We start from the raw sequence: 72,089 nt of genomic DNA, 5'->3' as shown, positions 1-72,089 counted from the left end.
GGTTTTCAAAGGTTTCAGTCCCTTTCCACAGAGCTTTACGATAATTTGTATACACGGCTGCATGTTCTCTAACTGCTTTCTTCAATTTGGCAATTTCATATTTAACTGCTTCTAATTGGCTCTTTATGACTGCTATATTATCTCCTTGTGATGTGATGACTGTTCTGCTTGTATCATTTTGCCTAACTTTCCCGGTTTCCTCTGTTTTTGACAGTGCTTCTTTTACTTGCTTCCTTGTAATAGGTCTTCTGGGTTTAAAAATGAATTCTTCACCTGGCTCATCGAATTTAAGCCTTTTTGAGGCCTTAGACTTCTTGGTACCTTCTTGTGGTGACTGTGTCAAATCAATATGGACTGGTTCAAACTGCTCGAATTCAATGGCCTGTAATAAATCATTCAAGCTTGCCTTAGACGCTGGGCTCTCTTCAACAGCTATGGCTTTACCTTTTTCCTTATTTATCTGGCTTCTTGTCCTTACCCTTGAGACTGCTTCAGATCTGCTTGTTTCAGGTATAGTCTTCTTATCCTGAGTTTTTTCTTTTGTTGATTGCTGAGGTTGATCTTGAATGATTAGTGGCTTCACTGGTTTCCTTTGCTGTGACTTGATTTGCTTTTTAGCTCTTGCTTCTTTTTGGAGCTCAGCTATTGTGAATTCTTTGGCTGGTTGTGGAGTAAGGCCAGTCTTGCTTTGGAATCCAGCCATGAAAATAAACGAATTCCAGTCTCTGCCTATCTTTTGGAGGCCATCCAAAACTAGCAACTTGATCAAACCATGATGAAACAAAGAGGTTTCACAGTCCTCTTTCCTTAACTGCACCTTGTCACACATCTTACTCAAACTGCGAAACAAATAAAAAGGAATGTCTATGGAGACTTTCCCAGTGAAATGCAAAAGCAGTTTGAAATGATAAGAATAAACCTTATTTTACCTTCCTTCACAGGTCAAATATTTCTGTATGCAGGTAAGAAGAAGAGCATAATGTTCCTTGACATAATTTCTGGGCATTGCTTTTGTTAAGTCTTCGTTTACATATGCCTCCTTTAAAAACTCCTTACAAGGGTTCATAAAAAACTTAAAATTTTTAAACCATTCTTCCCATCCTCTTGGGATCTCTGTCACAGCAGATATTGCTTCTGGAGAAACTTGGACTTCTAGCATAGCTATCTTTGAATTTAAACCAGTGAAGTTTAGCGCAAATTCTTTAGTTACCTGTGCATGTCCTCCTTGTAGCTTTTTGCAAAAGTTCCAGCACCCGGCATCTTTGAACGCTTTCTTCATGCCTTCATCCCTCAAAGCTATGTCCAGGCCCTCAGGTTCAGTCCTCTGGCATTTACCGGATTTGTGCTCTTTTCTCTCCATTTTTCCTTCGAGATCTTCACACACAAAGTCTAACAGCTCCAGTTGAAATGGTGATTCAGCTCTTTTTAATTCAGCCTCGCTTGTAATCAGGCTCGCTTGAAATCAGCCTCGCTTGAAATTCAAATTCTTTCATTGAAACACTTCAATACATAATCACAGGCAGATTTGTCACTCATGCAGCACTTACGACCATCATTAAGGTCTATGCATGGTAAAATCTCTTGGGAATGATATTTCTGTGCATATTAACAGATCTATTGGTGGGGTAGTGGCAAATGAGCGTTCAAACGTGAAACGAGGGGTACATAAACTGACATGAGTGGACACAACTGGTGACTCACCTATCGGACTTGACATTTCGGGAAAGATTCGCTGCGAAATGCACGAATCCATGATTTCGCAGCGCTGTTAGTTTTAAATTCTAATGATGCGCTGCGAAACAGCCTAATCATGACGCACTGTGAAATTGCTTAACCATAATTGCGCTGCGAAACTGGCAAATGGGATTACGCTGCGAAATCACTAAAAGACACGGTGACTTGGATGAGACAAGACATGGCTATGGAACAATGATGGGTGGAGGAGAACCAATAGGAGTCGAGTATGGTTTGAGTTTAAAACTTTAAAACTCCAAATCCTAAGTGAGGAAAAATAAAATGAAATCAACTTAACACAGACCTTTGTCATCGGACTAGGACAGAGAATTATATGCATCAAATTTTTAGTTCTAAGTGATAACAGAGTGTATTAGCATTTTTAGTTTATTTCTAATCCTAAACTAGTTATGAATGTGAACATATGTCTTTGAGTAGAGTTCTTCTCTTGTCGCAAGTAGCTGTTCTCTTGTGATCTTGCAGGAAGTTGAAGCTGGATAAGCAGGAAGGTAAGTAGCTGTGAACTCCCAAAGAGAAGAGAGACTGGATCGAGGGACAAACGGAAGACACCGGTAAGTCTATTGATCTCCCTTCTTTCACATTTCATAAAGGAAGAAACCAGAATAGCTGTACTCGTTTGTTGCTAAGGCACTGTCACACCTTAGGTGGATAGGATCGTCCTGCATAGGCATTTTTCCCCACAACACTCGCCTATAGGTTCTTCTGGATCACTGTCTCCAAAGAAGAGAGAAGGGTGACTCAGTGAAGTGGTGGGGGTGTTGGGTAAGAATTTTCCTGTTTTATCTCGATTTCTACGAGGCATGAAATGGAAATACTTTTGATTGCTTTTGTTATTTTCTTTGGTACCTGCAAAACTAAAATAGATTGAACTGCAACTAACTATATTGCTAAAATGGAAATGCGGAATTGAAATGAAAGCATGAAAGAACTAATCTATTTTTCTCAAATGAAATTGCAGGAATGAAATACTAGGCTATGCTTGCGGAATTGAAATGCTAATCTACACTTGCAGAAATGAAATTGCGGAATTGAAATTCTAATCTATGAAAGCAGGAAATGTCTATGCTACTTTTGCGGAAAGGAAATTGCAGAATGGAAATGAAATAAACTACTTAGCAGAAGGCGAGAGTAGGAAAATAGAAGAAAAGCAACAATCACCAATACTCTGACGCTTCCCCAACAACGGCGCCAAAAAGATGGTGGGCTCCAGTATTGTAGCAATAATGCGATAACTCCTAGGACTCCCTTCTTTAATCTTATCAACCCGGTAGTTCGTAACAAACTTGGAAGCGACGGTGTTGTATGCACAAGTACTAGCTCTTGCCGCAGCTGTCACTTGGTCAGCTGGCACAAGTCCGCTAGGAGCTTAAGCCAACTTCTATGAGCTCTTAGAAGAATATTTTTAATTGATGGATTAAAGCTAATGCGAAGGATGCTAATCTAATTGCAAAAAGGAAACTGAAAGTCAAAAAGAAACGCAAACCCTAGCAAACCCTAACTCTACCAGCTAGTCCTACTGACGCAAAGGAGAGCATGCAAACTACTGAAAGAGATGCCATTACTTCTATGAAGGTAAAATACATGTGTCTAGACTACCTCTATCTGAAGAAAATGTCTTTTTGTATTTTTGATTAAGTTGTTGGAATTATCATGCATGTGCTTTTAACTATTTTTGACTGTGTAGAGGTGGATCAAGGAGGATAAAGGCTTGGAAAAGGTTGGGAAGGTTTAGAGGGGGTCTAAGGAGTCCCTAACACCCTTCCAGAGAGTTTCACAAAGTTTGGATATCAAGAAACCTCATTTGTGAGCTTCTACAGGAAGTCTGCAGGGGTTCTACAGGTTGTTTCAGAATTTCTATAGGATGTTCAACAATTCCTACAGGATGTTCTACGATTGGATTTTGGATGATGGGTGAGTGGAAGAGGATGCATGGATGGATAGGGAGGTAGGATAGGGGTTTGTAATGACTTAGTGATAGAGAGATGAGGTGATGAGAGGGTGTGGAAAGCTAGCTTGTCTTAAAGAGGGCAGAGGAAATGGAAGGCCATGAAGGTAGGGTGACGTGGGCAAAAGAGTAGTTGTGAGACGAGGGATCTAATTTGGAGATGAGCAGTTGGCCTGGACGAAACTTAGATGGACGAGAGAGTGATGGAGATGCACCACAGAGTGTAAACATAACCAAATCATCCACGTCCTGCACATAATCAAAATATTAACTAATCTATCCTAACTGTTAATGAAACCAATGAACCACAACGTTATTTCTAAAGAGAACCATGTACAGTACTGAAGCAAAGAAATATTCCAAGAGGTATGAATGCATGAATAACTCTTACAAATGAAAACATTGCACCAAAGATTGCATGAGTAAGCAAACTAGTGTTTTTGTTGGGTAGCACTGTCTACAATTCCAGCCCCTAGAAAGAGGTGAAAATGAGAGTACAAGCAACCCTTTTCTGGAACTCTTATCAATTCTTATCTCATTACTCTATTCTAGACATCTGAAGCAACTCTATCTTTCAACAATGACATACTTAACCACACAACGAAATCTAACTCAACAAACGGCGTTTCAAATGCATGTAAAGAAAATCATAATGCTAAAAGGAAAGATATCAATACAAAGAAGGAGGCCCTAGGCTCTCAGGTTGGGCCCAACCCTGAGAGCTATGGCTCCTCTAGAAACTCAGAGCTGAGATCAAATCTGACTGCTTCTCATTAAAAAATAATAATCATAAGTCAAGAGGTATGCCAATGATGGCTATAAAAGAGCAAAAACAGAGCTGGCAGCTCGTAGTGCGGAATGTGCAACAGTTTTTCAATAGTCCTTTTCGAAGGATGAAGCCTTATCATTTATACATCATGAGGCCCCAAGCTGGCCTCCTAAATCTATGGGACTTGGCTGACCAAACTGGGAGTGAACAACTACTTCCACAAAATTTGTTTGGCTGCCTTCTAGATCCGGTTTTGGTGGCTTTTGGAGCTCGGAGTTGGGGGTGAAGATCCCGAGGAAGGCTATTTAATCCCATGGACAACCCCCCTACGAATCCTCAACCCCATATTGGCTGTCTCCTATCCCTTTTCTGCTCGGTTTTGCTCCAACATGTGTCAAAAAAACCTTAAATGAGCACATGTTAGCCACCTAGGAATAGTGACTACCCTTATTCGTACAAATGACATAAACATACTAAAAAATGATGCATAAGTTATGAAAAATGAAGGATTGAGCAAGGGTAGTTAAGCCAAATGAGCCCAAAATGTTACCAAATTTGGGGCTCATCACTTGGACCTCCCCATGCCCCATTAAATATACAACAAGATAGCCCTCCCACATTTTTTATCATACCATTCAACTTCTCCTAATGTTATGAACCCCCAAATTTTCCCAATGCCCCTACAACTACACCCTTGGGCCCCCTTGGCTAAGGGCTTAAATGCATTAGGGTTTATGGGTTATGATAAGGGAGCCCCTAATCCCCTTATCACAACTATTAGGGGTTTTGCAATCAACTTCAATTGCATGATACATAAGAGAAATTGAGAGAAAAAGGCAATGAACTTGGAAAATTGAAAGAAGTTGTTGAAGAATTAATGGAATGGAAAGCTACCATGGAAGTGGGGAAATAAAATGGTGGAGTTAATCTAAAACCATCCAAAAATGTAAGAATTACATGTGTACACTATTTATTTTTTTATATATGTTTGACCTATGTTTGACAATAAGGTTGAGTTTGGTGTAGATGTTTTCTCCTCTTAATGTATTTTCTAGCCCCACATATGTTGAGAGTATTAGTGTAATTTTATTTAGAAGTAATCCATTCCTAAAGAACGAGGCAGTATTCTCACCAAATGCAAAAGGGAGATCCAATTGTAAGATGACCTTGGTCAAATTTATATTGAAGGCACTAAAAAGGGGGTCAAAAGGGGATGAGCCTAGATATGGATAGCTTGAAGATTGCACCATTCATGTAGTTGAGGATTGCTTGTGTCAGTTTTGAATAGACTTGGAGAAAACTAAGGGAATTTGAATGTTTTTTTGAGCATGTTGCAAAAAAAAACTTTGAGAATATTATAGACTTGTATGGGAATATTACACATACACTTGGTAAGAAAATTGACCAATGTTAAAGGATGATGACAACTAAAGGGGCATCCTTATATCCTCCTTTTTTCTTTGGAGTAGACAATAATTATGTTTGGGTCGTGCATGGATATGAACCTTACTTTCTTCCTATGAACTTAGATGCATTTGTGGACATTATAAGACCATATCATTTCCCTTTGAAAGAAAATATGTGAAGGATATTTGGGGTAAATATGACTGTCCATAACATGTAGATCAGATTTTGGGACCTTGTGGCTCTTTTCCTTAGACCCTAGTAGTGCTTGGAGGTTGTATTTGGAGGGATAGTGAACAAAAACCTAATATAACCAAGAATATTAGTGTTGGAGCACCTATGGTTTGGGAGAAAGGATTAGGGGTTCTAGGAGTTAAGGGTTGTATAAATTCCTTGATATCCTACAGTTGCTTGAACAAAAAAATCTGAAACTAATTATGTTACATGAAGACATGATATTCTTCTATGATAGATAATTTGTGGAATAGAAGGAAGGATAAAGAAACACAATCACACACAATAATACAATATTTTTCTAGGGAACCCAACTTGGAAAATCCATCTGCTTGTTGTATATTATATTGGTAGAAATTGATAAAATAGAATTCTTTACAAGGATAATTGTTTCAGCAGAAAAAAATGTTGTTATCTATGATAATGGGAATTCCTTCTTACAAGAATCATACAATGATATTCCATTTAAATAATACATAGGTAGATATGGTTAAATACTTTTTACATGCTCCATTCCTGCAGGCAATAAGTACAAGGTTTTATAATGTCACATGTTATTACAATACTCCTCCCAAGTACCAACTCTAGTTAAGATCAAGCTCAAAAACATCAATGACCAATATAAATAATCTACACACAACATGTTACACTTCCTCCAAATATAAGATGTGATTCATCTTTCCACATGGTCTTGGTTTTGATTCAATATAATAAAAGGTGTACCTTGTTTATCCATCTCCAACCAATTTCCATTCCTACCACAAGGAATATCATTGCCATGCTTTTGGATGAAATTCCAAAAACTCTCTATTCTGTCTATAGCATCATTATTTCCTCCATGTTGAAAACTCATAATTCCAACTAAGAAAAATATACCATTAACATTGAGCATAAAAGAATATTGCTTCAATTCATCTTTCACCACTATAATAACCAACCACTAGTTTTCACCACTATAATAACTCTATCAGGTTTTTTCCATCCTCTTTGGTTACCTTCAATCGAACAAATAAGATGAGGTGGTAGGTACTGATGAAGATAGAGTTGAATCGTCAACACCTCAAATAGTATATCCATTGGAAACTGATTGTACCATAAGTAAGGTCGTGTCTCTAGATGAGGTTCCAGAAATGTTTATAGGAGAGGTTCCACTAAGCAAGCAATAGAGTTATTCAAGATTCAAGTCCCCGTGTGCTCAGGTGTAAGGTTGTTGCATGAGCCCATGGAGATCCCCATGGGGGACCTAATTTTCACCTATATTGTTGTGGACGAGACTGGGGAGGTTCAACCACATAGGTGTTTTGTTTGCACTATTAAGTAGTTTTGTTAGGTAAATAAGTGTTAGGCCGTAAGTGAGACATATCCCCTTGGCTTTCTTTGAGGTTGAGTGAGCTGGAGCTTTTTCGTATGGTTATTTGGATAGCCAAATGTGTTGCTCCCCATGAAGTTAGTGAGGATCAAAAAAACAAATAGGAGAGGATTTTCGTAACCACATAGTTGATGAGGTGGTTAAATTGAACTATCCACCATGAAAGGGCACCACCATGAGAGCAGTTATGGTTGAGAGCTATGCAAACACCAATTCCTTCCTACCTACTATTATGGTCCATTATGAAAACCCATCCTTCCTTGTAAATAGTTAGCATGATAGTTACTCCAACAAATCCCTCTCATTTCACATTTTTCGATAGTGTCAAAACCTAATTTTGAGTGTTTCAATGAGGAAATCCCACATTGGTGATATCAAATGGGAAAATTGGCATTTCTGAGGTTTCCATAATAGTGGCAGGATGCCTTAAATTGAGAGGTTTGATGAAACTTACATCGAGACGTTGAACTTTCCCCATCCAACTATGATGGTCCAAAACCAAAATGTGAACCCACCCTTCCTTCCTTACTTCCAGTTGTAGGCTTTCAACTCGTCAAGTGTTATATGGAGGGTGGTTGAAGGTTTGTTAGAGCCATTAAGGATGCCCTATTGATTTATGATCGTTTCACCCCATGTTAACGTGTGTATCTATATAAGAGGAGGATTTAAAACTCGTTCAGTGTGTCTAATGTTCCATATCATATTATTCCTTTTCATAGTCTCCACATCAAAGCCAATTTACATTGTTGATAAGTATCTCCTTGGCATAGGCATAAGAAACCCATACCATATATGTTAGGGATGAGTGTACTCCTCCTTTGTGTGTGTGGATGCTACTCTAACCTTTTGCGATAGGCAGAGATAGAGCTTGCCTGATATCTACATTTTACTCATCTTCCATTAAGGGACAAGGATAAGCTGCTATGACATAAAAGAAACTAAGCACAAACAAGGGGTGAAAACAAGTTCATCCAACATATAGCATTAGCCAATTGGGATGATGTTACCACTACTAGCTGATTAGATTCAACCAAGAATTCCTTCCTATTAGCTAAGGTTCACAGTGTAGACCTATTCTCATCCTTATAACTATGATGAAAAGAATCCATCAGTGGGACTAGATTATTTTATCTTAAATCAAAACCCTGACTATTATTTTTCTTCATCGAGGACCAAAACAGAAGATTCTTCTTATATAGTTAGAATGGAATTTCCTAAAATTGATCTCTCAGGATAACCCATAATCAACAAGAGAAATTCCAAATATATGTTATATAGAAGACCTATTTCAGGTTTCCTTGATGAGACGAGTAAGCGCCATCCTGTAGTAGAGATGCTAGTAGTGTCCCAAGATGAGCCCTACTATATTATAACAAATTTTATCCTCATGAGATAAAAATATGTTGTTGTTGGGCGTTACACATCCAACATGCATAAGTCATATGCAATCAAGAGGTAGGTGGTCTCCTTAGTGCAGTCACATCATTCCCAAGACCTACTTCTGTTTGTTTGAATGTGCAGAACTGACAGTTGCAGAAGAAGGCCAAACAAATGGCATGTGCCCAATAAATTTGTATTTTGTGGGTTCTTTTAAATGAGTAAATTTTAGGGCTTTGGTCCAATAATAATATAGAAAATTCTCAATTCAATCTTAAAAAATATAAAAAATATAAAATTTAGAGAAACTTCTCACATATAAATTTTTTATGTGTTCAATTTGACAAGATTAATGGTTCAAGCCAAAAAAAATAGTCTTTGTCATAGGAAGGGGCTAAAAATAGATCTACTAAATGGGTATAAAACATTTTATAGATAAGAAACAAAGAATCTCTCTTCATAACCAAATATCAATTTTGGAGTTCTAAAAAGAAAATAGAAAAATCAATATCTTTTATTTCTTAGTATTCAACCATATTCCTTCACAATTTGAATGAACATAATCCACGTTCACGTCAACATTGACATCCATATCATCAATATGTTATTCACTTACACATTTTGTTTCTTATAAGTCTACAACCTGTGACAAATCTGCATACTCAGGTTCATATGATGTATTATTTCTCAATCCTTTTGGAGGACATGTTAACACTACATACTAGTCAGTCTCAACTAGACCTTGTACATAGAATACCTGTTTAGCTTGCGATGCTAGAATCAATGGATAATCTTTCCAATGATTTTTACTTGAGCATTTCTTCATGTTCACCATTGAAAACCCCAAATCATAAATTTTTATCCCTCTCTTATTGTATACATCAATCCAATTACATTTGAACAATGTCTACTCTATACAAAAAATGTCCAATTTAATTATTTATTCTACCATTCCATAAAATGTTCTGTTTTGGAGTACATGGTTTGCATCTTTGGAACTTGACCTCATCATTGTTTGAGCTTCCATACACATGGCACTATTTTTGGTGGTTCTCTCATTCTCTATGCTTTTTGTATGGAATCTATAACCATTGATTAGGAATCCCTTGTACATATTCATGAATTTCCTGGGGCCATGCGCTAGCCATTTAAGTGTATCAGACACCTTTCCATCTCCTTCCACCTTTATAGTTTTATATTTTTAAATGTAGTTAGAATTCATACATTCAACCTCTGAAAAATATTTAATTTCCTACATGAAAATATTCCCATATATATATATATTGATTTGTAATTACACTTATAATATAAATAATAACATTACGTTTTGTTTTAACCAACTAGTAAAATTATGGGTGTGGAGTTTCAAGTGTTCTAAGGAGGGAGTGACAAGGTTATATGTTAGGCAGTGCCAAGGCATGCTAGAGTGTCAGGGCATGTCAAAGAGTGCTAATGTGTGCTAGGGAGGGCAAAGCATGCTAAGAAATGTAGGGGATGCTAACACACACTACATAGTGTTAAGGGATTGTTCTGTTATCACTTTAGAAAAATTTCAAAATTCTGAGCATCAGTTTGATTTCAAAAGATTGGTGTTAGTCTTGGTCTGGTCTTTCCATGGTTTTTTTAGAGTCTAAGATTTTGAATAGAGTCTTGTTGGTATGGTCAAATAGGGTCAATACTCTATTCTTGCTTATCACTGGTCCCATATCACACATAAATTCCATATGTCAAACTTGTTTCAAGGTTCTTATGTGCTACAAAATTGTCTAGGAGTTTTTGTAGCGCAAAACCCAGTCTAGGTGTTTTTGTAGAACAAAACCCAGAATTTGCATTGGCTACGCTACAAAATCGGGGATTCGTGCAGATCCGTAGCAAATCTCATCCAGCTGTCAAATCTATCAAAATTTGTTATTTTTACATCATCAATTGTTAGCCAATACACTTTGCCTATCACATTCAAGTGCTTATTCTCATCATTAGGGTTGTTAGGTGTCTTCATACGCTCATGTTGCAAGTTTCAAAAGAAGCCAAATATTCACAGTCATGATTATGTTTGGGTTCATGCATGAAGAGAAAAGATGTAGGCATTCAATTAAAATTCTTTGAAGATCAAGCGAGGCATCTTTCCTTATCCATTTCAAGCGAGGCAGTGATTGAGATTAAGATAGTGCAAGCTTCTTCAATCTTCACTTTGTAGGAATTCCATGGAGGAGTTTACAGAAAGGAGAGATCATAGGTTAGGCAGGTGTCTAGGAAATGAACCTGAAGGTTTAGATATTATCCTAAAGAAAAATTAAGTTAAACGAGCCTTCAAATAGGTTTGCTATTGGAGATTTTGTGAAAAACTTCAAGGAGGCCATATGCAAGTCATCAGAGAATTTGCTTTAAATTTCATAGGATTGAATTCAAAAGTTGGGGTGCTCAAATTAACAATCTCTCTAGAGGTTATATCTGCGATCACTAAAATTCCAAGGGGACAGGAGAGATGGTTTAAAAATTTCAAGTTTGATATGACTCCCTGAAAGGAATTTTTGAAGCCAGAGTTCATTGATTTGGACTTAAACAAGTCAGTGCCCAAGAGTTTTGTCAAAGATTCATATGCCAACTTACTTTCCTGCATACAAAGATACTTCACCTATGAGGGGAGGTATCATAAGGTGTATTCTTATCACTTCAAGCTTCTGCTTCATTTCACTCGAAAGATATCTCTTGATTTTCCTTTCTATTTGTTTCGTAGCCTAGGAAAAATGTGTGACAAGGTTTAGTTGACGAAGGAAGCCTGTGATACCTTGTTGTTTCATCACAGCTTAGTCAAACTGATCGTTTTGCATGAGCTCTAGAAAATAGATAGGGAATGGTCCATATTCATGTTTATGTCTGGCTTCAAGAATGAAACTGGTCTCAGTCCTTAGGCTACGAAGAGTTCTCCACCAGCAGTTAGTCATTGTGCAAAAACAAGATCAAGGATATTTGCGAAATTTAATTCTGGGAAACAGGTAAAGGAGCCCACAAGATCACTAGTAATCGAAGACACACCCCAATAGTCAGAAAAAGGGAAAGGTCAGATCAAAAAGGGGGTACAAGATCAATCTACAGGTGAAACAGTTTAAAGAAGAGTAATGAGGAGCCAGTTAGCTAAAGAAGAAGGCAAGACAATGGTTACTGAGGCAAGCCCAGTTTCAAAAGGAAGTCTGAATGATTTGCTTCAAGATATTGACATTGAGATGTCTCCTCTAGTTCGAGTAGACTTGATATAAACAGGTAAAGGCAAAACCAGAAAGGCCAAAACGTCTAAAAAGCTCAAATTTGATGATCAGGTTTTTGAATTTGTTTTTAAGCCAAGAAGACCTATGACAAGGCATTCAAAAGAGATACAAGAGACGCTGCCAGAAGCAAGTGAAATAGGGGAGGTAAAAAAATATCATGAAGGACCTATGGCTTCATTAGAAACATCATCACGGCTGCATAAAAATGATAGAGGTAAGGTAGTTATCTCTCAACAATAGGAATGCAGTTTGGAAGAGTTGAAAAAGAAATTGAAGTTAGCAAATCTTGAAATTGCCAAACTAAGAAAAACCTCAAGGAAACATGCAATCAATGAAGCTTATTTTAATAAAATGGAGGCTCTGTTTGAAGACAAAATTATTTCAATACCTGAAGTGGTCAATTGCCATGCTCAATACTACACCTGGACAGTCCCTGCAATAAAGGAAGAAAGATACATCAAGAAAGTCAATACAAAACTAAGAGCTAGAATCAGAATTATGAAGAGGCAAATCGAAGATCTGAAGATACAACTAAGCCAGAGTGAAGGACATCCTTAGCTAAGAGAAATCACATAGCAAATGAAAAAGCCATTTCAAGAAAAATAAAGCTCAAGAAATTCAAAGTTTGGCCTTAAACTGTGTTTTTGAAATTACACCAGTAGTTTCCTAACGCTCTACGAAACTGTTGTAGCTGCATATTATGATTCATTTGACCAATTTTGAGAGATAAAGGGAAAATATTTTTTAAAAGGAGTTTCTGAAAAGGATCATTTACAAAGTGTAAAAATCCAGCAAGGGAAAAACAAGGAGAGGAAAGACATATATGAACTCTAAGCTATATGTTATAAAAGTGATCATTATTTCATAGTTAATATTTTTCATGATGCTTCAAGCAGCATTAAAGAGGTTTTGTCTTCACACGTGTATATGGGCAAGGTCTACAGTGCATGGAAAACAAGATAGTCCAATACATTTTTATGTAATTAAGAAGAACAATAGGGATAATTGACTTCGAAAATCCTTATGGAGACCAAAGGTAGAAAAACAGGAGTAGCTTCCAAATTTCTAGGAACAGTAAAGGGATAAGGCATCAAGGGTTAGTAAGCAGTTTAGAATCACTACCAAAGCTAAACTAAAGAAGGCCATTTGTTAGAAAACGAGCTTGGATTGTAATCAATGCTACTACCAACATGATGAGGAGTTATACTCCTAATTGTTTTAGGTCTCTAGAACTGCCAGTTAACATTCAATTACATTTAATAGTTAGTTTTAAGTATCAATAGGTGTCATAGTAGGAATAATTCGAATTCCCCTCATGCTAGAGGAGGAATCTTAGTTACGTAAAGAGCTCTATATACAGGAGAAAATCCAATGTACCAGCGGTTTCAAATTTTAAAGAAACTCTCATATTGTGCTTTGTGTAAGAGTCTGTTTTTAGTAATACAATATTTGGTTTTGCTTCTTAGGAATCAGAAGGAATTCAATGTTCAGAATGTCTTGTATTGTCCTCTTCTCAATATTTACAGTGGTATGAATGTTTGATTACTTAGAAATCACTGATTTTGCTCTAATTTCCTTCATACATTTATAAATTGTGTTGTCCTATATGTTTCTGATGTGTTTTCCCTGTGTTGAATTCTAGATGCCCTGACTTCCATGTAAGGCTAACATTATTGTCATACTGAAACATTTTGACTCCATCATCCTAATGAATATTTTCTAATTGTATTTCAACCACTTACACTTCTTCATTTGTTTCATAGAGTTAGTCATCTTATTCATTATCAAAATCTTTAATCTTGTGAGAGAGCCCTCTCAGGTTGAGGAGGCTAAGCCTTAGCCAAAAGTAGGTTTGAAACAATTACTCAAGGTCTACCTGATCAGCAGCCTATCAGGGGTTTATTTTGTGATAACATGTTCGACGTGCCATTTGTTATGGCATGTCAAGATGTAAAATGTGTTTCTTAGTTCTTTTATGGCCATGGTTGGATGTGAGCCTTGAAATAGTAACTTGTTTAGTGGGATGAGTTGAGATTTGACATGAGTAGCCTAAGATGTACTATAGGCAGTTCTTAGGTGAACAAAGCATAGCCTAGTTGTAGTAAATATAATTTGGTTAATTTGTTGTAGTCAGGGCATGACTTGGTTGGGTTCCAGCCAAGTCTAAAAGAAAGTAAGGGTAGTTGTGAGGGCGTGATATCTAAGGAGTGTCAAGGCATGAAAAGGAATGAAAAGGTGTACTAACACATGGCAGAAAATGTCAATGGATGGTGATCAAGAGTGTTAGGGAGAGTCAGGGGAACACAAGGAGAACTAGGTCAAAATTCTTAGAAATGAACAAATAAGACTGTGTGCAAAGGAGTGTCAATGAATTCCAGGTGTCCTACGGATGAATTGTTTTAGGAGAAGTTCATAAGAGGATTTGTAGGAGGCAAGCCTATGGATTTGATAAGGTTTGGACAAAGAAATTTCAGAGAAAGGGAGACTTTGGGTTGGGTACAATATTGTTTTGGTAATGAATTGGTTGGGTTCCCAAGTCACACAAAAAGTAAGGTTATTTGTGAGGGTGTTAGTGTCAGTCAGTTAAGCCTACCACCAGTGATAAAATATGCTCTTACAAGGTGTTTTTAGGATGTCAAGTCCATTTTTTGTCATTTATGTGAGGCTTCAAATAAAAATTTGGTCACTAGCTAGTGTGTCTATGGCTATTTCCAATGTCTTAAGAATTTCATATGTCAGTCACTTTCATGACTCAGTTGAGTCTACCATAATTAAAACATCATTAGTATCACTTCAGTCACATCATCGTGGCCTCCTTTCATCTCAGTGTCACCATTAGGTCATTAGGGTTAAGATCACAAAATCAGTCACTTCATGTATAAATCCCGCAAATGAGGAGTAGAAATAGGTAAATTTGTTCAATAACACTTGATTTCAAATTTAATTTATGTTTTTAGATGTAATAATGTTCCTAAGGTTATAAATTTACAAGGAGATGTCATAAGGCTACAAAACTAAAAAAGAAAGTGAGTTGGTGAGGTGGGCCATCCTACCTCATTAATCACTAAGACACCAAAAGAAAAATATAAAAGCACATGGAGGAGCTCATTCACACTCATTTGCACTTGTCTACCATCCTGGCATTGAGATCCCCCTATCCTTTGCAAAAAATTGTGATTCCATAGCCTTCACTAGAAAAACTTGACTCTCACTACACATAGAGAGCCTTCAATGTGCACAAGAAGCCTTCACTGCATATGGGAAAAATTTATTGAAAATTGTTGTTTGACCACCAAAACTCATTTTTCAAAGCTCCTCTAATGTGATTTCATCCTCCAATCTCTATAACAAGTAATTTTAATCATTTTCATGCCCTTAATTGCCTCTTATGTCAAGAAAATGATCAAAAACATCTTCTTCTAGTGTTTACATGATTTTCATGGTTTTGATCCTAAAATGATGAGTTGTTGCCCTAAACCCTATATTCCTTATCCCGACACCTCTGTTTGCAGCTAATACACCATTTCCATCCATCACAAAGCCTTATCCCCTCATTTTCTATCATTTTCCTCTAAACCCTCATATACCCTATCTCTTTCTAGGATAGGCCTATGTTTTGGCCTTTTCCACCCCCTCCCCTCACTCATTTCCCAAAATTCATTTTTCCCCTACTCGCTGACATCATCCCCTTTTCCTAAATTTCCTTAAAAATTTAGGCAACTCCTAAGTCAATCATACCACCTCATTCCCTCACACCTGCAAATTTCATTAAGTTTTCTTGCCTTTCACCTAGGGTTTTAAGTATGGAGTGTGACTCATCACCATTAGAGAAGAGGAAGTACAACAAGGGGGGTAATATACTAAGGTTTTAGCCCTATAATTGCAATGAGATCAACTCCTCCCCATTTGTCATGAAATTCTTTGAAGATGTCAAATTTTTAGGGTTTTTTCAAAGAGTGCAGGAAGTATGTTACCATGAGCATCTCACAAATATATTTTCCTTCACCTTGAATAAATAGAAGATCACCATTACTGGGAATCATTTCATGTTTTCAGTGTATTCCATATCTCAATTTATAGGCATACCAAACCATGGTGAAAATTGGTTCAAAGGCATGAACCTACACCTAGAAGAGTACAAACCCTACTTGAAATCACAATACAAATTAAGGAGCTCACTCACATGTTTTCCTATTCAGATACTTGTTGGGGAGATATGCACCATTGATGAAGGCTGTCATGAAGTTCTTCACATGTGAGGGCAGATTTTCCAGGCTATATCAATATCATATAAGACTGCTCATGCACTTTACAACTACCAAGTTTATAAATTTGTATAGATAGTTGTATAGGAGCCTAACCAAAATGTCTGAGAGGGTGAAACTGAAAGGAAAAGTGAATTATCCCATCCTCTTTCACCATAGACTGATAAAGGTTATAGTACTCCATTAGTTGACAGAGAAGAACATGACATGGGACACCTTCATTAAGGCAACCTTGAAAATGCATATAACCACTTCACCAAGCCAACACTAAACCATGTCAGTACATCCCATGAAGGTGGGGTCATCAAGAAAACATGATGAAGTTTCCAAGGAACCTAGGCCTAAGGTGATCAAGACATATGAGAGAGCTAGAAGTCTTGTGTTTTCTCCTCAAATTGAGGAAGGTGCCAAGACTACTACATCATCAAAACAAGGATCGTCATCACATCATGAGGCTTATTTGCATGATGAGGAGCCCATTGAGAATGAATTTGACCTAGTTTACTTGGAGGCACATGATGAGCATCAAACACTGCAAAAATTCATCAAATATAAGTATTCTCAAATCATGGATCTCAAGGACAATTTCGAAAGGGCCAAATTCATCATTTCATTCCTTGAGCAAGAAAACGGTCAACTTAAGGCAAAACAACTATTCATGGATAAAGAGAAACTCAAAGCCAAGAAACAAATATGAAAGGAAAGGAAGTGGTGGACCATGAGGACATTGAGCAGCATGAAGGAAATGTGGCAAGGAAGAGAGCAAAGACAATGGGTCTCAGGAAGGCACTTCAGAGGGAAATAGAACAAAAGCCACCAATGGAATAATTGACGTTTGAAGATAGGATTTCCATGGAAATAGATAAGGACATGGATTTTTGGCTTGAAAAAATCAATTTCCACCTTGAGAAGCTCCTTGAAAAGGCCAACATGGATAAGTACAATTTTGAAATGAAAATTGACATCCATTATTACACAAGGAATCAGGTTTCCAATGTCAAAATCAAGCACTTGAAGAAAAAACTCAGGGAAACCCTAATCAGCCAAGAGGAGAAGGGTAAGTTATATTTTCTTGTTGATGCATCTATTATTACATAACATACCTCATCAGGCATATCTTGAAAAAGGATGTAGGAGCATCTGGACTTAGCCAACAATGTGATTATTTGTTCACATGTTGTGGTTAAAATAGTTGAATTTCATGACCTCAGTTGTCAAAAAGTCAGTTTTTAGTAGAGAGGGTTGGATCTCTCGAAGATGAATTTTACTTCATTATTGTAATAGTTAGGAAATTATCTTATTTTAGACTAAGGCTAAGTTTTTATCATAGGTGTGTAATAGAGATTAAAGATAGATATTTGATTGTTAGACTGATCAAAATAGAGATCGAGTTATTAGTATAGTTAGAATGGAGTATGACTCATAAAAAAAAAGAAAATGTAATGGAAAAAGATTAGCAAAGTTGAGATGATAGAGGTTTGAGTGAGAAGCGAGAGTTTGAGAGTTAGAGATGGTTTGATATTGAAACACAGGTCAATACATTTTTGTAATTGAGCCGAGAGGGCCAAGACACTGTAACGGATATTATATTAATGAAATTGATCCAGTGTATATTTGTATTGCAATCCTGGTGCAAACTCTTGTTTCTTTCTATGTGTCCATGTCCAGACACTTAACTAAGTATTTTTTGTAATTTCACATTTAACGCAAATCTTAGTAGTTGTGGGTTTCTATGTATTAACAGTAAATCAGGGTCAATTAGCATTAAGGGTTAATTTCGTGATTAAGCACTAAAATCAATCATTAAGGGCTTTGCTTAATTATTAAATTAATGCATGTGGTTATATCCAAGAGCGGGTTTTAAATAGTGAAAGTGGTATTTCGGGTGGACAAAAAGTTGTAAGTTGTATTTCGAGGAAGGCCTCTGATTCCACTAACTACAGGACACATAGCACTCGGGTGGAGAGAGAAAATCACTTTTTCAGGCAGGTACTCTCCGTGCAAGTTGTGCATCTGAAATCCTTGTGAACTATTGGATCTAGCGCGAGTTGATTGGCAATGGAGGATTGTCACGCAAGCTGATTTGATCGAAGAATACAGAGTTCAAAGAGTGTTGTGGAAAGGATTGGAGCGGCAGACTCAATGATTTATAGATGCAGGTGAAATCCTTTTGAAATCCATCCTAAGCATTATGGTCAGGTTTCCATGTTCCCATGTGCATTCCTGTGTATCGATTAAGTTGAATGGTCCTAGGTTTAAAGGGTTAAGGCCTCAAATAAATGCTGCTGATAGGTTTTTGGGCCATAACCCATAGGCCTCGGGATCAAAATTTGTAAATGAAAGGGGATTTTTCCTTACCCAAAATCTCCTTTTATCATTTGATATCAGAGCAGGGAAAGGGAAGAAGATTTCCTGCAAGAAGGAGGAAGAGTTTGCAAGCAGAAGGAGAAAAGGTACAGTTGCTAAAGTATGGTGAGTTTATGGTCTTTATTGTCATGTAGATAGCGGCAACGGAAGGTGAGAAGACTTGCAGCAACCTAGAGCAAGGAGTGCTCAATTGGTTCTAGAGGAGAGAACCAAAAGGATGCCAAAAGACTAAAGCTCAAAGGGAAAGCTTGGTGAGGTATCGTGTAGTGGAGAAGACTGTTCAGGGAAAATTCTAAGAACCCCCCCTAAATTTATATGTATAATAAATGGGCGAATCTCCATGGTATATAGGAAAAATGGAAGGCGATTTTATCAATAATATAATATGTATATATAATTTTTTGGTGAATCTCTCACCAGGCATGGTGAATATTTTACTCAATTATAAAATCTTGTAAGATCTTGGCAAGTCTTTTACTAAATAATAAAACTTTGTAAGGTCTTAGTGAATCTTAGCATTGTGAACTCTTAGAGAATTTTTTGAAAAGGTATAAAACCATATATGACAAGAGCCACATGGTGGCAATATCACTATTTTTTTTCACATTTCCACGACATGGAACTTGTTATAAAATTATAAAAAAGCCAACCAAGTCCCTTATAATATGCAAGTAAGCTTATAACAGAGTCTGATACATCTACTATGCTTGTCTTCATTCAAGTGTCATAGCTGCTATACTTAACACTGTGAATCACAACTCTATCAGAACTCAACTCTATAGTGTAATTAAAACCTTTGGAAATTGAATCTGACAACTCTATAAAAAGGATTAGTGAAATAGAAGCTTTTGTGAATGAGCCCACTAATTATCACTGCTAAACAATCAATCTAAACTATGAAGTCTTCCATCTTGATCACAATCGTGCTCACGATCAAGGGAGTGCGACCACCTAGCCTGACATAATGGCCATCATAGCTTCCAATAATCAACAACCACCTTGCAAGGACATACTAGGTCATGTCTCATGAATTTTATTCATCAATCTTAATTGATATAAATCTTATAAGGATAATATTAGAATCCTCTCCGAATTCACTGCTAATACAAGGGTAAAGGAAATTTTCTAGCTCAAGGCACTAGCCAATACCAACTTTGGTATTTGTGACCCCTTTGTGGGGATGCACCTACCCTGCCCCATTGGGTTTCTGCCTTGTAACATAGTTCAAGGATCACAAGACTTTCCAATCTTCCTACTCCATTAGACACACTTTATATGCTATACATAGTGAATGGAAAAGAAGCATTATAGAACACATAATTTCACAGAAAGAAGAAAAATCTTAGCCAGTTCAATATCAAAATCTTAACCACTGATTAATAAAGAATAACAAGTAGTGTAATGAATTGTTCTGAGTTATTTATTTACAAGCTGTAAAGAATGTAGTGGAATGGAAAATATTACTTAGGCAACCCTTCAATATTTTCTACTAATATGTCTATGCATGTACATATGAAATTAAGAACATTGTTGAATACAAAGCTTCCTCTTCTCTTGCCTCCATTTTGACAAATCAGTGTGAAATCAGTGTCACTTTGAATCTCCTTTCCTATGTGGATGGTTTGACAAACCAATGTGAAATAAAAGTCACTTTGAATTTCCTTTCCTGTGAGGGATCACATCCACAGTTGATTAGTAAAATATAATCTACTATATATTATGTTCAAGAAATTGACTGCAATCTACAGTGGAAACGAGACCTCAATTCTTATTCTGAATTTGAATATCTCAGGACAACATAAGAGATAAAAATGCATATGGCCTTAGTAGCTAGAAAACAAACACTCCATCATTACAAGACCACCTAGATTTCGGCACTTAATCTAAATAATGGCACTAGTTGTAGTGCTTATTTGCATTAACACCATGGAAAAGCAACAACAATGTTTCAAAGCACACTTACTAGAAAAGTTGTAATGTTCTGAGAATATTTAATGATAGCATCTGAACTCATAGCTAGGGTGGGGAAACTAGGGAACCCAAATATTGGAAGATATCTCATACCAAATCTGAGAAAAAAATAAAAAAGGGAAAAAATCAAAATCTATAAATCAAGCAATGAATTGTTTACAAATCAAATACAATTCCTTTAACTAACAGTTAAATTGTGGTGATATATTTAAATATTGAGTAAGAGTGTAACTTCAAACCATGGAATATTACCTTTGTCATTACTGTCATCCCTCAATGACTGAGATTACAAATCAATACTTATGGAAAGATTGTAAGAAATTCTGTGAAATAGTAAAGCGTAACCTCTATTTTCAAGCAACAAAATCAAGAAATTGTTACATCAAGAGCCATAATTGATACATAATCAATGAATCAAGTCCTTGTATGGCACAAGGTTGTTTCACAACCTCTATTTTCTCAATAACAAAATCAAGACACTATATATGGTTATTTCCAAAAGGAAACTGCGTTTTAATTTGGAAGAGGTTCTTATCAAAAGATGTGGATCTATTCAAAGCTACAAAGCCTAATGGGTTACTGAAAAATAAGTTGGAATATGGGATCATGATACTTAAATTGAAAAAATATGATTTCCTTTTAGAAACATTATAGTTATACAATGCTTTTTGAAAGCATTAGATTTTGAAATTGGGCCTTTCTATGAAGACAAATTTTCATTAACAGAATGTACTTTCCTACCTGAAACGTTGTAGATATCCAAGAAAAACTTGAAAAGCATAAGAGAACTTAGCATAATGTACTTTCTTTCCTTCCTTAACATTCTTAAATAGTTGAGGTTCTCCAATTCATCAAGTAACTTTCGAAGGAAATGACAATTAGTAATAGTCCAATTGACAATTGAAGATGTGTCACAAATACGAGGGGGCATCTCCTCCAAATCACAAAATTGCTCCAAGTTAAAATCTAGAATTATTGGAAGCTTAATGCTTGACTGGTTGTTATTGAACCTAGATATTTTTCCATTCTTCACTAAAAGCTTAAAGATAACTTCTCTAAGTTCTACATGACTTTACTATGCTCTTGAAGTGGGGACACATGCAGGCTCTTCAAGTGAATAGTCTTAAACTAAGTGAAGATAAGGCCGATAGATCATTCAGTGTGGATCTCTTTAACCCATAATTGAATACTATGTCTCTCTTGAACCCATAATTGAATACTATTAGGATTTTCAAATTTTTTATGGAACTCAAAAATGTTGGAAGAAAGTATTTGCTTCCAAAAAGAGTAAAACTAAAGCCTCTTCTTGAGGACAATTGATGTCACACCACTAACACTTCTCCATGGAATCTATATAGGTAAAATACAAATCTAGAATTCCATTAGAGTATTGTGTTTATTGAATACACAAATGAAATCATTGCATTTCTTTAAAATATCTTTTGAAATCAAAATTACCGAAATTACATATCGATAACCTAGTGGGTGTAGGATAAAATTCACCCGTGTCATTCACAGAAAGCATGAGAAAAAATCTAATACTATATATAAAACCAGGAAAAATTCAAATTCATCACTTCTAGGGACCTCATAACCACCCTTCCAATACACAAGTATGTTCCTGTTTGCAGTTAGAAAAATTACCCAAATTACAATCTTTTTACTCTAGCATATGTTGGAAAGTTATAGAAGGATGACTAGTGCAATCAATCCATTCCTTTTAGCCATAGATTTGTTTCAGTTTAAAACAGAAGTATACAAATATACTTGTCCAATGTCTATGCTTTAACCATTCACCTTAACATGTTTTTACAATATAATTTTCTAAGTCTATTTAATATCTTCATGTTATAGACATTTTTGTGCCTTACAGCATTGAGCATGAAATGTCCATAATCTAAGGGATCCAAAGTCCCTAAACATGTTGTTCCTACCCCTAGAGGAACAAGGCTAACAAACCACAGCAATTCACAGAAGTTCTCCACCAGAAACTGCTCAAAAACAAGTCAATTCAGGATCATTTCAGTGGCTACACTAGCTGTTTGCACTGAATGTCAAAGCCAACACTGGCTACTTGCGTTGAATGTCAAAGGGAACACTGGCTACCTACGCTAAACGAGAGTGGACATGTGGCAAGTTCATTTCTCAAGGTGTCAAAACCCAGGAAGCTTCCAAAATGACACTTGCCTCAGGGAATTCGACTGGTGATGAGTAAGAGGTTCCAAATCTCCAAGTGGAAGCAAGAACCTCCAAGTGGAATCAAGAACTAACAGAGGGAGAGGACACTAGTCAGATCTCAAGCTGACTCATCCTCTCTCCAAACATCTATATATGGATCTCTCCTCCATGAGATCTAGAGGCTGGAATTTTGTTATTGCAAAGAATTACTGTTGGTTTGAGATTGGAATCATTGGGTGCTTAATGCTTTGAAGGGGGTGAAGATAGGAATTCCATTTGCTGGGAAGGAGATGCTGGATTGGAGCCCTCTGGGTTGTATCTCTTCCTGAACCTTGTTATTCATCAATAAAGCTATCTTGGTTTCTCCTATATACTGATGTATTTTTGATGTATGATTGCATTAGTATATTTAGTTTGTTTCTAATCCTGAACTAGTTATGAATATGAATCCATGTCTTGTGTAGTGTTCTCTTATTGTGATCTTGCAGAAACCTCTTGAAGTTGGGCGAGCGAGAAGGCAAGTAGCTGGGAACTCTCCAAGAGAAGAGAAGCCGGATCGAGGGACAAACGGAAGACACCAGTTAGTCCATCCATCTCTCTCTTCATTCTTAATTCATAAAGGAAGAATACTAGAATAACTGTCTTTGTTTGTTGCTAAGGCACTGTCACACCTTAGGTGGATAGGATCATCCTGCATAGGCATTTTTCCCCACAACAAATTGGTGACTCCACTGGGGAGATCTGTTTAGTCATTTTATTTGTGTTTCTATCATTGTTTGTTTCATAGACTCGACATCAACAATCGAACTGCATCTGCTATTCCCGGATGCAAAGTAGACAGTTGCTGCTTTGATCCAATCACTGGACTTGTCTATGATTTGAACAATGGACTCACAAATGATTTGATGATCCTTTGTGATAGATCTTAGTACCCCCTCAAAGCATCCCTCTGATTGTACCTTTCTTGTTGCTTTGATTTGGCCTGAAACAGTAGATTAAATAGCAATCTGTGACCCAGAACCAGTGAGAAACGAGAGTTTCTCCTTCAGCGCAGACCCAGTGAAGGGATTCTGCATTTCAACGCAGGTCCCGTGAAGGCTACCTGCGCTGAATGTCAAAACCCCTGTGTTGAGGTTGCACTGAACCAGTTTGCCCTTGTGCAGCTGGGGTTCTCTGCTCTGTTTTGCCTTGTTTTGATCTCTGATTTTTGCAGCCTGTAACCAGCATAGGTACCAATCTGATAACTCCTTTTCTATGCTTAAATTCCGCCTCCTTTTGTACAAAAAGACTGTGAGTGTTTTTATGTGTTTGTGGCATCATTTACAGTTTCCCTTTGCATGAGTGAAATAATCATCCTGTAGCCCTTGATTCAAATTTGTTGATTGTGATCTTAGGAGAGAGTTCATTGGCTGTTTGCAGTTGATTATACATTTGCTCTTGCTTATTGGTTTGAGTTTGTCTCTTTTAAGTGTCGAAACAAGTATTCATTTCGAAAATCGTTAAGTGTTGTAATCTCTTCTACCCTCTCTGATTTCGAAAAAGTAAACTTGTTTGTATTGGTCATTTAAAAGAAAATTCAAAGTTGTACAAAAAGCTTTCTTTGTAGGCATCAATACTAAGAAAGCGGAAAACAAACACCTGGATTGTGCATTTGCATCTTGATAGTTTGCATGTTTGATTTAGGAAAAGTGCATTAGAGTGTGCTGATTGCTCTTTGAGAAAAGATGGTGTCTTTCTTTTCCCTTAGTAGCTAGGATTTTCAAAGTTGAAAAGATATAAAGCTTGCTTATCATCTTTAGACTGCATTTAGGAATTGTATCATACATCTCGTGGTGAACCTTGAAAGGCAAACTTCTAAAAAACATCAACCTAAAATAAATTGAATGAACTTAACAACGCTTTGCAACATAACGCACAACATAGAGGTCTAGGCTAGAGACGTGTTCCGGCGTCGTAAAGCCTGGGGACTGTCAATCTCGTGGAAGGTGGGTGATTCCTCCCGAGGGACGATAGCGCCAGTACGGATTGTGCTCCCACGTACCGTCGCGTATATATTGGGAGAACCCTATAGGCATAAAACCTTTATCCTTAGGAATCCATGTCGGCCGCCCTACTGATCGCAATGCACTGAACACAGCATTCAGGAAGATCGACCGCCCGTACCCTAAAAAGTATTCTGCGGTTTTGCGAAAAGTTTGGCACACCCTCTGCCTAGAACTCCAGAGCAGTTCCTTTTGGCCTTTTTCAGACTCTATAACGGAAAAAGTCCATCCAAGCATTTGTCACTTCAGGCTCGTTAAACATCGAAGGAGACTAGAGTCATCTTTAGCTTTTTCTCGACTCTTTAAAATTGAAAAAGCAAGTTGTGTCTAAAGCGTCGTTAAAATTTATTTTAAACGGAACAATCACCCTTTATTCCTGCGTTGATCTTTAGGTTGAAAAAATGGAGTACACCAACCAAGGAATTCCCCTTGGTGGAAATCCTAGTCCCTTCTCCTCTTGGGGAGATGTTGGTGTGCCTCATATGGCCACATTGCCGCTTCCAGGACTGACAATTGGCCTGCCGGTCTGGCTCTTTTCAACCAATGTTGTTCAGAACGCCACTATTCCTAAACAGTCGAGTCAACAGTTAGACCAGACCAGAGTTGCCAACCAGCCTTCTACTTCATCTAACTCTTCCTCTCCTCCTTCCTCTTCGCTTGACGGAACTGGTAAAACAAAAAACCAAGTTCCTAAGGAGAAGAAGGAAAAGAAGAAGAAAGAGAAGAAAAAGAAGGAGCCAAAAGCGACTGGGGGCAAATAAGTGTCGTCTGACAAAAATCCACACACGGCACTGACTAGGCCTAAATCGCCATGTGTCATATGAAAGGGAGACCAATTCCACAGAGATTGTCCCTGCATCCCTCGGATACTAAGGGACTGGTCTCCCGTTTGCACAATTCGGTAGCGACGACCTCTGATAGCCATGTTGACAGCTCACCGTCAACTAGTGAAAGTGAAGTCACAGGACAGAGAGGGAAAGCTAGATTTCCCTGTAAACTGTGTGAAGGCAACCATGCCATCCATCGTTGTCCCTTCTTAGATGAGGCTAAAAGAGTTCTGGAAGATCGCACGATTTTAGGAGCGCAACTTCCTCCTGGATATCAAAAACTCCTGCCAAGTCCTTCACTAGTTGAAAACCCGGCTGGCCCACCCAGGTGGTCAGCCGAAGCACCTATCATTGAAGATGAACCGATTGGATCCATGCCTGACGAAAGTCAAAAGGTTGAGACAGCAGTTGACCCGGTTTTGCCTTCAGAGGCTCTATCTTCGAATGATACCATCACAGAGGAGAATAAAGACGACACCGTCCAAATTCTCTTCATCAACACAGACTCCGACGAACAATGGGGCAATTTGTCCATTCCTTTATCGCAGGAAGGAACTTCGTCAGAGTCATACCCGGCCGTCTATTCGGTCCCACCACCAAGCAACCTAGTTGTCTCGTTCGACTGGAACCAACTAGGCAGACCCCGATTGCCAGCAAGCATACCATTCAGAATTATCGTTCAAATATACAAAATGGTAATGGCTGGCACTATCATTGATGAGGGGGCATCTATGAGTATCCTTTCCTCTATTGCTTGGAAAGCGCTTGGTTCGCCAGCGCTTTTGCCTGAAATGAGAAATCTATCAGGCTTTGATAAGGAACCAGTCGACCTTTAGGGATCCTCCCCAATGTGCCCATAACATTGAAAGGGAAGACCGTTCAAATGAACGTGATGGTCGTTCAAGGACCCTTGGATTATAACCTACTCCTTGGACGAGACTATATATATTTCATGGGAGCCATCGTCTCCTCACTCTTTAGAGTAATGTGTTTTCCGCACGAAGGAAGAGTGGTCAAGCTCGTGGACCAACTTTCATTTCCCGGATCACGCATCGCAAATAGTCATATACCATCCATAAATGGTCTCTTCACGCAAGAAGTGTCTCAACCCACGGTCCGTCCTCCTGATGAGCGCGAGTAATCCGGGAAGATATGACTGGAACCGAGGGGGCATACATCCTGGTCTGCTTCGGCAGGAAAACTTTGGGTATAGGGTAGGTTTCCGCGAGAGAATATGACTAGTCCGTACCCCGTCCGTCTAGGAAGAGGGGTTGTTCTAGAATAAGATTCTTTTGTCAAAGTTATGTGAGTTGGTGGGCATCGTCGCTCACCTCTGTCTATTTCGATAGACATTGCCGAGGAAGTGTTTTGTTTGAAAGATTAACGAGACAATCTTTGGGTAACCTGAAAGAGGTAAGCCTCTCTCGTTAAAACAAATGTTTTGGCGGAAGTGAAGTAGAGGTAACCTTGAAACTCTGTCTTATACCTGGGGGCATGCAAACCTTTTGGAGTGCAAGCAAGGGACGGCTATTTATTTTTTTAATTTTTAGGACCTCTAACCCTTTAAACTCGTAGGATTAGTCATTTCCGAACTTGCATAATGAAAGGATGCGGGGCATAGCTTTGTGAGATGAAGCTCCATAAAAAATAGAATCTCAATGAGACACTCTTATCATATGATTGGGTAATCGAGCAGTTTTAGCACAAAGTTCATGCTCGTTAAAAAATAAATGCAAGATCCGAGCAGTTTTAACGCGGACTTCATGCTCGTTAAAAAATAAACATAAGCAATGAGCAAGTGTTTCCACCAGCGTTTAAGCTCATTTTAAAATAAAAAATGAACCTACCTGGTAAATAACCACTGTGAATGTAATATCATCAGCCATTAAAGCCTTGGTCGTGTTTGCACCGTCACCTCCACTTTTCATTTGGCCGATCGTTCACCTCCATATGATTGTTTACCCATTTTGAGGAACAGCTGCGAAGAGTGATTTCACCTAGCCATCCTTGTGACACTGCCGTGATTGGAAAATTCCAATCTGTACCTGGAATCAGCTGCTAACCCTGTTTATCACTCGTTCCTCAAAAGACGAGTCTTCTTTAAGCTCTTTTCATCTGACTCGTAAAATATGAAAAGATTGCCGAGTTTTGGCCTTCCAGCTCGTTAAAGCGACCGGAAGAGCTATCCCTCCTCTAGATTTTAATCTTTTTGGACCTAAGGGATTATTGCACAAAAAGATCGAGCACTTGTTTTGTTCGGCTCGTTAAAACTATCGAAAACTCATCCCTTCTGTATTGTTTTATACTTTTTCGGACTTAAGGGATTAGATGACGAAAAAGGACTTTTGGAGTTAACTTTATGTACCTTTTCAGACTCTCTAAAAATGAAAAGGACCGAGTTATCCTTGTCGTTAGACTCGTTAAATACATTAAATAGCGACAAACTTATCTTTAGACGAGAACGAGTTTCACTATTGCTAGGCTCGTTAAAACATAGCGATGGGCTTGCCCGAAGTGCAGGTTATAGAACAAGCATATGTTATCCTCCTCAAGCTTGACAAAAATAAAGAGGTACTGGTCAGCAATGACTGGGGAAAAATTGGGAGAAACTCAAGAAAACTTTGATGGTAGCAAGTCGCTCTTGAACATGACACTTTTCCTCCGTACCACAATCGGGTTGGGTTGTTTCATTCACCGGTCACATCCATGTTCTCGCCATACCATCCATATTTTGGGTAATGCTACCGATCCATCGCATCAGCGTCGCCATATGTTCAAGAGGAGTCGTTCAGAAAAGTCAACCGTGTCCCATCCACTGCCATACATTATCCTTCATCCTTTCATGACCGCCACCCTGAATCATATGTCACAGATCGTTTTCACCTCCATCAAAATCATTAGCTCCGTTCCATGTCACTGATGTGGGATTCATTAAGGCCCTCCTTTGATGGATCGCTTCTTGTCGACGTCAACTCATTATCCAAGAAGTTGATCTAGGGAACAACCCCTTCAGTACTTTGAAGCTTGCATGCCTCAATGGAAAGTTTCTCACTTCTGGCGACAGGTATACGTCAATGACCTTCGACCGAAAGATTTTGCGTGGTGTTCGACGCCAAGTCCTTTATTCACACCACGTGAATTGTACTGCAGTACCTTGAGGGTCATTATCATTATCGGTGATTCCTCTCGCGCTTGTTAACGGTTTACATCATTGACCGGTAATCAAGCGATGTCTTTCCATGTTCGACTTCAGAACATTTCTCACATGGATCGACTTGTACTTAGAGTGAAGATCAAACGAGTTTGAAGACCTCGGATCTAGTTTCATCCATCCGGGCTACGATATATATTCAGGAAAGATAAAGACATTGGCATGTACATCATTGTAGCAGATAATCATCCTACTCGAAGGATGATAATTTCATCAAAATTATCAGTCTACCACCAGATGATTGTCTGTTCTATGTACAGAAAAATGAATTTATAAAGCTGAGCATGGGAATGCCCGCCTCAGCTATATCATGAAAGCAGTATGAAAAATAATGTATTCTATTGTATCTTATTACAGGTCTCCTCCCAGCATTGGATGAACTTCGGATCCCCCTGATAAAGCGTTTCACCCGATAAACGGCCTCATACTTTAGGGGGAAACTGTTATAGACATTTTTGTGCCTTACAACATTGAGCATGAAATGTCCATAATCTAAGGGATCCAAAGTCCCTAAACATGTTGTTCCTACCCCTAGAGGAACAAGGCTAACAAACCACAACAATTCACAGAAGTTCTCCACCAGAAACTGCTCAAAAACAAGTCAATTCAGGATCATTTCAGTGGCTACACTAGCTGTTTGCGCTGAATATCAAAGCCAACACTGGCTACCTGCGTTGAATGTCAAGGGGAACACTGGCTACCTACGCTGAACGAGAGTGGACATGTGGCAAGTTCATTTCTCAAGGTGTCAAAACCCAGGAAGCTTCCAAAATGACACTTGCCTCAGGGAATTCGACTGGTGATGAGTAAGAGGTTCCAAATCTCCAAGTGGAAGCAAGAACCTCCAAGTGGAATCAAGAACTGACAGAGGGAGAGGACACTAGTCAGATCTCAAGCTGACTCATTCTCTCTCCAAACATCTATATATGGATCTCTCCTCCATGAGATCTAGAGGCTGGAATTTTGTTATTGCAAAGAATTGTTGTTGGTTTGAGATTGGAATCATTGGGTGCTTAATGCTTTGAAGGGGGTGAAGATAGGAATTCCATTTGCTGGGAAGGAGATGCTGGATTGAAGCCCTCTGGGTTGTATCTCTTCCTGAACCTTGTTATTCATCAATAAAGCTATCTTGGTTTCTCCTATATACTGATGTATTTTTGATGTATGATTGCATTAGTATATTTAGTTTGTTTCTAATCCTGAACTAGTTATGAATATGAATCCATGTCTTGTGTAGTGTTCTCTTCTTGTGATCTTGCAGAAACCTCTTGAAGCTGGGCGAGCGAGAAGGCAAGTAGCTGGGAACTCTCCAAGAGAAGAGAAGTCGGATCGAGGGACAAACAGAAGACACCGGTTAGTCCATCCATCTCTCTCTTCATTCTTAATTCATAAAGGAAGAATACTAGAATAGTTGTCTCTGTTTGTTGCTAAGGCACTGTCACACCTTAGGTGGATAGGATCGTCCTGCATAGGCATTTTTCCCCACAACACTTCATTATCATAAAAATCAACCTATTTCCATCTTAACTGCACATCTACCACTCTTAGGGGGATGAAATCTATTTATCCCTCTGAGGACTTGGTAGACCCAGAATTAAGATGGATCTAAGATGACAGAATTTCCCCTTTAAATACTCTATGCTCACATGAATAACATGGTATTACCATGGGTCAATACCATGGGTTATCATAAACCTGGAGCTTAAAAATTACTATTAGTAATTTATAAAAAATAATAAAATTAATAGTTGAATTTTATTTTATTTTTTATTTTAACCAAGCTAAAATGTTTAATATACATTAAATTACAACATCCATTTTTACTCTTGATCCACCAAGCCCCGAGAGGGATCAAATATTTTTTAACTCTATGTTAGTTTTCATATCACAATATTTGATACCTCTCGGGGGTTAGTAGATCCAGAGTAAAGATGGATCTATGCTGGTTTAATTCCACCATTTAAATAGGCTATATTCCAGGAGAATACCATGGGTCAATACCATGTGCCATTTTGGTGAATACCATGGGTCAATACCATGTGGCATTTTTATTTTTATTAATACTAATATTAGGGTTAATAATGTTTTTTTGCATGGCATTAATAACAATCTAGTCCATGGTATTTGTCCCATAGTATTTTTCCCATAGGTTTCACCTGAATATAACACATTTTTTGAGTGTTTGTAAATATAAGGTGACTTATGGAGTAAATATAAAAAAATGTTTTATTTGTTTACCATACCTCTCATTTATTTATATTTTTATTAATTTAACATACCTCTTTTACAGATATGGTATTTGGCCCATAGGATTCACTTAAATAAAACCTCTTTCTTGAGTCTTCATAAATAGAATGAGGGTTATGGACATAAAAAGAGGTTTTATTTATTTACCATACGTCTAGTTTATTTATATTTTTATTTATTTACCATACCTTTTGAGTAAGTATAAAAAGACGTTTTATTTATTTACCATACCTCCACTTTACTTATATTTTTATTTGTTTACACCCTTGCATGTATATAAGGTGACTTGTGGAGTAAATATAAAAAAAGTTTTATTTATTTACCATACCTCTCATTTATTTATATTTTTATTAATTTACCATACCTCTTTTATAAATATGGTATTTGGTCCATAGGATTCACTTAAATAAAACCTATTCTTGAAAATGGGCGAATGGAAGGTTGTAACTCCTAGTTTCAAGGGCTAAATTTACCTTTTTTACCCTCTCCCTTAAAATAAGGTGGGATATTTGAGGTGATTTGTAAAAATGTGCTATGATACAAAATATTCGCCCACTAAAAATTTAGAAACACCTTAATTTTGCCAAAGGGCGAACATTCGCCCCTAAAATTTTCTATGAGACTGTTACTGTAGAGGTTGGTTGTATCTCATAGAAGATCATGAAGGCAGTCCCACTGAGAAGTGGGTAGAATTGCTAAGGATAAGGAGAAGCCTACGACCATGAAGTCAAAACTTTTTGTGCGCTGGGAGTTTGATGTAGGAGCATCTAGACTTAGCTAGCAATGTGATTGTTTGTTCACATGTTGTGGTTAGAAGAGTTGAATTTCATGACCTGAGTGGTCAAAAAGTCAGTTTTTAGTAGGGAGGGTTGGATCTGTTGAAGATGAATTTTACTTCATTATTGTAATAGTTAGGAAATTATCTTATTTTAGACTAAGGCTAATTTGTTAGCATAGGTGTGTAATAGAGCTTAAAGATAGAGATTTGATTGTTAGACTAATCAAAATAGAGATCGAGTTGTTAGTACAGTTAGAATAGAGTATGACTCATTAAAGAAAGAAAATGTAATGGAAAAGGATTAGGAAAGCTGAGATGATATAGGTTTGAGTGAGAAGTGAGAGTTTGATAGTTAGAGAGGGTTTGAGATTGTTGGTATCATCCCATGACCCCCTTTTTTCCTCCTAAAACATATCATTTTCCCATTCCTTTTCATCATATATCTCTTAGAATCCTCGAAAATTGATTAATTAATAGTCCTATAGTTATTAAAATGCATTGAAATTGATTTAGGAAGTTTATGTTAAAGAATTAGAAGTTTTTGGTAAAATGGTTACCGGAAGTTCCAACATCCTGTGATTGGCTCATTGTTTGACATGTGGCACACCAGCTAGGCTAGAGCGAAAGGCATGGATGAAAAGTAGAATGTCCAAGCATGGACAAACACCTATCCTACAGCAGAATCGACCCTCCTACATGCGCGGTCAACACAGGTCAAAGCATGGCACACTGGCGACAAAGGCAACGAGAACAGCGCATTCTAATTTGATTTAGTTTTTGTTCTTTTTGAAATCAATTAGGATAGAAACATTTTGAAAATCTCGACGTAGTAAAAGCGGCAACAGCCATATTCTGAATGTACATTCATTTTCGAAATGACATATGTAAATACAGTTCAATGTAATAAACGATGGTTAATCGTTGTATCATTCTGAAACATAGTTTTTTAACTTAATACTAAGAATCCAGTTACAGTTACGACTCATGTCTTGTGCATTGATTTGATCATCGATTGAATATAGTCCAGTATACCTCTGGAACGCGGACGGGCCCTGCGTTAAACCGGTATACTGTTCTTTTCATTTTATTTGCACTTAGGTTATTATATGGTTTGCACAGTAGTTACGATTGGTTTCCGATTTCAATAGCTCTTGATTTCAATTGAATGTATATGGTTTGCGTTTATGGTAATGCTTGAACAGTCATCGCTGAGATCTTGAAGCGCGTCCTGTAAGGGATTCGATCCCTGTGTGTCTTTTAAAAGCAATGTCATGAACTTTATTTTTATTTCAAAATCCATTTATGATCTCTGTATATTTTTACCTTGTGTAAATATTAGTGAATGTTGGGTGTTTGCAGAACAAGGGTTTTATGTGTGATGTCTCTGTAAGGAGATCGAAAACTTGGTTTGCAGTGATACACAGTGTTTAGGTTCAGTATTTAATTTGGTAAAAGAATTTAGTGATAGTATTGTAATCAGGTATGTTAGTAGAGTGACCTGAGTGTTTGCATGATAGGTAACATACCCCAATCTTCTGTAAGGAAGTACTGTGACCTACATCATAACCACTTAGCCAACAATCCTTTATGTCTATATACTTTAGACGCATGCCTCTAAGCTTACGCATCCTGGTCGATAATAAATATAGTCTAGTCTAGTACCCTAGCTAGAACACTACATTTTGGCGCCGTTGTCGGGGAGGCGTACTTAAAGGATTCAGACAAAAAGAAAAAAAAATCAGCACACAAAAATAAACAAAAACACAGTTAGAAATCATGTTCATTTATGCCTAGATTTAGAGAGAGTAAAGGTAGATTTGTAAAAACCCCCCACCATCTAAAAACTAACCCATCATCATCAGGAGCAAACTCTCTAGGGAATACAACACCAGCCGAGGAAGTTATCCAAACATTGGAAGAAAAATTTTATTCAGGACAGAAACTTACTCTTATTGAGAGGGAAACTTTATTCACACATAAATCGCAGAAGAAGCACTTTCCTAGACCTTCTACACAAGGAGAAAGTAGTATAGTTACCGAACAATCTTCCTTTCTCGTTTTTCCACCAAGTGACATTGACACAGAGAGACCAATTAGAATGGCTGAGGAAGGATCTGGATCAGTACCATGCCAAGGAGATGAAGAGGAGTCAACTTTTAAGTTCCCTATACATGAACCACAGGAGGATGAGGAGATCAAAATGAAAAACATGCCCCCATCCGTGCTACCAAATTTCTATGGTTTCGGAGGATCCAGACTCATTCTTGTTCGAGTTTGACATTGTATGTCGAACTTATGGCTATACAGATGATGCCCATAGGCTTAGATTATTCCTAGCCACATTAAAGGCATCAGCCTTAAAATGGTTCATGGGGCTTGGTGAGCATGCTATAGTTGATTGGGATGGCATGAGGAGAATATTTCTTAGGAAATATCAGCCTTATTGCAGATCCAAAGACTCTAAAGATGATATCTTTAGAATGAGTCAGCAAGAGGATGAAACCTTAGAGGAATATTTAGAACGGTTTGTCTATAACTTACAAAAATCTAAACACCGAACCATGCCTCCTGATCTGGTCCGCACAATATTCTTGAAAGGTATCCGAGAGGAATACATGGATGATCTCAACTTGATGGGCAAAGGTGACATTTCTGCCTTACCCTTTGAAGAAATCACTAAGTTGTGCGAAAAGTATTCAAGGAGTAAAGCTAAAATGGGAAAGAGAAGCCTGTCATCAAGGGTCACAAAATCTGCCTCTGCAAGTGTCACAAGGGCCGAAATAGGGAATCTTTTAGAAGAGTTTAAAACAGATCTATTAAGCACTCTAGGGAACCAAATTGACACTTTAAAAGCCAAGAAGAAACAAGAAGATGAAGATCATATCATGGCTATCTTCTGCCCAAAATGCCGGAAGAAACATGCATTAAAAGATTTCCCTCTAGAGAACATCCAAGTTTGTGCTTTCTGTACTGAACATCATGATATGTTTAACTGTCCTAAAGTTTAAGTTTTGCAGAACTGTAATATGGCAGCCAATACAGAGAGGGAAAACGTGTATTACATGGGCACAAAGTGACCATGGCAGCCAAGGCCAGCACCCCAAGGTATGTTTCCAAATCAAAATATGCAATTTCCTATGAATGATCAAATGTATGCACAAAACTCATGGAATGTACCCATGCCATGGCAGCACCAAAACCAACCACAACACCAATGGAGACCGTCTAAACAGTACTCCCAATCTTATCATACATATCCTCAATCATACCCACCTTACTCACAACCATATCAACAATACCAACAGCCGTATCCATCACATTCTCAACCATATCAGCAGTATCCTCAGCAAGTTGTCTATCAGCCCCAACCTCCTCAACAAGCACTGCCTGCTCCTCCACCAATAAATGCACCACAACTGCAATTTCCAGCTAACTCACAACCTCCCAAACCCACTCAAATTCCTGCTCAAACTGTCCCAAATCCGAATAATAGAGCAGAGAGGCCAGCCTATAATGTAGAAGAAGGAACCTCATATTCCACACTGCCTTTGCAAAACATTAATTCGAGGTCTGGTAGGGTGCTCCACAAAGATTCTCCAATAACAGATAAGCAAGAAGAAAACTCGGAAAAGGAAAATGAAATGACAAATCAAACAAAACCAAACAATGATATCAAAGACAAACAGATGCAATCACTGCATCCACCTTTTCCAGACCGATTGGTCCAAATAAAACCACCACTGTCTATACCACAGTTTGATGTCTTAGATGAACTCAAGAATGTCTACATAAAAATTCCACTGCTGCAAGCTATAAAAGACATTCCTATCTATACCAAAGCCATCAAAGACATGTGCCTCAAGCAGCCTACTAGAAAAAGGATTGATCCTCAAACCATTCATGTTTTAGGAAATTTAGCAGGCCTTATGACCAATACCATCTTCATGGAGAAGTATGTTGATCCTGGCATCCCCAAAGTGACCACCATCATTAACAACATACGGATTCCAAACACTTTGATAGATCTTGGAGCCGCAATCAATGTCATGACTCTTAAAACCATGAGAACACTCTAGCTCATCAATTTGCAACATGCCACGATTGTTCTAGAACTAGCTGATAGGTCCAAAGTCATTCCTGAAGGGATTTTGGAAGACATCATTGTCTCACTGGACTCTTGGGAGTATCTAGTGGATTTCTTAGTCCTTCAACCCAAATCCAATTTAGGAGGACACCCTATCATCCTTGGTAGACCATGGTTAGCGACTGCTGATGCATTTATAGGATGTCGATCGGGAAACATGATCATTTCAAGAGGGACCGAAAGAAAACAAATCACCCTTTATCCATCGGCACAATCACCAGCAGTAACACACAATTTGTGGCTTGATGATAAATTCAATGATAAAGAAGAAGTACAATCTGTTTTTAGCATTGACCAAATCTATGATTTCCAGGAACAAGACAATAATGATTTGGTAGAATTATTCCTTTCTCAACCTGATATGTCTGAAAATTTGAGAAGTGAACAATATCATGCTGCAGATGTACTTTTGGCCCAAAACTTTTAGGAAACATGCACCATCCAATCTTTGCAAACTACATTTCACGACATTTTTCCAGTTCAATCCATCACCAGTACACAGAGTCAGATCATAGAGATTAGTCCCGGGAAAACTCTGAACATAGGCAATCACCTAGACTCATCTCAACAAGAGAAATTGATTAAACTCTTGAGAAAATACCAAAAATCCTTTGCTTGGAACTACACCGATATGCATGGGATTCACCCCGACACATGCACTCACCATATCTATATAGATAGAACCATTAAACTAGTGAGGCAACCATAGAGAAGAATGAACCCCATGCTCCAAGATATTGTCAGAGAGGAATTGCAAAAACTTTTGAGAGTTAATTTTATATATCCTATTTCTGACAGTCAGTGGGTATCCCCATTGGTTATAGTGCCCAAGAAAAATGGTAAGTGGCACATTTGTGTTGATTACAGACAGCTGAACAAAGCAACGCTCAAAGATTATTTCCCACTGCCATTTATTGACCAAGTGTTAGACACCCTAGCTAGCAAATCATCATTTTCTTTTCTTGATGGTTTCAGTGGCTACAACCAGATCAGGATCGCCTCAGAAGACCAGGACAAAACCACATTCACCTGTCCTTGGGGCAACTATGCTTACAATGTTTTGCCATTTGGACTTTGCAACGCTCCAGCTACATTTCAGCGAGCCGTGTTAGCTATTTTCTCTGATTTAATTCATGATTGTGTTGAAGTTTACATGGATGATTTTTCAGTATATGGCAATTCATTTGAACATGCATTAGAAAATCTTGAGAGAGTTTTGAAAAGATGTATTGAAGCTAACCTGTCCCTCGACAATGAAAAGTGCTTTATGATGTTAAACGAAGGGATAGTGTTAGGCCACTATATTTCTTTTCAAGGCATCCAGGTTGACCCAGCAAAGATCCAGATCATTGCTGATTTGCCAATTCCACAGAATCAAAGAGAGGTAAGAAGTTTCCTTGGGTATGCAAGCTATTATCGGAGATTTATTGAAAATTTTAGTAAGATAGCTTTACCTTTGTTTAAACTTCTAACCAAAGATGTACTTTTCAACTGGAATGAGAACTGCCAACAAGCATTCGAACAACTCAAAAAGAAGTTATCAACCGCACTAGTCTTGAGAGGGCCTAATTGGAGCCTACCATTTCATATCTTTACAGATGTATCTGACACTACAGTAGGTGCATCATTAGGCCAAAAAGAGGAATCTCGTACTTATGCCATTTATTTCATTAGTAAAAATCTAACACCTACAGAGTTAAACTATACAGTTACAGAAAAGGAAACACTTGCCATCATTTATGCTGTGAATAAATTTCGACATTACATAACTGGTTATGAGGTCTTTGTACATACTGATCATTCGGCCATTAGACATTTAATGAATAAACCAATAACTAGTGGCAGAGTTACCAGATGGTTACTATTGTTACAGGAATTTAACATCACAGTGTTAGATAGACCAGGCAAAGAGAACCAGGTGGTAGATTTTCTCTCTAGACTGCAAAATCCAGGTGAGGTTGTTCCAGTTGAAGATTCTTTTCCAGATGAAAACTTATTTGCAATTTCCATAGTAACTCCTTGGTATGCTGATTTGGCCAATTATTTGTCTACAGGAAGGACACCTCCACACTTTACTGCAAAGGAAAGGAAGAGACTAGTCAAACATAGTGCTAGATATTCATGGCTTAATGGTGATTTATTTTACACTGGTTATGATATGATTATTAGAAGATGTGTAAGAAATGATGAGGGAATTGATATTTTAAAATCTTGCCATGATGAACCGTGTGGTGGGCATTTTGCAGCGAAGCGGACAACATTCAAAGTTCTTACTCTTGGATACTACTGGCCATCCATTTTCAAGGATTCCAAGAAGTATGTAAAGAGTTGTGACAGCTACCAAAGAATGGGCAGGCCCACAGCTACCGATGAGATGCCCCTTCAGCCCCAAGTTCACTTAGAGCCATTTGACAAATGGGCTCTAGACTTTATAGGACCTATTAACCCAACCTCCAATGGTAAGAAGTACATCTTAGTATGTACTGATTACGTCACAAAGTGGGCTGAAGCAAAAACACTGGTTAGATCAACCGAACACACAGTAGTAAATTTCCTTTTTGAAGAGATTTTTGTGAGGTATGGAGTACCAAGGGAAATTGTGACTGATCAAGGTACCCAATTCACTTCAAAGCTAGTGAAGGACATCACAGACAAATACAAAATCAAGCATAGGAAAAGTACCCCTTACCATCCACAGGCCAATGGGTAGGTGGAATCCACAAACAAAACTTTGGAGGGGATCATTACTAAAACTGTTGCAATGAACAGGAAAAATTGGGAAGAGAAGCTCAAAGATGCACTCTGGGCTTACAGGATTACCTGGAAAGATACTACAGGATTTACACCATATCAGTTGGTGTACGGCAAAGAGGTAATGCTTCCTATTGAGTTCCAAATACATACTTTTAAACTGGCTGCAGATTTACAAATTGATTTGGACCAAGCACAAAAAGAAAGAATTCAGCAGTTGAACCAGCTGGATGAGATGAGGCATCAAGAAGAAGAAACCACAATCCTCATGCAAAAACAAAGGAAGCAGTGGCATGATGCACATATTAAGAAGAAGCAGTTCAAGGAACGTGACTGGGCTTTACTTTTTGACTCAAAATTCAGAGATCATAAAGCCAAGTTCACCACCCATTGGATGGGCCCCTATGAAATTGTTCAGGCTTACGAAAATGGTTCAGTCAAGCTCAAAACTATTGATGGAGAAGGTCACTCCTTTACTATCAATGGTCATCGCCTGAAACTATACACCAAGCCCATCAGCAAGCAAGATTTTCTCCATACACTATCTCAGCAAAGAGAGGTTGAGATACTGCAGCCCTTAGCTGCAGTATCACTGCCTTAGTTTCTTTTATTTCAATTTCAGAGTCAAAGAGAAATAAAATAAATAAATAAATAAATAAAATTTATATAAAACAAAAACTAAAAAAAATATATATATAAAAAAAAATATAAAAAAAATAATAATGGGTTAGATGTGAAAACGAGCCTCTGGCACACTCTAACCTTGAATTCCTACTTGAAAACCAATTCGTTGGCGAGTATGAATTCTTTTGTTCACTGTTTGGTTTATCAGCTGAATCATGACTTGAGGACAAGTCAAAATTTTAGTCGGGGAGAGAGGCATCAGCATTTTGTTATTTTATCTCTCCATTGTAAATTCTTAAAGATTTCTTATCCTATATCTTCACTGTAAATTTCCAAAGCAGCTTGTTCCAGCATTCCAGACTTCAATAAATAAGTTGTTTTGTCATTGTTTTATCTCAGAGGGACCTGGTTATAAACATTATGCAGGGGGACCTGTTCTGTCCAGACATCTATGCTACCAACACCAGCAGTAAAGGGACCTGTTTAAGACACCCAGAAGGGACCTGTTAAAGAGATTGACACCAAGGGCTACTTCAACAAAGTTTTATCAAGTTTCTACAAGAGTTTCATCAAGTTTCTACAAGGATTTGGGCACCAAGACTCCATCAAATGCCCAAGTTCAATGAACCTGTATACATATAAGGAGCTGCATGAACATCTTCAAATCTTTCTCAAGGGACCTGTTGCATTCAATCTTTCTCAAGGGACCTGTTACATCTTCAAATCTTTCTCAAGGGACCTGTGCATTCAATCTTTCTTAGAGGACCTGTTACAACAAGCAAAAGAACAGTCAAAAGGGACTAGTCCTACTCAGCATGTCAATACAACAATAACCAACAAAAGAGTAATATGTTTCTTATTCTTAAACATTTAATTTCTTAGATTGATTTTTAATGTAAATTTGATGACTGTGAACTGTTATGATCGATTTCAAGGACACCTACATTTCCTATCATCCCTTATTCCACCGATTCTCATCATTCTCATACTTCAACCTATTCATACTTCTAAACCCATTACCAACACATCAACCTTGTCATACATCCTACAGTCATACCAACATCCTCCATCTGACCGAATACCAACCGAAACAGGACACGTGGTGGATTGTGTTTTTAAATAAAAAGGGAAAGAAACAAATGTAAAGCGGCCTGGCTATTGTATTCCACACGGCCAAATCATGACTCCACCACCCAACGTACCCAAGTGATTCAAGGGACTCCCCGAAATCATACCCAACATTATATATATACGCTCCCAGCGCTCTTGTGGTGACATCTATGCAAGCATACAGCACCCCTCTGTTTTAAAAAATGAATACACTGTGAGTAAGTACAGCTGGTTATCCCACCATCATTTTCGGGTTATCTTACGTTGGCATTTGATTTCCCGTGACTTTCAAAGTAGAATCAGAAGCAGTGAGCACCGAGAAAGGGAAATATAACCACTCTGTTTCGACTCCCACCACAGTCATGAGACAATCGACCGACCGAGCATCATATTGAAGATTAAGGGAAGCGATACACCAGGTAACAAATTTGAAATTTCTTTGTTGAAATTGTAGAAACATAAACAGAGAAGGGTTAGAGCACGACCCTATGCCACTATGACTAATAGGGTCAAGCCGAGTGTGTTCGACAATTCACAATATCATGAAGATTGCATTGAAATTCTTAGAGAGATACAGTGGCTACCATTCTTAGAGAAATTTCATGGAAGTAATGAATAGGTTACCAAGCAATTTGATTTCACCTTCAATGGAGAAAAAGCCCTGATAGGTAACTTCTCATTCAAGGTTTCAAAGGATACTATAGCTCAGGCAATAGGGATTAGTCCAGAAGGGGAGAAGTATTTTAAAACAAAACAATTTAAAGAGAAATCGTGGACGCAGTTTATGTCTAGATCCAGAGTCTCATCAGTCAACTGGAAGAAAGGTGTTCCCAGAAGTTGGTTGATGCATCCCTGGGATGAGATGGTCTACATCCTTCAAAAATTCATAACCTGCGAAGGCCATTACAGTATTGTCTATCTATACCATATTAAACTACTGCTCCACTTGAAGAAACAATGTGTTATCGGTCTACCATATTTTCTATTACAAAGCTTAACCAAGATGTCCAAGACTATCCAGAAGCAGAAGGGGAATGAAGACAAGAGCCTATATCACTTTGGATTAATTAAAATTCTTATTGAGCATGAATTGCAGAGAAGAGGGAAACCGTGGAAAGAATTCCTAGCTGCTAATCAAATTAGAGATGAGGAAGATAAAGAAGAAGTGAAAGAGGACTCAGGGTTCATGAAGGATATTGATGAAGAAATCCCAGTATCCAAAGCCAGCAAGGCACCTCTACCTGTGGGCAGCATAAGGACCAGGAACATGAGAAAGGAAGATGCTAAGAGGGCCGAACAAGATAAAATTTTCACCACTTACTCACGAAGAACAAGGAGGACACCAAAAGCCCAGTTACAAGAAGACCAGCTTGAATCCAATGCACCTGCACAAATGGATGTTGAGAGTGGTGACCACTCACTACCAGGACCAGAAGTTGATATAGAGGTAGAAAGCAATAATAAGCAGGAAAAATGTTCACCACCTCCCCTTAAGAGACAGAAGAAATTGGAGAAACAAATTGAAGAATTAAAGGAAGAGCTCATGGAGGCTAATATGCTAGAAAAAGTTATCAAGAGAGAAAATGAAATGCTCCGGGCGCAGAGTAAAGAAACTCAGAAGAAGAATGAAATGTTAAGGGAGAGAATCAGTGAACTGGAGGCTGAGCAAACGGAGATTTCTAACTGGGCCACTAAGTGGTACAATCAGAAGAAGACCCTCAAAGAAAAATACAAAAGGTTAAAGCAGGAGCTCAAGGTCAGAAAGATAACCAGGTGAAAAGGAATGTGGACACATTGCTCAAGGCAGCAGAGATCCAGGCACAGACAGAGTTCAAGGGAAGCACTTCGGGGATAGCATGAGGACATGCTAATTCCTTAAGTCAGGGAGAGATGTTGGTATCATCCCATGACCCCCTTTTTCCTCCTAAAACATATCATTTTCCCATTCCTTTTCATCATATATCTCTTAGAATCCTTGAAAATTGATTAATTAATAGTCCTATAGTTATTAAAATGCATTGAAATTGATTTAGGAAGTTTATGTTAAAGAATTAGAAGTTTTTGGTAAAATGGTTACAGGAAGTTCCAACATCCTGTGATTGGCTCATTGTTTGACATGTGGCACACTAGCTAGGCTAGAGCGAAAGGCATGGATGAAAAGTAGAATGTCCAAGCATGGACAAACACCTATCCTACAGCAGAATCGACCCTCCTACATGCGCGGTCAACATAGGTCAAAGCATGGCACACTGGCGACAAAGGCAGCAATAGCAGCGCATTCTAATTTGATTTAGTTTTTGTTCTTTTTGAAATCAGTTAGGATAGAAACATTTTGAAAATCTCGATGTAGTAAAAGTGGCAACAGCCATATTCCGAATGTACATTCATTTTCGAAATGACATATGTAAATACAGTTCAATGTAATAAACGATGGTTAATCGTTGTATCGTTCTGAAACAGAGTTTTTGAACTTAATACTAAGAACCCAGTTACAGTTACGACTTGTGTCTTGTGCATTGATTTGATTGTCGGTTGAATATAGTCCAGTATACCTCTGGAACGCGGACGGGCCCTGCGTTAAACCGGTATACTGTTCTTTTCATTTTATTTGCACGTAGGGTATTATATGGTTTGCACAGTAGTTATGATTGGTTTCCGATTTCAATAGCTCTTGATTTCAATTGAATGTATATGGTTTGCGTTTATGGTAATGCTTGAACAGTCATCGCTGAGATCTTGAAGCGCGTCCTGTAAGGGATTCGATCCCTGTGTGTCTTTTAAAAGCAATGTCATGAACTTTATTTTTATTTCAAAATCCATTTATGATCTCTGTATATTTTTACCTTGTGTAAATATTAGTGAATGTTGGGTGTTTGCAGAACAAGGGTTTTATGTGTGATGTCTCTGTAAGGAGATCGAAAACTTGGTTTGCAGTGATACACAGTGTTTAGGTTCAGTATTTAATTTGGTAAAAGCATTTAGTGATAGTATTGTAATCAGGTATGTTAGCAGAGTGACCTGAGTGTTTGCATGATAGGTAACATACCCCAATCTTCTGTAAGGAAGTACTGTGACCTACATCATAACCACTTAGCCAACAATCCTTTATGTCTATATACTTTAGACGCATGCCTCTAAGCTTACGCATCCTGGTCGATAATAAATATAGTCTAGTCTAGTACCCTAGCTAGAACACTACAGAGATTGAAATAGATGTCAATACATTGCTGCAATTGAGCTGAGAGGGCCAAGACTCTGTAATAGATATTATATTAATGAAATTGATCCAGTGTGTATTTGTATTGTAATCCTGGTGCAAACTCTTGTTTCTTTCGGCGTGTCCGCGTCCAGATAGTTAACCGGGTATTTTATGTAATTTCACATTTAACGCAAATCTCAGTGGTTGTGGGTTTCTATGTATTAATATTAAATCGAGGTCAATTAGCATTAAGGATTAATTCCGTGATTAAGCACTAAAATCAGTCATTAAGGGCTTTTCTTAATTATTAAATTAACACACATGGTTATATCCAAGAGCAGGTTTTAAACAATGAAAGTGGTATTTCAGGTGGACAAAAAGCTATAAGTTGTATTTCGAGGAAGGCCTCTGATTCCACTAACTACAGGAGATGTAGCACTCGGGTGGAGAGAGAAAACCACTTTTTTCAGCAGGTACTCTCTGTGCAAGTTGTGCATCTGAAATCCTTGTGAACCATTGGATCTATCACGAGTTAATCGACAATGGATGATTGTTGTGGAAGTTGATTTGATCAGAGATCGGAGATTGGAGAATGCAGAGGTTGGAGAGAATTATGGAAAGGGTTGGAGGAGAAGACCCAATGATTTATAGATGCAGGTGAAATCTTTCTGAAATCCGGCCTAAGTGTTATGGTCAGGTTTCCATGTTTCCATGTGCATTCCTGTGTATCGATTAAGTTGAATGGTCCCAGGTTTAAAGGCTTAAGGCCTCAAATAAATGCTTCTGATAGGTTTGTGGGCCATAACCCACAGGCCTCAAGATCGAAATTTTTAAATGAAAGGGGATTTTGACTTACCCCAAAATCTCCTTTCATCAACAAATTTTGGGATGATTTGGAGAAAATTTTGTGTTTTTGGAACTTTTTTGTCTAAGAGTGCAACGAGCTCATGCTGCGCTTCTTCCTCAGGTCTAAAAATGATGGAAAATAAGAATTTTTGGAAATACTATGACCCCTCTCAAAACTAATTTGCCCACTTTCTTGTTTTGGGGCTCAAATTTTGAGAAATTTCCAAAAATGAGGCCGAAAAGCACCTTTTTGCCCCTCTTTTTACCTTTCATTGCGCACCTGGAGTCACCTTGGGAGAATGTCCATATCTCATAAAAAAATGGGTCCTTTTGAGTGCAAAAATACTCTAAACACATAAAATCTCCCATATTTCCATAATAGGCTTCATATATGGATTTTGACTTCAGAAAGGCACTCAAAAATGGCCTCCTATAGCTAATTGCTCACTTGGAAATTTCTGGTATTTTTGTAGAATTTTCACTATGTAATTTTTTGTAATTTCTAGTTTGACTCTGGTAAAAGTCAAGAGGGTGAAGTATATGAAGGTGAGGGGTAAAAGTAAATGTAAATAATGGGTGGTTATTATTTTTTAATCTATTTTGAGGTAAATTTGACCTCATTTATGAGAGAGGTTGGATTCAAAGTTAATTGTAGAAGTTGTTTTTAACTTCCCTAGACATTAGGTTTTGGTTAGAACACCTCACGAAATAGTTACTAGAGTCATGGATTCAACCCCTAAGAGTTGGGAGATGTTTCTTTTTCTTTATGTATTCATTTCTCTGTGATATAGTGGGTTGTATTTCGGAGGAGAGAACTATTGTAGTTTGTACTTGGACATTTTCTGGAAATCAAAGGACATAGTTTGTAGCTATTATCTAGGAATTCATGTGCAGTAAGTTTGTGATTTTTTTTCTCTGTTATAGCTTTATATAAAATATATTCATCTTATATTTGCATTCATGCATTCTGCAATGGTTTTCCTTACAATTTATAAATGAAATTCTTTGCATAAAGCTTTGTTTTGGTGGAAAAATCCTTATGTGTTAAATTCTTTCTAGCTTAATGAATTCATGTTTCATGCTCGTTAATACCTTTTACTTCTTATAAACACTACACTACACTAAAAAACCCTAATATCCATCACAAAAGTAATGCTACCTTACTCCTTTATATATTTGTTGTTGTAACCCTTTGATCCTCTGACCTAGATACCTGGTTTTTCTCCCTTATCAAGCAACAAAACCCTAAATTTTCTAAAACCCATCTCAGCCTAACTATCTAACCTAAAATAATTTACATTCTAGTCATCTCTTAGCTGTGATTTGATAGAGAGAGCCCTCTCTGGTTTGGTAGGTCTAGCTTCCAAACTAAAATCTTGGTTTGTGGTTACCTCTGTCGATCTCCACATCAAACTGGTACATTGTGGAGGATAACAAAGGGGATGACAACCAGGGAGTGCCAAGGTGGTCTAGTGAATGCAAGGTTCCCAAGTCATGGAAAAATGTAATGGTAGTTGTGAGGTCATGACAGCCAAGGTGTGTTAGGGAATGCTAGGGCATGATAACATGGACCAGATAGTACGAAGACATGTCAAACAAGCTAAGATGTGCCAAGTGCTAAGGCATACCAAGATGTACAAGGGTGTGACAATGCATGCCAGGGACTATCAAGGCAACAAAAGGGAGGAACAAGTTAAACTACAACGAAATGAGCACATAATAGGGTTAATAATTCATCAATTTACCTTTTCCATGAGGGGCATGCTAGGCACACCAACACTCAATGCCAATAGGTTCCAAGTTCCAAGTGTCAATGCATTCTAAGTGCCAAATATTCCTTTGTTTATTCTCATCTAGTTTCCAATAATTGATCTCATATAACTTTAATATTAAACCATGCCAAATAATACCAATTCATCTAAATGCATGCCAAACATGCTAATACTTGCCAAGTTCCAACACATGTCGAGTGCTAATGTGCGTCAAATGTGTGATGCCTGCTATGAAGTGGAAAAGCATATTGGAGAGTGATAAGGTGTCCTAGAGAGTGCTAATTCATGCTAAGGAGTGTTAGGGAGTACTAGGAAAACACAAGGGAGCACTAGGTCAAAATGTGTGGATGTGAAAGAATATGAGGGTGTGTCGGGGAGTGTCAATGAGTGCTATATTTCATGCCAAGGTGGGGGTGACAAGGTATGCTAGGCACATGTAAGGCATGCCCTAGAATATCAGGGCATGTCAAGAAGTGATACAGTGCACTAAGTAGTTCCGGGGTGTGCTAACATGTGCCAAATAGTGCCAAGGCATGCCAAGTGCTAAAACATCCTAGGATGTGTAGGGTGCCAAAGTATGCCAATATGCATAAAGGAGTTTCAAGCCAAAAAAAGGAATAACCAAGCTAAAATGTAAGGAAATGAACACATAAGAGGGTTAATAAGTCAGGGCTTTATCTTTTTCAAAAGGGGTATGCTAGGCACACTAATAATATGTTTCAATACATGCCAAGTGCCAATGTGTTCCAGGGCATGTTAGGGACTACAGGGCATGCCAACACATGATAGGGACTGTAGGGCAAGTTAGGGACTATAGGGTAAGCCAACACATGATTGGGGAGCGCTATGATATGATATGGCATGCCAACATGTTCTTGAGCATCCTACTCATGGCAAGATGTTTTAGGTACAAAGATGTTCCAGGTATAAAGATGTTCCAAAATATGTGAGGTACCAAGGAATGTTAGTGTACTATTACAAAGCATGTCAAGGTGTGCCATGAGTGTTGAGGAGTGCTAGGTCTCTCCCATTAATAGAGTTGACAGAGCTTGATTATGTATTAAATAATATAGTTCCTACACACACTAGTGGAACTTTATTTAAAGGAAATTTGCTAGCTAATAAACCTAATAGAGATGAATAATGTGTTGACTCATAGGAAAACTATATTCTTGTGACTTGAGGGAAATGAGACACACTAACTACTTCTTAACAAATTGATTGACTATAACCATTATAACCTTGGAGACATAATGAAAAATTCTTCACAACAATGGTCTTAAATTGTTATATTTTGACAAAAAATATAGTAACAAGTACATAGCATCATCAAAAACTCATTGGAATGATCAATGATAATGAACATTTTTTGACTGTCACCAAAAGTAACCAAAAGAGAATTGGTGAGGGTCAATAAAAATATCATCACTAGAAGTGTCACCAAAGAAACAATTAGTGATAGGCCTTTAACGACCCTAACCAGAAGTGTCACCAAAGAGAGAATTAGTAGCGGGCCTTTAACGACCCTCACTAAAAGTGTCATTGAAAATGACTTTGGTGAAAAACCTCAAAGGACCATCATTATATATACGTACAACAACATTTTTTAAAGATCGTCACCATATCCAACATTGATGATGAACCTTAAAGGTCAGTTATAGGCATGAAGCATCATCAAAAACTCATTGGAATGATCAATGATGATGAACATTTTTTAACCGTCATAAAAAGTAACTAGAAAGAGCATTGGTGAGGGTCAATAAAATATCATCACTAGAAGTGTCACCAAAGAGAGAATTAGTGATGGGTCTTTAACGACCCTCACAAAAAGTGTCACCAAAGAGAAAATTAGTGATGGGTCTTTAACAACCATCACCAAAAGTGTCATTGAAAATGGCTTTCATTACAAACCTTAAAGGATCATCACTATGTACACTAACAACAATACATTTTTAAAGATCGTCACCATATGCAACATTGGTGATGTACCTTAAAGGTCTATCATAGGAATGACCCTCACCAATGACCTTTTTTCTTGTAGTGGCCAATGTACCTAACAATGTATTTAGATGTCTTGGAATATTGATATGTGATGTAATCAAAATTTATTTCCAAGAGACAAACACGCAAATACATCCTTAAAATGTTCGAGTTTCTAATGAAATAGTGTATTTTTAATTGTAGAACAATGATTTGTGAATCAAATTTAACAACTAACACTCTAATACAAGAGAAATATATTTTGACAAGAATTCGATGATAACACTATATTCAACTATGTTATTAGTTGTATGACCTAAAAATATACCTTGTAAACTCACTAACTCATCATTGGGAGAAATGAGTGCCCACTCAGTGGAAGATAGTTTTTATTTACTATGATAAGCGCCATTAGCGAAACCGACATAAGGAAGAGGGTTCGTCAACATATACAAACCAGGTGGAATATAGCGTAAGTAGAGTAAAACATGTTTGAAAAAACACAAACAAACACACCAAAAGACTACACACTAATGAAACACACACTAATGTGCAAAGTATCTATGCAAAATCAAGAATAATACCTTTTAAGGTAGAGCCCATTGTGGGGCTCAGACAACTGATTTCCATCATAGTCAACTAACTCATATGCACCCTTCTATAATAAGCATTTAATAATATAGGGTCCATGCCACATGGGTTCAAATTTTCTAGCGCCTAATTTATTGTTAGCTTGATCATACAGTAAGACCAAGTCACCTTCTGCTCATATACAAGAAGTCACAGTTTTATCATAATGAGATTTGACTCATCTCTTTTGAGTCTCGATTTCCAATGTGGAAATTCAAGGATTCTCATCAAGATGTTCTGGGTAAACAATTTTTCTTCCTCAGGTGAGGTACTAGGAAGTAGTTTGAAAACTAGCTTTAATGATGGGATTTCACATTCTATAAGTAGGGTGTGTTATAGACATTTTTGGGCACTGCAACCCCAGCCATAAATTTCCATAAACCAAGGGCTCTTAAGTCCTTAAAAGTGTTGTTCCAACCCCTAAAAGAACAAGGTCATCTGAATACATCATCTCCCAAAAGTTTTCCATGAAAAACTACTCAGAACTGGTCAAAATTGGACCATCTCACCTGCTCCATGGTCAAAGTGCGCTGCATCCCACCTAAATGCACATGGGACGTGTGATGCATACTAAAAATCCCTTCTATGGGGTGCGATGGGCGAGAGTGGACAAATGGCAGGGTCAATCTGCAAGGTGGAGGATCATGGAATCTTCCAGAAACTTCTCCTGTGACACTTGCCTCTCTGCATTCGCCCGGGATGAGTAAGAGATCATCAATCTCTAAGTGGAATCAAGAACTATCAGAGAGAGGACACTAATCAAATCTCAAAAGCTTCTCACCCCCCTTTTAAACATCTATATATGGGTTCCTCATGCTAGAGATCCAGAGGCTGGAATTTTGTATCTTGTAAGGAAGTGCTACTAGTTTCTTGGTGTAACATCATAGTTTTGGGTGATCTAAGCTTTTCATGAGGTGAAGAAGGGCTTTCTTGCTGAGAGGATGACGTTGGGTCAAAACAATTGGTTGTAATCCTCTTTGCTATTCTTGATTATTAATAAAGCTGTTCAAGTTTTCCTCCACATTCTTGTATGATTGATGATATATTCATTTGTGTGGTCAATATATATTTGGTCCTATATTGTTTATGATAGTAGATCTATGTTCTTGGATAGTGTTATGCTGCTTTGATTCCACAGGTGCTCTTTGAAGCTGGGTAGACGAGGAAGCGAGTGGCAAAGATCTATCAGAAGGGAGAGGAATCAAGCAAGGAACCAAGTGCAAGACAGAGGTTGGTCTCCTTTATTCCCCTCTTATCTACTTCTCATAAAGGAAAACGAAAGTGGTTTTAGTTTGTTTGTTTCTAAGGTAGCTACCAGCCTTAATGGGACTATCAGCTCTGCAAAGACACTAGATTTCCCGATAAAAAAATGGTGACTCCATTGGAGATCGAATAGATTGTTTGTTTGTCGATATTTGTTTGCTTTATAAACTTACAGACGGAGCCTGAAGTCAAGCCAGCTAGCCTTCGAACTGCATTTTCTATGCAATTGCAAAGTAGATCAATGTTGCTTCAGTCTATCTCCAGGTTTTATTTATGAACTGAACAATTTATTTACAAACTCTCTAATTTCCCTTGTGGTGGCTCTAGTAACCTCTTTAGATCTACCCCTGTGATTTATTTACTGATTACCACTTGCTCGGCCTAAATCCCTGAACTGTGCTGCAAACTGTGATCAAGAACTGGATCAAAAGTCTCGCACTGTACCATCGCACCCTCCCTTCAAGGATCTCAGTATGCATCGCACTTCTCGTGTGCTATAGGTGGGATGCATACTGGAATCCCTGTGTAACAGGTGCACTGATCAGAAAGGGCTAATTTTGACTTCAGACTTTGGTTTTTTCACTCTTTTCAGCTCTATTCAGGAGTTTCGCTGTCTGTAATCAGTATACCTCTGTTGGAAACCCCCTTCCTCGCCATTATTCCACCTCCATTGTGCAAAACTCTGTAAATGTTTTTATGTATTTTGAGCCATTTTCAGTTCTCTTTTACAAAGAAGTAGTGTAATTGAACTGTCGTTTCTTGATTTGAAAGTGTCACAAGTGTCATTTTCAGTCATAGAAGAGAATCTGATTGTTCTTGATAGTCGATTACACTGTTACTCTTGTATTTGATTTGAATTAGTAATTTTTTCAAGTGTCAAAAGCAAGTTTTCAATTCCAAAGAACAAAGTGTCATCATTGTCTTCATTTTGTCTTGAAAGAAACTTGTTAGTAATGTCACTTTAAAAAATAATTCAGATTTGTGCTTAGCTTTCTTTTTATCATTCACACATTAAGAAGGATGAAAACAAATCCATGCATGTGCATTTGCATTTGGACCGTTTGTTGGTTTGATTTAGGACAATGCATATAGTGTGTGCTCTCTGCTGTATGTTGAAAGAATATCGTCTCTCTTTCCTTACTAGCTAGGATTTTCATTGCAAAAAAGAAGATTAAACGATTGTTTATCATCTTAGATTGCATTTTATGAATTGTATATCTACATCACGTGGTGAACCTGAAAGGCAATTTTCTTAAGATCAACTGTAAAATAAATTTAATGAATCTAAAAATGCTTTGGAACCTAATGCAAACATTTAGAAGTCTAGGCTAGAGACGTATTCCAGCATCGTAAAGCCTGGTAACTGTTGTTTTCATTGCTGGTTGGGTGATTCCTCCACTTTGAGACGACAAGTGCCAGTATGGACTTGTGCTCCCACGTACCATCAAGTATATATTGGGTGACCACAATAGGCTTTATCCTTTATCCATAGGAAGCCGTGTCTGCCACCCTATCGATCGCAATGCACTGAACACAGCATTCGGGAAGATTTACTGCAGTACCATAAAAAGTATTCTGCAATTTTGCGATTGGTTTGGTAATCCCTCTGTCTAGATTTCTAGAGTAGTCTCTTTCATTCCTTTTCAGACTCCTTAAAGGAAAAGGTCCATCAGAGCACTTTTCACTTCAAGCTCATTAAAAATCGAAGGCGACTAGAGTCATCTTTTGTTTTTTATCGAATTTTAAAAATTGAAAAAAAAAGTTGTGTCAAAGCGTGTAAAATTTACTTTAATCAAAATAAACATCACCTTTCCTATGTTGGTCTTAGGTTGAGAAAAATGGAGTCCACCAACCAAGGATTTCCCCTTGGAGGAAATCCTATTCCTTTCTCCTCTTGGGGAGATGTTGGTGCACCCCATATGGCCACATTGTCGCTTCCAGGATTGACAATCGGCTTGCTCGTAACGCTCTTCTCGACCTCTGTTGTTCAGAACACCGTGATTCCTGAACCATCAAGTCAGCAACTAAACGATACCAAAGTTACCCCCCAACCTTCTACTTCGTCCAATTCTCCCTCTCCTCCTTGTTCTTCACTTGATAAAGCTGGTAAAGCCAAAAATCAAGTAACTGAGAAGAAGAAGGAGAAGAAGAAGAAGGAGCCAAAGGCGAAAAGGGGCAACCAGGCATCGTCTAGCGAAAATCCACACACTGCACCGTCCAGGCCTAAATTTCCATGTGTCATTTGCAAAGCAGACCACTATCATCGAGATTGTCCTTGCATCCCTAGGATCTTAAGGGACTGGTCTCCTCATTTGCATAATCCAGTGTCATCAACCTCTGATGATCATGTTGAAAATACACCGTCAACTAGTGAAAGTGAAGCCCATGGACAAAAAGGAAAATGTAAATTTCATTGTAAACTGTGTGAAGGCGATCACGGCGTCCACTGTTGTCCCTTCTTAGACATGGCTAAAAGAGTTTTGGACGACCGTTCGGTTTCACCGTTACGGCTCCCTCCTAGATATAAGAAGCTCTTGCCGAGTCCGTCACTAGTTGAAAATCCGGCTGACACACAATTGTGGTCAGCCAAAGCGTCTATCATTGAAGATAAACCATCTGAATTCACACCAGATGAAAGTCAAAAGGTTGAGGCGGAAATTGACTCAGTCTTGCCTTTAGAGGATCCATCTTCAGATGATACAGTCACCAGAGAGAACAAGAATGACACCGTCCAAATTCTCTTCGTAAGCACAGACTCCGATGAACATGGGGGCAGTCTACCCGTTCCTTTACCGTAGGAAGGAAGTTCGTTAGAGTTGTATCTGGCCGTCTATTCGGTCCCACCTCCAAGCAACCTAGTTGTTTCCTTCGATTGGAATCTACTAGGCAGACCCCGCTTACCGGCTAGTGTACCATTTCAAATCATTGCTCAAATATATAGAATGGTCATGGCCGATACCATCATAGATGAAGGGGCTTCTGTGAGTATCCTTTCTTCAAATGCTTGGAAAGCGCTTGGTTTTCCATCGCTTTTGCCTGAAATGAGAAATCTAACAGGCTTTGACAAAGGAACCAGTCGACCGTTAGGGATCCTTCCCAATCTGCCGATAACATTGAGAAGGAAAATTGTTCACATGAACGTAATGGTAGTCCAAGGACCCCTGGATTATAATCTACTCCTTGGACGTGACTATATTTATTGCATGGGAGCCATTGTCTCCTCACTCTTTAGAGTAATGTGTTTTTGGCATGAAGGAAGAGTGGTCAAGCTCGTAGACCAGCTTTCATTCCCCGGTTCACACATAGAAAATAGTCAAATACCATCCCTGAATGGTCTTTTCACGCAAGGAATGTCTCAGCAATCCCCAGTCCGTCCACCTAATGAGCGCGAGTGATTTGGAGGACATGACTGAAACCCAGGGGGCATGCACCCTAGTCTGTTTCGATAGGAAAACCTTGGGTATAGGGTAGGTTTTCGCGAAGGATATATGACTAGTTTATGAGATTAGACTGGAATAAGATTTCTTCGTCAAAGTTATGTGAGTGGAGCCAGTTGCACCACTCACCTTTGCTTATTTCGGTAGACATCGCCGAGGAAGTGTTTTGTCCATGGTGCGGATAGAACAATCTTTGGTAACTTGGAAATTTTTCGCTATATCCAGGGGCATGCAAACCTTTTGGCGTGCAAGCGAAGAGCGACCATTTATTTTTAAATTTGTAGGTCCTCTAACCCTTTAAACTCGTAGGATTGGTCGTTTCCTAACTTTCATAAAGGAAGGATGTGGGGCAAAGCTTTGAAAAAATTCCATTTTAAATGAGACATCCTTATTATACGACTGGATCGAGCAGTTTTAACGTGGAATTTAAGCTCGTTAAAAAATAAACATAAGCAATGAGCAAATGTTCCCCCAGAGTTTAAGCTCATTAAAAAATGAACGAATTTCCGGTAAATAACCATCGTGAATGTATTATCATCAGCCTTTGAAGCCTTGGTCGTGTTCTCATCATCACCTCCACTCTATTTTGGCCGATAATTCACCCTCATTTGATTTTTTACCCTTTTTGAGAAATAGCTACGAAGAGTGATCCTGTTAGCCATCCTTGTGACAATGCCGTGATTGGAAAATTCCAAACCTTACCTAGAATTAGCTGCTACCCAAATTTATCACTCATTCCTCAAAAAACGACTCTCCTTTAAGCTCTTTTCAACTGACTCGTAAAATATGAAAAGATTGCCATGTAATTGGCCTCTCCAGCTCGTTAAAGTGACCGGAAGTGCTATCCCTCCTTTAGATTTTAATCTTTTTGGACTTGAGGGATTATCACACAAAAATATCGAGTGCTTGTTTTGTTCGGCTCGTTAAAAGTACTAAAAATTCATCCCTTTTGTATTGTTTTATACTTTTTTGGACTCAAGGGATTATATGACGAAAAAGGATTATTGGGGTTTTCTTTATGTCCCTTTTCAGACTCTTTAAAGTTGAAAAGGACCGAGTTATCTTTGTCGTTAAACTCGTTAAAACCGAATAGCGACAAACTTGTCCATACGACAAGAACGAGTTTCACTATCGCTAGGCTCATTAAAACATAGCGATGGGTTTGCCCGAAGGGTAAATTATAGAACAAGCATATTTTATCCTCCTCAAGCTTGAAAAAAATAAAGAGGTACTGGTCAGCAATGACTGGGGAAAAATTGGGAAGAAAACTTGAAAAAACTTTATTGGTAGCAAGTCTCCCTTGAACATGACACTTTCACTCTGCATCCGAGTCGGGTTGGGTTGTTCCGTTCACTGGTCATATCACCATGGGTCCATCACACCATCCATATTTGGGGTTAACACTACCAATCCATCATGTCAGTGTCGCTGATATGTTCAAGAGAAGTCGCTCAGAGAATTCACCTGTGTCTCATCCACTACAATATATTTACGCTCCATTCTTTCATGACCGCCACCCTGAACCTTATATCATCAGATAATTTTCACCTCCATTAAAATCATTTGCTCCATTCCATGTCATTGATGTGGGATTCACTAAGGCCCTCCTATGACAGATTTCTTCTTGTCGACATTAGCTCGTTATCGAGGAAGTCGATCTAGGAACAACCCTTTCAGTACTTTGAAGCTTGCATGCCTCAATGGCAAGTTTATCACTTCCGGCGATAGGTTTACATCAATGGCCTTCAACCGAAAGATTTTTCATGGTGTTCGACACCAAGTCCCTTATTCACACCACGTGAATTGTACTATAGTAGCTTGAGGGTCATCATCATTATCAGTGATTCCTCTCATGCATGTTAACAGCTTACATTATTGGCTGGTAATCAGGCGATGTCTTTCCATGTTCGACTCCAGAACATCTATCACATGGATCGACTTGTACTTTGAATGAAGATCGAACAAGATTGAAGACCCCGGATCTAGTTTCCTCCATCTGGGCTGTGATATATATTCAGGAAAATAAAGACATCAAATGTACATCATTACTACACAGATAATCATCCAACCTAAGGGATGATGGCTTTACCAGAATCATCAATCTGCACGCAGACGATTGTTTGTCTTATGTACATGAAAATGAATTTATAAAGCTGAGCATGGGAATGCCTGCCTCAGCTAGATCATGAAAATATTATGAAGATAATGCATTGTATTGTATCTTATTACAGGTCACCTTCCAGCTCGAAAAAACTTCAGATCCTCATGATAAAGCATTTCACCCGACATCAAAAAGATTAACGACCTCATGCTTTAGGGGGCAACTGTTATAGACATTTTTGGGCACTACAACCCCAATCATAAATGTCCATAAACCAAGGGCTCTTAAGTCCCTAAAAGTGTTGTTCCAACCCCTAAAAGAACAAGGTCAGCTGATTACATCATCTCCTAGAAGTTCTCCATGAAAAACTACTCAGAACTGGTCAAAATTGGACCATCTCACCTGCTCCATAGTCAAAGTGTGCTGCATCCCACCTAAATGCACACGGGATGTGCGATGCATACTAAAAATCCCTTCTATGGGGTGAGATGGGTGAGAGTGGACAAATGGCAGGGTCAATCTGCAAGGTGGAGGATCATGGAATCTTCCAGAAACTTCTCCTGTGACACTTGCCTTTCTGCATTTGCCCAGGGATGAGTAAGAGATCATCAATCTCCAAGTGGAATCAAGAACTATCAGAGAGGACACTAATCAAATCTCAAAAGCTGACTCACCCCCCTTTTAAACATCTATATTTGGATCCCTCATCCTAGAGATCCAGAGGCTGGAATTTTGTATCTTGTAAGGAAGTGCTGCTGGTTTCTTGGTGTAACATCATAGTGTTGGGTGATCTAAGCTTTTCATGAGGTGAAGAAGGGCTTTCTTGCTGAGAGGATGACGTTGGGTCAGAACAATTGGTTGTAATCCTCTTTGCTATTATTGATTATTAATAAAGCTATTCAAGTTTTCCTCCACATTATTGTATGATTGATGATATATGCATTTGTGTGGTTAATATATATCTGGTCCTATATTGTTTATGATAATAGATCTATGTTCTTGGATAGTGTTATGCTGCTTTGATTCCATAGGTGCTCTTTGAAGCTAGGTAGAGGAGGAAGCGAGTGGCAAAGATCTATCAGAAGGGAGAGGAATCAAGCAAGGAACCAAGCGCAAGACGAAGGTTGGTCTCCTTTATTCCCCTCTTATCTACTTCTCATAAAGGGAAACGAAAGTGGTTTTAGTTTGTTTGTTTCTAAGGTAGCTACCAGCATTAGTGGGACTAGCAGCTCTGCATAGACACTATATTTCCCGATAAGAATTTTTCTTCCTCAGGTGAGGTACTAGGAAGTAGTTTGAAAACTAGCTTTAATGATGGGATTTCACATTCTATAAGTAGGGTGGCTTCCAGGCCATAAATAAATTGTAAACGTGTGAATCCGGTTTCCATTTTGGTAGTGGGTCAAGATTCCCGTAAGGCTAAAAATAGCATGATATGAGAGTTCTTTTTATGCATCCCAATGGTGCACTAAAGCAAAGTGACCAAAACTTTGTTGACAACTTCAACTTGGCCATTGGCCCATGGGTAATACAGAGTTGAGCTATCATGACATAAGCCCAACTAAGCAATGAGTTTTATCATCATGTGATTTCGAAAATGGTAACTATCGTCGATGACTATGGCTTGTAGTATACCAAACCGAGCTATGACATGGTTAAAGAGTAATAAAGAAATAGTTTCACCATCATCATTGTATGTAGGCATCACCTCAGCCCATTTCATGAAATAATATGCGGTAACAATGATGTATCCATGCCGCCCAGCCGAGTGAGGGTTACAAGTCAGAAAATCAATGCCCCATTTGGAAAATTGTCCAACGGTGATAACTGGGTGTAAGGGAGAGGGTGGTGTTCACTTTTTCTGATTGTAGATTTGGCATGCATGCCATTTTTTACTGTAAGAATGAAATATTTGAAAGTAGAGTGCTAAAAATAACTCGCATAAAGGATATTCTGAGCATTGGCATATCCTGACATATAACCATCATAGGCTCAAGACTGGCAATCATTCAAAGCTTTCTCAGCTTCCTCATCTGTCAGACAATGTTGAAGGAATGAATCCACACTAAGGTGGTATAAAGTATCCCCAATAATGCGATAGGGTTGGGATTGGTACAAGATTAAATGTCGTTTAGAGTGAGATATCTCTAGTATAAAGGCCTGAGTTCAGATATATATGATTATATCTCCATACAATGGAACATGGGTGCTAACAAGGAAGAAATATTTATCAGGAATCAACTCATCAGATACAGTAGTTGTGTCTGCAGAGGGAAGATCACAAATTAATTCATCAAAAAAAGTGATTTATTTGACTTAGATTTAATAAGTTCTAAGTTAAACTCTTGTAGGATGACAATCCATTTGGAGTATTTACCCTCAATGAACTACTGAAATATAATATAAGTCATAGGGTTACAGTCATACATCACTAGAGTTTTCCATAGGAGGATGTAGTGGAAAAAACGTTGGACAACATGAACTACTACCAATTCTAACATCTCTACATGACATACCAAGTCTCAACATCAAAGAGATTATGGCTCAATTAGTATATAACATGTTCATTTACGTCGTCATCACCTTGAACTAGCACCATGCCAATGTGTTGTGGGGAAAAGTATCCGACTCGGATGACCCTATCCCTACTCTAAAGGTGACAGTCTTTAGCAACAACTGAAAGTAAAGCTTTGATATTTTCCTTTATGAAAGTACAGAGAGAAGGAAGAAAAGATTAACCAACCTGGTGTCTTTCGCTTAGTCGATCCTTATCCTCTCTCTTTGTCTCTTGTTCCCAGCTCCTTGCTCTCTTTGCCGGTCCAGCTACACACAGATCCTGCACAAAACAAGAGAGGAAACTACAAGATACATGTACTCATAACTGATGCATGGATTAGAGTGAATCAAATATACAAGTAAATACAATACATCAATGCAATACAAGTATATAGGAGAACATGCAAAACTTTATTGATAGAAGTAACAGGGTTCTAAGAAGGTTACAACCAATGATGGCTCCAATCCAGCAGCACCTCCCCAGCAGCAAGAACTCTCCTCTTCACCTCTAGTAAAACAATCACCCAATAGCTCTAACTGTAAACCAACAGCACCTCCTTGCTTTACACAAAATTCCAGCCTCCTTAGACCTCATAGAAGAGCTCTATATATAGGAGAGAAGAAGAGAGGATGAGTCAGCTTGAGACTGACATGAAGCTGCCTTGTGTCCTCTCCCTCTTCAGTTAATCTTCAGTTCTTGAGTCCACTTGGAGATCCTTGCTTACACATGGTGATCAAGTACCTCTTACTCATCACAGGGCGAATCTCATGAACCAAGTGTCAGTTTGGAAGCTTCCTGGGCAGTTGACACCTTGCAGAATGACTGTGCCACTTGGCCAATCTCGCCTAGCGCAGGTAGCCTTCATTAGATTTGACTTCCAGCGTAGGTACAAGGAGGAGCAATTGCATTCCAGCACAGAAGCTCAGTGGAGCAGCTGACATGATCCAAAATAAGCCTGTTTTGAAGTGTTTTCAGGTGGAGAACTGATTGGAAGTTCTGTTGTTTGATGACCTTGTTCTTTTAGGGGTAAGAACAACATGTTTAGGGACTGAGGATCCCTGTAATTATTGACATTTCATGCTCCATGGCGCGAGGCACAAAAATGTCTATAACACAATGTTACTATCAGCAATGACCAAGTATACAAAATAATCATGACGGTAATTAGGAGGATGAAACAAAGGTGTGCTAATGAGTGTAGTATTTAAAGCATCAAAGAACTTCTAAGCAAGGTCATCCCAAATGGATGGGAACCCTTTCTTCAAAAGGTGAGTAAAACCCTTGGAAATCTCAACATAGTTTGGGACGAAATGGTGATGAAATTTTTCCTTCCCTTGCAAACTCTAAATTTGGTGCAATGAAGATAGCGGTGGTAGATTTACAATGGACTCCACCTTAAGAGGATCAATTCAGATGCCTTCTCTGGACACTACGAATCTAAAGAGACCACCAGATTCAATGCAAAAGACACATTTATGAGGATTTAATTGGATATTGTAGTGTCGGAAGCAAAGAAAAATAACTCGTAGGTGAGCCAGATGGTGTTGACGTTTAGAAGAGTGTGCGGGTAAATCATCAAGATATGGCCTAACATTATGTTTGATATCTTGGAAAGCATAATACATGGCCCTTTGTAAGGTCACACCAACATTTTTTTAGGCTAAAAGGGAGCTTTTTATAGGCGAAAGTTCCCCAAGGACATATAAAGGTAGTATTATGTTGATCAACAAGAAGGATATTAATCAGGTTATACCCAAAAATCCATCCACAAAGGAAAATATTTCACTCTGAGCACATTCATCAATAATCTGGTCGATAAAGGGAGTAGGGTAATTATCCTTAGGACACACTCGATTAATATCTCTATAATCAACACAGACATGTATGATTCCCTACTTTTTAGTTATTGGAATGATATTGGAAACTCAATATGTTAGTGGTATGGGGTAAATAAAGGTAGCTTTGAGAAGTTTTTCCACTCTAACTTTAATGGAAGCTAACTTCCTTGGGTGCATGTTGTAGGGAAAAGTATCCGACTCGGATGACCCTATCCCACTCTAAGGGTGATAGTACCTCAGCAACAACTGTAAAGAAAACTACTTAAGGTTTACTTCTTTATGAAAGCAAGAGAGAATGAAGAAATGCACTAACCGTTGCCTTGCGCTTAATGTCGAATCCAAACTCTTCTCTTTGCTGCTTGCTCCCAGCTCCTTGCTCTTTTGCTGGCCCAGCTACAATGAGATCCTGCAAAATAACAAAGAAGGAAACTACAAGAAGCATGCAATCATAACTGATTCAAGGATTAGCATAAATCAAATATACAATTATCACAATACATCATTGAAACAAGTGCATATAGAAGAACCTCAATAGCTTTTATTAATGGAAGAAGTAAAGTTCTGAGAGTGTTACAACCATTGAAGGCCCCAATCCAGCAACACCTCCCAGCAGAAAGAATTTCTCCTCTTCACCTCCTTCAAGCAATCACCCAATAGTTCTATAGTGAAACCAACAGCATATCATTACTTTGCACAAAATTCCAGCCCTCCTGAGCTCATAGGAGAGAGCTCAATATATAGATGAATTGAGAAAGGATGAGTCAGCTTGCAACTGATGTGTAGCTGCCTTGTGTCCTCTCTCTCTTCAGTTGATCTTCAGTTCTTGAGTCCACTTGGAGAACTTCGCTTCCACTTGGAGAAACAGAGCCTCTGACTCATCACAAGGCGAAATCCCTGATCCAAGTGTCATTTTTGGAAGATTCCAGAGCAATGACTCAGTGTGCCACTTGTCCCATCTCACTCAGCGCAGGTGGCCTTTGTTCTACCTGCTTTGCAACACAGGTACACCATGGAGGAGTTGAGTTTCAGCGCAGAAGCCTAGTGGAGCACCTGCTTTGATTTCAGGATTGCTTGTTTTTGAGTGTTTTCAGGTGGAGAACTGATCTGAGAGCTGTTGGCTTGCTGACCTTGTTCCTCTAGGGGTAGGAACATCATGTTTAGGGACTTTGGATCCCTTGGATTATTGACAATTCATGCCTGATGCTGCAAGGCACAAAATTGTCTATAACAGATGCCCCCTAAAGTATGAGGTCGTTTATCGGGTGAAATGCTTTATTAGGAGGATCCGAAGTTCATTCAATCTGCTGAGAAGTGTCCTGTAATAAGATACAATACAATACATTATTTTTCATTCTTTTTCATGATCTAGCTGAGGCGAGCATTCCCATGCTCAACTTTATAAGTTCATTTTGGTACATAGCACAGATGATCGTCTGATGATAGACTGATAATTCTCTGCTGAAATTATCATCCTTTGAGAAGGATGATCATCTGCTGCAATGATGTACATATCAAATGTCTTTATATCCTGAATATATATCGCAGCCCGGATGGATGAAACTAGATCCGGGGTCTTCAATCTCTTCCGATCTTCACTCGATGTACAAGTCGATCCATGTGAGAATTTCTTGAAGTCGAACATGGAAAGACATCGCTTGATTACCGGTAAATGATGTAAACCGTTAACAAGCGCGAGAGGAATCACCGATAAGGATGATGACCCTCAAGGTACAGCAGTACAATTCACATGGTGGGAATAAAGGACTTGGCGTCGACCACCATGCAAAATCCTCTGGTCGAAGGTCATTGATGTATACCTGTTGCCGGAAGTGAGAAACTTGCCATTGAGGCATGCAAGCTTCAAAGTACTGAAGGGGGTGTTCCTAGATCAACTCCTTGGATAATGAGCTGATGTCGACAAGGAGCGATCCGTCAAAGGAGGGCCTTAATGAATCCCACATCATTGACACGAAACTGAGCTAGTGATTGTGATGAGGTGAAAACAAACTATGATGTATGATTCAGGGTGGCGGTCATGAAATGGATGAAGGACAATGTATGGCAGTGGATGGGACACGGTTGACTCTTTGCAGAATGACATCTCTTGAACATATAACGACACTGATGTGATGGATCGGTAGCATTACCCCAACTATGGATGGTGTGGCGAGGACCATGGTGATGAGACCGGTGAATGAAACAACCCAACCCAATGTGATACGGAGGACAAAGTGTCATGTTCAAGAGCGACTTGCTACCATTAAAGCTGTGAGGTTCTCCCAATTTTTCCCCAGTCATTGCTGACCAGTACCTCTTTATTTTTATCAAGCTTGAGGAGGATAACATATGCTTGTTCTATAACCTTCCCTTCGGGCAAGCCCATCGCTATGTTTTAACGAGCCTAGCGATAGGGAAACTCGTTCTCGTCTAAAGACAAGTTTGTCGCTATTTAATGAATTTTAACGAGTCTAACGACAAGGATAACTCGGTCCTTTTCATTTTTAGAGAGTCTGAAAAGGTACATAAAGTCAACTCCAGAATTCCTTTTTCGTCATCTAATCCCTTAAGTCCGAAAAAGTATAAAACAATACAGAAGGGATGAATTTTCGATTGCTTTAACGAGCCGAACAAAACAAGCACTCGATCTTTTTGTGCAGTAATCCCTCAGGTCCAAAAAGATTAAAATCTAGAGGAGGGATAGCTCTTCCGGTCGTTTAACGAGCTGGAAGGCCAAAACTCGGCAAACTTTTCATATTTTACGAGTCAGGAGAAAAGAGCTCAAAGAAGACTCGTCTTTTGAGGAACGAGTGATAAACAGGGATAGCAGCAGATTCCAGGTACAGGTTGGAATTTTCCAATCACGGCAATGTCACAAGGATGGCTAAGTGAAATCACTCTTCGCAGCTGTTCCTCAAAATGGGTAAACAAACATATGGAGATGAACGATTGGCCAAATGAACGGATGGAGGTGAGACTGCAAGAACACGACCAAGGGCTTTAATATGGCTGTCAAAGGTTACATTTACCACGGTTATTTACCGGTTCATTTTTTTTGGGTGAGCTTGAACTCTAGGGGAAGATTGCTCACAACTTATGTTTATTTTTTAACGAGCATGAACTATGTGCTAAAACTGCTCGGATCTTGCATTTATTTTTTAACGAGCATGAACTGTGTGCTAAAACTGCTCGAATCTTGCGTTTATTTTTTAACGAGCATGAACTGTGTGCTAAAACTGCTCGAATATACCAGTCATAATACAAGAAACGCCTCAGGTGAGATAGCTATTTTTTAAGGAGCTTTATCTCACGAAGCTATGCTCCTATTTGGCAAGTTTTGACTTTTGCCCCACATCCTTTCTTTATGCAAGTTGGAAACGGCTAATCCTACGAGTTTAACGGGTTAGACCTACAGGTTTAAAGGGAGGACCTAAAAATTTAAAAAATAAATAGTCGTCCCGTGCTTGCACTCCAAAAGATTTGCATGCCCCCAGGTATAAAGTATAATTTTGAGGCGCTGCCTCTTTCTTATTATCCGAAAAATGGTTTTATTTGCTGCCGCAAACTGAACTCTCTTTTCGGCGATGTCTATCATTAGGTTGCTAAGGATGGTGACTACTTGTTGCAGCAATTTCATCTCTTTCTTTGGAGGCTGCCCCTACTTATCCTTCAAAACATATGTTTTAATGGGTGAGGCTTGCCTTCAAAGATGGTGGCTACTTGCTGCCACAAATGGATCTCCTTCCTCAGGAGAGCCTACTTACCTAGACAAGGGGAGCGAGAAGCTGATTATCTCACTCACATAACTTTGACAAAAGAATCTTATTCTAGAACAACCCTCTCTTCCTTCCTTCGGACGGGATACGGAATAGTCATATTCTTCTGCGGAAATCAACTTTATACCCAAGGTTTCCTCTGCCCAAGGCAGGCCAGGGTGCATGCCCCCTGGGTCCCAGTTACATCTTTCTGAATCACTCGCATTCATCGGGAAGTAGAACCGGGGGTGGAGGCATTCCTTGAGTGAATAAACCGTTAAGGGATGGTATTTGACTATTTGCGATGCGTGATCCTGGAAATGAAAGTTGGTCTACGAGCTTGACCATTCTTCCTTCGTGCGGAAAACACATAACTCTGAAGAGTGAGGACACTATTGCCTCCATGCAATATATATAGTCTCGTCCAAGGAGTAAGTTATACACCAAGGGTCCTTGGACGACCATGACATTCATATGAACTATCTTCCCCTTCAATGTAACGGGAACATTTGGGAGAATCCCTAACGGGCGACTGGTTCCTTTATCAAAACCTGATAGATTTCTCATCTCAGGTAAAAGCGTCGAGGAACCCAGTGCTTTCCAAGCAATGGAGGAAAGGATACTCACAGAAGCCCCTTCATCAATGATAGTTCCAGCCATCACCATTCTATAGATTTGGAAAATGATTCTGAATGGTATACTGGCTGGTAACCGGGGTCTGCCTAGTTGATTCCAATCAAAGGATACAACTAGGTTGCTTGGTGGTGGGACCGAATACACGGCCGGATACGACCTTGACGATGTTCCTTCCTGTGATAAAGGAATGGGCGCATTGCCCTGATGCTCATCAGAGTCTGTGTTGATGAAAAGAATCTGGATGGTGTCATCCTTATTCTCTTCAGTGAGGGTGTCATTTGAAGATGAATCTTCAACGACGGTGTCATTTGAGGATGAAACCTCTGAAGGAAGAACCGGGTCAACTGCCGTTTCGACCTTTAGACTTTCGTCTGGTCTGGATTCAGTAGGTTCATTCTCAATGACGGACACTTCAGCTGACCACTTGAGCGGGCCAGCTGGATTTTCAACTATCGAGGGATTAGGCACGAGTTTTTGGTATCCAAGCGGAAGTCGTAACGGTGATACCAGACGATCTTCCAAAACTCTCTTCGCCTCATCTAAGAATGGACATCGGTGGATGGCGTGATCGCCTTCACACAACATACAGGGTGATCTTGGTCTCCCTTTTCATCCTTCACTCTCGCTAGTTGATGGACTGCAATCAACATGACTACCAGAGGTTGATGCTACCGGATTGTGCAACCTGGGGGACCAGTCCCTTAGTATCCGGGGAATACAAGGACAATCACGATGGAAGTGGGTCCCTTTGCAAATGACACATGGCGATTTAGGCCCGGTCGGTGCAGTGTGTGGATTTTTGTCAGATGTCTTTTGCTTGCCCCCAGTCGCCTTCGCCATAGGCCCCTTCTGCTTCTTTTCTCTCTTCTTCTTTTCCTTCTTCTCCATGGGAGGCTGACTTTTTTCGGCTCTACCCTGCGAAGATGAAGGATCAGAGGAAGAATTGTAAGAGGTGGAAGGCTGGTGGATAGCTCGAGACTGGTCTGACTGTTGATTCGACTCCTCAGGATTAGTGGCGATTTGAACTACATTAGTTGAAAAGAGCCATACAGGTAGGCCAATTTTCAATCCTGGAAGTGACAATGTGGCCATATGAGGCGCACCAACATCTCCCCAAGAGGAGAAGGGATTGGGACTTCCACCAAGGTGACTTCCTTGGTTGGTGGGCTCCATACTTTTCAACTGAAAGATCAACGTGGGAATAACAGGTGATTATGTTCCGATTAAAATAAATTTTATTTACGACGCTTTAGACACAACTTTGCTTTTTCATGTTTTAAGAGTCGAGAAAAAGCTAAAGATGACTCTAGTCTCCTTCGATGTTTTAACGAGCCCGAAGTGACAAATGCTCGGATGGACTTTTTCAGTTATAGAGTTTGAAAAAGGCCAAAAGAAACTACTCTGGAGTTCTAGGCAGAGGGTGTGCCAAACTTTTCGCGAAACAACAGAATACGTTTTACGGTACGGGTGGTCGATCTTCGTGAATGCTGTGTTCACTGCATCGCGATCAGTAGGGCGGCTGACACGGCTTGCTATGGATAAAGGCTTTGTTCCTATAGGGGTCTCCCAATATATACGCGACGGTACGTGGGAGCACAAGTCCGTATTAGTGCCACCGACTCTCAGGAGGAATCACCCACCTTCGTAGAGATCGACAGTCACTACGTTTAACGACGCCGGAACACGTCTCTACCTAGACCTCTATGTGTTTGCGTTATGTTTCAAAGCGTTGTTATGTAAATTGAATTTATTTTAATGTTGATCTTGCTTAGCAGTTTGCCTTTAAGGATCACCACGAGATGTATGTAACAAATTCCTGAATGCAGTCTAAGATGAGAAGCAAACTTTTCAATCTTTCAACTTTGAAAATCTTAACTACTGAGGAGAAGAAAGGCAAATCTTTTCACACAGATCATAGAGCACACACTAATGCAAAATTTCCTAAATCAGCATGCAAACAGTCAAATGCAAAATGCACAATGCATGTATTTTCTTTTCCCTTTCTTAATGTTGATGTATTACAAAAAGAAAGTTGTTATATAACTTTGATTTCGATTTAAAGCGAAAGTAAACAAGCTAGTCCAAAATCAAAAGACACCTTAAGATTTACTTGTTTAATCACTGGAAATACATGAAATCAAACCATAATGACGAAAGTAAAAAGACTAATCAGCTATGGACAGCAAACAAGCTAACTCTTTAGACCAGCAAAATGCCTAACACAGGTTCAGATCTAAGAGGCCAAAGCAAGACTAGTTCACTTTCGTTATGGGAAATTGTAAGTGATGTAAGAAATACAAAAGAACAAGTACAATTTCGTTATATAACAGAGGCAGAATGATGGCAAGTAAGGTTGGTTTCAGAATAGGTACAAGACTGGTAACTGGCTGCAAAATCTATAGTGAAAACAGGCAAGAAAAAGGGAGGAAACCCCAAATGCACAAGGCAAAATTGGGCCAACGCAGGTGCTGCACAGCCAGTCTGGCTCTCAGCGTAGGTAGCCCCTTCAAGACCTGCGTTGCAAAGCAGGTAGCCTGTGTACTACCTGCTTTGGAAAACGAAAGTTGCGTTTTCACAGTTTCCGGGTCACAATTTTCTCAAAAATTCACAGTTTTTGCTCAAATCAGAAGCTATCAGTCAAGCACACACTAAGGGATGACAAGGAAGATGAAAAGCTATCACTAAGAGCTTACAAGGATCCTTGTAGATCAGCTCTTCAAATCATGAACATGCTCAGAAATGAGCTAGAGTAGCTGCCCTCTACTTCGCTTTTGATATAGTCAAAAGCTTTTCGATTTGGTACTCTTTTGTTCAGGAAATGAATAGCAAAATACTACAAACAATCAAACAGATACGATCCCCAGCGGAGTCGCCAGTTTGTTGTAGGGAAAAGTATCCGACTCGAATGACCCTATCCCACTCTAAGGGTGATAGTACCTCAGCAACAACTGTAAATAAAACTACTTAAGGTTTACTTCTTTACGAAAGCAAGAGAGAATGAAGAAATTCACTAACCGTTGCCTTGCGCTTAATGTCGAATCCAAACTCTTCTCTTTGCTGCTTGCTCCCAGCTCCTTGCTCTTTTGCTGGCCCAGCTACAATGAGATCCTGCAAAATAACAAAGAAGGAAACTACAAGAAGCATGCAATCATAACTGATTCAAGGATTAGCATAAATCAAATATACAATTATCACAATAGATCATTGAAACAAGTGCATATAGAAGAACCTCAATAGCTTTTATTAATGGAAGAAGTAAAGTTCTGAGAGTGTTACAACCATTGAAGGCCCCAATCCAGCAACACCTCCCAGCAGAAAGAATTTCTCCTCTTCACCTCCTTCAAGCAATCACCCAATAGTTCTATAGTGAAACCAACAGCATATCATTACTTTGCACAAAATTCCAACCCTCCTGAGCTCATAGGAGAGAGCTCAATATATAGATGAATTGAGAAAGGATGAGTCAGCTTGCAACTGATGTGTAGCTGCCTTGTGTCCTCTCTCTCTTCAGTTGATCTTCAGTTCTTGAGTCCACTTGGAGAACTTCGCTTCCACTTGGAGAAACAGAGCCTCTGACTCATCACAAGGCAAAATCCCTGATCCAAGTGTCATTTTTGGAAGATTCCAGAGCAATGACTTAGTGTGCCACTTGTCCCATCTCGCTCAGCGCAGGTGGCCTTTGTTCTACCTGCTTTGCAACGCAGGTACACCATGGAGGAGTTGAGTTTCAGCGCAGAAGCCTAGTGGAGCACCTGCTTTGATTTCAGGATTGCTTGTTTTTGAGTGTTTTCAGGTGGAGAACTGATCTGAGAGCTGTTGGTTTGCTGACCTTGTTCCTCTAGGGGTAGGAAAATCATGTTTAGGGACTTTGGATCCCTTGGATTATTGACAATTCATGCCTGATGCTGCAAGGCACAAAATTGTCTATAACAGTGCACCAGATGAATATGTTGTCAAACAAGTTTCTCATCCAAATAGGTTGGGATCTCATGCACCACAATGCTTCGATCGATGCGAGGCATTTCTTTGTAAGTCTAGGTGAAGACATCATGAAATTATTTGAAAAGGTTCATATAGATCTTAATCTATCAAGAGAAAATGAGGCCCCTATGTCAATTTTTTCAACTATCCCTAGTTTCAAAGAGATGTCAATGCACATGGTTTTTGAGATGTTTCCCTTCAGACACTACCTCGTGAACTAAGATAGGAGTCTGAAAAGGAGCAGCCCTTGCATGGGAAACTAAAGTATCTACATAGGTAGGAATCACATCAAGGATGGGAATAATAGAGTAATGATCATGAATATCATTCCTAGGGGTTTCTTCAAGAGACATTACTTCAATGATTCTTTTGTCAGTGGGAAAAGTCTCATTCAAAGGATCTTCAGAATCTGAATAACGAGGCCAAGAAGTTTGTGAATACGAGTCTAGGACCATACTTAATCAGTCAATGGTTTTAGATGCAGCCCTGGAAGCCATAAGGATAGCTTGGTAATCTTGTTCAATGGGGTTAAGTGGCATGATGTCACAAAATTTATCAATTTGATCAGGGTTAGGAATGATCCAAGGGTCATTACTAGATAAGGTCATGTTAATTTAGACAACATTGGTAGGAGGAGGAAGGGAAAATGTTTCCATTAAGGTAGAGTCTTTGAAAAGACCCACTCTGACATTTTCATAAGGAATGTTGATTTTCCCAACATAAGGTACATTATCGGTTGAAGATACATAGGAAAGGAAGGCTAATTGGTCTACTGTGACAATTTTCCCTTGGTGAGAAAAACAAAGTACACAGAAAAGAGAAGAAACCACACAAAACATTGCATGAGTCCAACTTCAGCCAAGTAGAAAGTTGTAATTAAAATTTGTGTCAATAACCTCTACTTCCATTTGATAGCTTTTCCTTCTGATGGAATGGGTAAGGAGTTGAGAATACCATACAGTCGGAAATCTCTGCCATTGAAAGCTTCCAAATTGTTTGGGGATTGGTTGAGAGGAGGGGAACTAATGGATTTCCAACATGATATAGACATAATGCATGTGTAGGTCCCTTCATCAACAATAGTTTGGTGAATGGCTTTTCCCATGAAAAAAGCTTGTATGAGAAATGCAATTTGAGGTGTTATGCGAGGGACATGGTTTTCAAGATCAAAAGTGATCAAGCTAGAATCTGTGGGATCAATTCCTCCAATAGTGGATAACGAAGCCTTTCATTGAGATGGGTAGATTTTAAGGACTTCCAACACTAAAATTGTCGAGTTTTCTTGAGCCAAATCTTCTACAATATTGTAGTGTTGGGCAGCTCACGCATTGGGATTGTAAAACGATTTCTGAACAAAACCTTTAGGTTGTGATCATATTATGGAATTAATGTTAGGTTTTTTGATATGCAGAGGACCATAATTGGGTGAAATGGAGGAAGAGGGTGTATGAGTGGAATATTTATCCACCGTGGTTCTTTTAAGAGTTGGATAATATTTTGATCTGGTGGTTATGAAAATAGATTTTGAGTCACTCATGAACACTTGAGAGCTTCCAGAGGTCTGAGTGTGGGGTTGGTCTACCGTTTGCATCTATTGAGATGGGAAAGGTTCCTTGAGCATACCTACCATCCTTGTGGTTCCTTTCAAAATATTACTTACATCAGCATGTCAGGGGAAATCCTTAGTATAATGATCTTCATCACAAATAAGGCAAGGATATTTAGTCTTTCACTTTGATGAATCCTTAGTTGATAGTTTTTGGGAATCTTGTTTGGGGGTATCCTACTTAGCTTTTCCTTTACCCTTCTTCTTTCCTTTCAAATATTTTTCTGTTGTAGCAGACTAAACAACATTCACCTCTAAGGGTTTACTAGGATTCTTTGAGTTGTCTCCAGTATTAAAGTTAGTAGTTGCCTGAGTAGATTTAGGTTTCGTAGAAGCATCTGTGGTAGTACTAAACTATTGGGCCATAGATCCAATGATACCATCAATGGGTGGTGTATCTGTGGGTGTGGAAGATGCATGACTAGTTGAAGTTCGTTAGGCACTGGCTAGGAGTTCATACAATGTGCTATATTATGAATAGACAAGATCCAAATATTGGGCACATGCGATGGCTTGTTCCTCAGTCACACAACCACCCGTGTCTATTTCTTTAGAGATATGGGGAATGAATGATTTAGTAAACCATTCAGTCAAAAGATGATCCGGGATGTCAAATTTTATGAGATGACGTTTATGTATCCATTCATGGATATGATTAGAGATATGAGTGGAGGTCTTCTGCTACAAATATGTTAAGAGATGGGTTCTAGTCTCGTATCAGACATACAATTGGAAACAAGTGAGGAAATCCATAGCCAAAGAGTTGAAGTCTTGGAAAGTACCCCAAGGGAGCTCAATGTACCATTTAGCAGTGGCTCCCATCAAAGTATGTGGGAAAAGATGCAATTATATTGAGTCATCAACCCAAGAGTTAGAGGAACACGAAAGGTGATAATTCATAAAATGTGCTTGAGCGTATTCTCCAGATTTACCTTAGAACTTAGGATAATCGCTAGGTATTTTAGTTGGTACTAGAGGCCAATATGGTCAGTGTAGTATTGGATCATTTATAAGGCATGACACATCCAACAATTCCAACGTCACCAAGAATGGAAGTTTTGGATTATATGGAGTGTAAGGTCTTTGGTATGTAACAAAATGAGTATTCCAACCTTGCTATGTTTGGGTTTACTCCCACTATGGTGCGTTTTGTCTATAAGGTAGTTAACCATAAGGAGGTTGACCATCAGGAGGTTAACCATATGGAGGTTGACCATAAGGAGGTTGACCATACAGAGTTTGGTAACCGTATTGGGCGTATGAAGTAGATGAAGCAAACTAGCCATACTATTGTTGGTAAGGTCCATGTTGCATCTGTTGCGACTGTGGTGGTGGTTTTTGGTAAGGTCCCTATTGTGATTACAAGGGAACCTGCAGTAGTGGTTGTTGGTAAAGTCCCCATTGGGATTGGTAAGAAACTAGTGGCTACGATTGCAAGTAAGGTTTCTATTGGGGTTGAGATGGAACTTATGGCTCTGGTTGTTGGTAATGTTCTTGTTGGCACTAGTAGGAAACTTGTGGTTGTTGTTGTGGGTAAGAAACCTGTACTTGTTGTTGTCAGTAAGGTCTTATTGTCATTGGATAAGAATTTGTGGTCATAGAGGAGGATTACCAGTCCCATAAGCATACTACATTTTCGGATGATATTGTACTTGAGGACCATACTACGTTTGAGGACTTGCCTGCTGATAAGGAGGAACTACCGATAGTGGATTTTGGAGCTGTTGAGAGCCAATAGGAATATATGGTTGTTGGTAGGAGGTTTGAGTCAAAGGGACTTGGTGACCTTGTAAAGGGGTCCCCGTGATGATACCTAATACAAGTGGAACTCACATTCCTCTTGGGTTAGAAATAACA

This window comes from Pinus tabuliformis, chromosome 2_2 (genome assembly GCF_031772625.1).
Source record: "Pinus tabuliformis cultivar Carrire ecotype Pingquan chromosome 2_2, CPIR1, whole genome shotgun sequence".
Classification (NCBI taxonomy): Eukaryota; Viridiplantae; Streptophyta; class Pinopsida; order Pinales; family Pinaceae; genus Pinus; species Pinus tabuliformis.
This window is presented reverse-complemented; position numbering follows the sequence as displayed.